The sequence below is a fragment of the Mustela nivalis genome, assembly GCF_964662115.1.
Source record: "Mustela nivalis genome assembly, chromosome: 5".
NCBI lineage: Eukaryota > Metazoa > Chordata > Mammalia > Carnivora > Mustelidae > Mustela > Mustela nivalis.
In genome coordinates, this window is record NC_139024.1 from 70,081,750 (window position 1) to 70,153,838 (window position 72,089).

The 72,089-nt window shown below is 37.3% G+C and overlaps 1 protein-coding gene across 1 annotated transcript; it reads left to right on the top strand.

The window, feature by feature from the left end:
• Positions 1–22,403: 22,403 nt before the first annotated feature.
• TMEM244 (transmembrane protein 244) lies at positions 22,404–47,094 on the top strand (the record flags this gene model as incomplete). The annotated part of the gene is given in 7 exon segments (XM_082730251.1): positions 22,404–22,436; positions 37,863–37,948; positions 39,474–39,547; positions 43,291–43,328; positions 43,332–43,416; positions 45,173–45,217; positions 47,000–47,094. Coding segments are annotated over 7 exon segments (456 nt in total).
• Positions 47,095–72,089: the final 24,995 nt, after the last annotated feature.

The following is a 72,089-nucleotide window of genomic DNA, read 5'->3' on the forward strand; positions in this document are numbered from 1 at the left end:
ATGTGTATATATGTCTAATATAGAATACATGTACATATTATCCTACATATGTAAAATCCATATATAAATATCTATCTAAATTATACTTTATATACCTCTCAGAAAATTACTCCTTTGTGTCGAAAAATCCAGCTATTGCTGGCATACGCAGTTACAGTCATTGACATATCATGGTTTTATTTTATGAAACACTTCATCATAAATTAGTCCTTTCCATATCGAGGGAAGATTTCCAGAACAAGAAGTTCTCACAATAGAGATGTTGGTGAGTCACCCAAATGGGGTGACTCACACTCCTTTGGTTTTATAACCTTTTTAGTAATATGATAATAGTAATGCTTAATTTGTATGTGCCTCTACAGACGTCTGAAGATCACATAGGCAGCGCGGAGCAAATAGAAGCTTTAGAATCGTAATGCCAGCTATGCTCCTCCTGAGGTGTGTGCACTTGGGCAAGCTCTAAACTTTTATCTTTCTATGTGTAAAGTACCTAACTTATACAGCTATTTTGAGGATGAAAGGGAGTAATCCACCAAAGAACCTAACTCAAACTATGTTCTCAAAAATGTGAAATGTATTTTTATCGTTTTGACTCTCTTCCCAATGATTTTGAAAATGTTAGGCAGTACGCACAATAGGTCTTAACATTCAATTATTTTTTTTTCTTTAAAGAGATTTTATTTATTTATTTGACAGAGAGAGAGATCCCAAGTAGGCAGAGAGGCAGGCGAGGGGGGCAGTGGGGGGGAGCAGGCTCCCTGTGGAGCAGAGAGCCGGATGTGGGGCTCCATCCTAGCACCCTGGAATCAGGACCTGAGCAGAAGGCAGAGGCTTAACCCACTGAGCCACCCAGGTGCCCCTTAACATTCAATTAAGTTAAAGATAAATTTATATATCTTAGCCTATGCATATTGATTAGCAAAGCAAAGTTAAGTTGCCCACCTAGGTGATATGGGTTAAAGGCAAGATTTGCATTCATGTTCAGTGCCAAGGGTTTGAAATGCTGTCTCTTCTGACATCCATCCTTCCCTGTGAGCCGGGCTCAGGAAAGGATGAGATCAAGAAGCACAGAACTACTTATTGTGGGAAATGGCTTCTCATGACATCTTTGCAGGGTAGACCATTTTGTGTAGCAAGCAGTGAGGCACAGAGACGCTGAGTGAACTTGCCCAAGGTTATAACAAAGCTAAAAAGCATGAGTGGACAAAATTGGAAAGCTAGTATTTTATATTCCAGAAGTCTCTATTGTTTCCTGTTATTGTTGTGACTTGTTTGACTTCCTACGGTTCATATGCTGTAGTGATTTGCAACAATAAAGGGAAGAAGGGAAGACAGAGTGAAGGCCTGTTTGAGCCAGGCTCCGAATATTCCAATTCAACCAACATTTACTGAGTCCAAACTGCTAATGGCAGCTCTAAATGTTTCTTCCATTCCACTCAATCCTTCCCTTACTCTTCTTGCTGATTACTGAAAATCTACCACTGAAATTAAATCTTTGGATTAATGGTTTGTTCCTTGTTAAAATGCAGAGTTGTGGGTTTTTTTTTTTTCTCCTATCGGTATCAGTTTTTTTTTTTCCCATCATTCTAGTAATTTGTGCCTTACAGTGAATGAGCTTGCCAGAGCCTTGCTGCATTTTTATAATGATGAGGAAGAAAATGTCAAGGACAGTAAAAAAAAAAAAAAAAAAAAATGAAAAAAGAGGCTGCATAGATGCTTTGTGCAGGTCACAGGACACCCTGACTTGAGTCTCTGCTTAACGAGGCTGATTTAGTTCCTTAAAGCAATTCAGGAAAGGGTGTGGTACACATACGTGGTAGAAGATGGTGCAGTTGCTAAAATCCCATTTTTGAAGAAAATTTAATATCGTTAATTTAAAATAGGAACAAAAATTGTGCTTATTTCTAATTTTGTAACACATGTGTATGTGCGTGCTTTTGTGTGAGTTTGCATGCGTTCGTGTGTGTAAATGTGTGTGTGTGTGTGTGTGTGAGAGAGAGAGAGAGAGAGAGAGAGAGAAAAGATAGTATTTTGGCCAGGTCCGTCTATGTGTCTGTGTATATGTGTGTGCGTGTGTGTTCCCATGTGTGTGAGAGAGAAAGATTTAAATTTAAAAGAATCCCCAAGAGAAAGACAGAGATAGAGAGATAGGAAGACTGAGATGGTATTTTGGCTGAGTCAGAGGTGAGATATGAGCCTGGCTGGTGGCATTCAACCTACCCCCTGCAGAGGTCCTTTGTGAGCTTGGGGCAAACAAGCCTCTGTCTCTCAGAATCTTCCAGGAGCTGTTGCTGCTGTTTCTTTTATTTCCTGACAAAATAGAAATAGAAGCACTTCAAAGTGTACAGAGGTTGAAAATAAAAGGGCTCTGAGATCATCTACTTCCTGTCTATATCACAGGAGTAAACTTAACATTTCTGGCTGTGGTTTCCTGAAATATTGCGTTCTTGTGTGACCATGTAACCCACCTCCATCATTTTTTTTAAAGATATATGGAATTATGGGGCACCTGGGTGGCTCAGAGGGTTAAACCTCTGCCTTCCGCTCAGGTCATGATCCCAGGGTCCTGGGATTGAGCCCTGCTCTCTCCTCAGCAGGAAGCCTGCTCCCCCCACCCCCTGCCTGCCTCTCTGTTACTTGTGATCTCTCTCTCTGTCAAATAAATAAATAAAATCTTTAAAAAAATATATGGAATTATATTGTTCTGTCTCATTTCATTTGCTACTTCATATACTTTAAACAACCTTCCATATCAGTATTTATTTTATTTTTTAAAAATGGTATAATGCTTGGGAGAAGGGGGTGGGATTATGGACATTGGGGAGGGTATGTGCTTTGGTGAGTGCTGTGAAGTGTGTAAACCTGGTGATTCACAGACCTGTACCCCTGGGGATAAAAATATATGTTTATAAAAAATAAAAAATTAAAAAAAAATGGTATAATGCTCTCTACTCTGTAAAGGCCAAGCCCTCCTCCAAGCACTTTGCAAACACTGCCTTGTTTAATCCTTATCACAATGTAAGGGATGGGGATTGTTCTTGTGTCTACTTTGCAGATAAGCAAAGTGAGTCATACAGAGATTACGATACTTGCTATAGAAAATCCGAGCGGTGGGGACAGAATTCAAATTCAGGTATGGTTCCAGAGTCTGCACTAAGGCACTAAGCCTCTGGGAACTTCTCATAATCACTAAACTAAGCTGCTGCTTGGCATGCATAGTGTATCTATATCTTGTCATATATATATATATATATAGAGAGAGAGAGAGAGAGAGAGAGAGTATCTATATCTTGTCATATATATATATATATATATATAGAGAGAGAGAGAGAGAGAGAGAGAGAGAGAGTAAAGAACACAGTTCATGGCGGGAACTCGGTGTATACGCAATAATGCAACTTGGTGAATCTTCCTAGAAGGACCATGTCATGAGGTTCATCTCGGGAAAAATTGAGCTTCCAACCAATCAAGTGCATTGTAGGAAGCTCAGCACACTCAACTTTGAAGTAATTTTACTTTTTAAGTAGGCTCCACACCCACCATGGAGCCCAAGGCAGGGCATGAACCTACAATTCTGAGATCCAGACCTGAGCTGAAATCAAGAGTTCGAGGCTTAACTGACTGAGCCACACAAATGCCCCTCAACTTGGAGGGATTTTTAATAAAAATGACACTTATTCTCAGTGACAGCCCAGAACAGTGGTGAGGCACACACTTCCGGGTTAGTTGGCCTGGAACCAAACTGGAATGTTAATATAATTAACTCTGAGCCAATTATATAGTCTCTGAATGTCTCAGTTTCTTCATTCGTGGTTGGTGGGAGGAGGGTAGCACCTGCCCCCAAGATGTGAGGATGATGTGATGCTGTGTGTGAACTGCCTACGTGGAGAGCTTGCCCAGAGTGAGTGCTCATCCGCGGCATATCCTGTGTGGAGACCACATACTGAGGAGAACTACACCAAAGCATTAGCAGCAGATGTCTCTCACAGGTGACATAGTGGGAATTTTATTTTCATTTTTAACTCCTCTGCATTTTCATTAACGAATGTATACTTTTGCCATCTGCATAAAATTTTACTTTTAAGAACCCGTTCCCTCCTTGTTTATAAACCTCAGCCAACTAAGATTCCTCTCATGTTCCTCAGATCTATCAATCATATCTAGCTAGCTAGCTATCCAGCCATGACCTTTTTCCTCAAAGAATTTAAAGTAGCATACAGCAAATATTTAGAGGAAATTAGGAATTATAAATACTGAAGTAAAAACGGATCCAGGAGATAAAGAAAAGAACATGACGTGAAAACACATGTAAGCATATCCTAAAATCCAACAGAGCTGTCATATTTCATTTTGCCTCTGAGCTTCCAGGAAGACAAAGCAAAAAAAGAAATAAAAATCTTGTTTTCTTTAGAAGGGGGGAAAAAAAAAAGATGTCTGAGGGAGAAGAGCTTTCCTCACATGAAGAGCCAGTTGGAGAGAAGACCGGCAGTACTCTCCGAAATGATGCCTCATAGTAGTATTTCTTGAAATGGCTCTTAGTGAAAAGCAAGGTAATAACATGGGTCAGTAAAATAACATGGCCCTAGCCCCTGACTTTAGGACAGTCAGACATGATTGGAATTAGAATATATAGTGAAATGGAGACATTGCTCATTTTTGAAATGAACCCCTTTGTTGCGGGAAGTTCAGAAACGCTTCGCCATCAAAAACGGGGATTGAAAGGTAATTTATGGCTCCCAATCACTTTGCATATTTAGAAAACACTTCAAATTGATGAGGTGCTATCCTCATCAGACTGTTTGATGTTAAAATTTAGTTATTGCTCTGATTTCCCTGCATTGTGTGTTTTTACATCTGAAATTTAAAATAATCCCCAAGTTTACTTAGGTATGTTAAAAAGCTACCCCTTTTAACATTTGGATTGAAACAAATAATCATAAATTGCAACCACTTCAATAACTCATCTTAAAAATGAGCATCACAATATTTTGGAGAAAAATCTCTTCTCTAAAAAGTGGGGGCAAGGAGGATTGATTTTTTACAAGAATGGTTTTGTTTCTTTATCTTATTAATATAAATCTAAGAAAAACTGCAACTCCCTAAACTATCACAAATTTGAGATAGCGATTGATTAATCTTTGCATCTTTGGTATGGTGGATAATAGATGGATACATAGATAGGGAATATAGATAGAGCTCTTTTGCATATATTTTATTGCTTGTCACCCTTTCATGAACTAAAATAACGGAGCATTTTAACATCTTGTATGTTTTACGTATTTTTCCTTGACATGGAAGACTCTTCCACCATGAAAATACCATAGCCTGTGCAAGGCCATATCTGAATTTACGTTTATTTAATTTTGCTTTTATCACATGAGAACTAAAGTAATTGTATATTTGGTAATAAACTTAGGATACTAATAAAAATTCTTTTTATACAAAAGTCTTGCTTGTTAGTCCGGTTCACCACTGGAAGCAACTGAAGGAGCTCTCCAGGCTAAATCACATTGTCATGAGGTTTTTCTGCCTCTCTAATAACTAAGCTCCCTTAGAGGAAGACCCAAATGGAGACACACAATGATAAATTTCAACACTGTAGTCGATCGCCTCATCTGAATTTTCATTCAACAGAATGACTGATGTGACTCAAAATAACTTTGAAAAACCAAGATAAGAAATTTGAGGCTCTCGTGACATTTGCAACGTATTTTAAGAGCTAACTGAATATAATTAAATCATCAATAAAAACAGCTCTTTTCGTGTTTTTCTGAAAGCAGATCCCAAATGAGAAGATAAAGAGGAAATGAAGGCCTCCGTAAGTAGAAAAAAGTTATTCAGAAAATAAAGATCAAGCCATGAGAATGAAAAAAATCATTACTGCTAGAAAGACATTGAGTTACACTAGTGCGCAAAGAGAAGCAATAAAAAGATTAATCTCCAAAGGATTCCTAAACCGCGTGAATGGAAGGGTCTTAAGTAATAAATTTCTGCCACGTTATGATGAATATGGATTATTGACAGCCAACAGGTAGTGGGTGTTTACCATAGGACAGGCAAGAACTCTATAACTGAATTCTCATGTGAACTGTCAGAGGTAGGAGCTGTTACTTTTCATGTTTTATAGATGAGGACACTGATGCACAGAGAGGTTAGGCAAATTTCCCGAAGTCACGTGATTATTAAGCGGTAGGCAGATGGGACTTGAACCTGCAATCAGGCTTCATAGGCAAATACCTTATCACCATATAGGCTCAGCTGGCTCATATCTACATTCATTAGTGGTCTTTGCTTATCATAAATATAAGTTGCTACATGACAGTGAAGGAACTGCAGACCAGAAAGGGTAAGGGAATTATCCCAAGTCTTTGAGTTAGTTAGTAGTCAAGCCAAGAACGCTGGTTTCCCTGTCCACTGTGCTCCTCAAACTGTGCTGCCTCCCAGTTATGTGATATATGAAGAAAGCCAGAAAGTTAATTTAGAAAGATAATCTGTGGCAAAATGACCACAGAATAATTAAACATGACCAAAGTGATTTAATCATTTCAATTTACATTTCCTGTGTGAGGGCTTCTGTCCTGCCATGGTGCCACCCCTCCACCCCCAGTTTTCTATTCAGCAGGGCATTTAAAAAAGTCTCAAGATACTGACTTAAGTTTCTTAGACACATATAATTCTGCCGTAGTTCTGAGTTATGGCCACGGAGAGGACGCAATTTTAGCTCACTTGTGAATGATGTTATTAGAAGCATGCTATTGTTTGGATCATAGATTAAGAAGGTAGGAATCTTCTGAGCTATTCATCTGACATCTTTTATTAATTTTAAATTAACCTAGAAATTAAACTGAGTTACTTTTATTAGAAAAAAATTGGTTTGATAATTATCTGAATAGTCACTAGTCTATGTTTTATTCTTAGGTCATGTCTTGAGTTGCTTGTATAACCTTCAAAAATTCCATAAATCTCTCCCAGTCTTAAGATAAAAATTATGAAGCTTAATTTTATCCTGCTTTCTGCTACTTAGCACTGCCCAATGGTGCTCTTATGTGTAATGTGTTCTCCTAAGATAAAAAGCTTTTGCACAGCAAAGGAAACAGTTGGCAAAAGCAAAAGAAAACTGAGAGAATGGGAGAAGATATCTGCAAATGTCTTATCAGAAAAAGGGCCAGTATCCAAAAAATCTATAAAAAACTTATCGAACTCAACACCCACAAAACAAATAATTCAATCAGTAAATGGGCAGAAGACATGAACAGACATTTCTCCAAAGAAGACATCCAAATGACCAACAGACTCGTGAAAAAATGTTTAACATCACTCAGCATCAGGGAAATACAAATCAAAACTACAATGAGATACCACCTCACACCAGTCAGAATGGCTAAAATTAACAACTTAGGAAAGGACATGTCGGTAAGGATGCAGTGAAAGGGGAACCCTTTTGTACTGTTGGTGAGAATGCAAACTGGTGTAGCCACTCTGGAAAACAGTATGGAGGTTCCTCAAAAAGTTGAAAATAGAGCTACCCTGTGACCCAGCAATTGCACCACTAGGTTACATACCTGGGGCATCTGCACCCGAATGTTTATAGCAGCAATGTCCACAATAGCCAAACTATGGAAAGAGCCTAGATGTCCATCAACCCATCAAAAGATGAATGGATGAAGCAGATGTGGTACATACACACACACACACACAGGAATACTACTCAGCCATCAAAAAATGAAATTTTGCCATTTGCTATGAGTGGATAGAACTAGAGGATATTATGCTAAGCGAAATAAGTCTTAATCGGGGAAAGATAATTATCATATGATCTCATTCATATGCAGAATTTAAGAAACAAAAGCAAGGATCATAGGGGAAGGAAGGGAAAACTAAAACAAGATGAAATCAGAGAAGGAGGCAAACCGTAAGAGACTCTTAATCATAGGAAACAAACTGAAGGTTGCCAGAGGGGAGGGGAGTGGGGGTATGGGGTAACTGAGTGATGGACATTAAGGGGGACACGTGATGTAATGAGCACTGGGTGTTATATACAACTGATGAATCACTAACTCTACCTCTGAAACCAATAATACACTCTAATTAACTGAATTTAAATTTTTAAAAAAGGAGAAAAAGATGGTATGAAATAAGCAGAGAAAACGGACAAAACATAGCTGCACACATTGCCAATTTTAACTGGGCTTTTCCCTCCTTCTCCCAAATTCTAGGCCCCAAGTATTGTCCCTGTAAGACCCACTGAGGCAAGAAATGGGTCTAAAGGTTTGAAAACAGCCTCACCTTGCCTGTACTGCTGGTTATCAGTTTTACAGTCTTTCTAGAGGAACACTCAGTACCCCATGGATGTCTGGAAAATGTGCAAACCCATGGGCCCAGAAATTCCATTTTTAGTGATCGACCATATGCAAAGATTTATTCATAAACACAAAAGAATCCATATCACAGCATCATTTAAAATAGTACAAGAGCAATGGTTCCAGCCACAGTCTTATGTGGTCAATCCAGCAATTAAGGATTTGTTAAGGTGAATGAGACTTCCATACCATGTGTGGTATGGAAACACAGATTAGTTATTGGGACACGGAAATGTTAAGAAGAAGTTTACAGAATTTGAGTTCAGGTACAAACCAGTTATAAAATAAATAACTTGTGGGGATGTTATGTACATTTGTGATGACTATATGTTAATAGTCATGTATTGCAATTTGGAAAGCTGCTAAGATGGTAGATCTTAAGAGTCCTCATCACAAGAAAAAAATTTTTTTGTAGTTGTGTGTGTGATGGATGTTAATTAGACTTATTGTAGTGATCATTTCACAATATGTACAAATATCAACTCCTTATGTTGTACACCTGAAACTAATGTAATACATCAATTATACCTTAGTAAAAGTTACAAAATATAATCTCTATTATTACAAAACAACAACCAAAACCATTAAATTAATACTCTGAAATTTAACCAAGATTATATCTGAGGGGTAAAATTTTGCATAGATTTTTACATTCTTCTTTGTGAATTTCCAAGTTCCCCCAACTTCCTAAATGAATTTGACACATTTCCTGGTCTTATTTCTTTCTAAGTCCTGACTCTAAGTTACCATTAAATTTGGCTTCTATATCCTCTGCATTCCCACCCCAGCCAGGCACTGTTGCCCTTGCACCTGTCCTAGGCAATGAGGACCCATTCCTCTCTTGCTTGCTCTCAGTGTGACCTGTTTGGTTTGGATTTGGTTTTGGTTTCTGTTGTTTCATCATTCTTCTGTTGGTAAGGCCAAGGGGAAATCCTGAAAGAAGTCTTTTTTTCTTTTCAGTAGTCTCTGAGCATCTTACTCATTGCTGTGAGTTAAGTGATTAATAATTTATTCAAAGCAAAACTTTGGAGCAACTGAAAAATAAGAAAAATCTTTCTCAAATCATTTTTACTAGCACTATATATGTCAGGTACAGTAAGTCATGGGGCTGACCAGGTCCGTGAATGACCATTTACATTAACATTGACTAAGAGACTGGTGAATATAATAATAGAACTTTCTCCAAAATCTCTTTCTTACATAATAAATGTGCTGCCCCAAATGAGCAGGCATGAAGATCAAAGTGATCTTGCAATTGAAAGAAGGGACAAAATCTTCTTGTAAACCAAGTACCTATTTTTAAATTTTCTGATGGGTAAGTTTAAATCTCAAATGTAGTATTAAACATTTAATGTCTTAGAGAAGGGCACTGTCGTGCTTCTTGGAGGAAATTTTGTTTATCTGAATAGCTTCAGTTTTGCGTGGGTTCAGTTTCATGCAATCAGGTTTCACTTCCTGTAATAGATCATTATTTTTTTAGCCCATGATGAAGAAACTATGTGAATTTATACCATAGCAATTAGTTCAAGCTGGCTCAATTTCATTAGTATATCAAGTGTTATCTCACCTGAGGTTTTTATGCAAAACTTCATATTTTCCAGGAATGTCATTGCTATCTTCAAACATAAATATCCTATGTTGGCACAAAACATTCTATGTAAATTTGTATCTGTTCAACTATGCTCTGATGAGTTGTTGGATTCAAGAGCCATTATGGTTGAATTTCACAAGAACACCAGGCTAGAAATGTAAATACAGAGCTTACAGACTTGTTTATGGAACACCTGTCTGCAACACGGCAGTCTCAAAGGGTGTGGTTGAATGGTTCCTTTCATGAATTTTGAATATGCCCAACTCTGTAACAGAGTATCTGTTATAAATCCAGGGGTAGTTTGGTCTCATTTATTTCCAGGTACCTTTCAAATGCTTTGGGTTTGGTAAAACTCAAAAGAAACATCCTCCTTCTCCCACCTGTTTGGAGCTATTCAGATATTAAATGGTAACTGAATCCTTCGGTATCTGGGAGTGAAGTCAACAGTCAAGTTCTCAGGGTGGTGTTTTATCATCCCTGTTCAATTTCTAAGAAGTTGCAGAACTTATTTCAGGAACCACTGCTGCTGTTTCTCCTCCTCTCCTTCTTCTTTTAAGTTACTGGAAGGGCCCACTAGTGCTCAGCAAAGCAAAACCCAGAGAAATTTGGAAAACTTGGTTTATTTAAACGTGGATTCCATGAGGCTTTGAGTGGTTCTAAATTTGGTAAAACCTGTTCTCTCATTCTTACGGTTAGCTTTTTTTTAGAGTCATCTGGACTTGATTTTCAGAAGGAAGAACCTGAAGTTCAAAATTCAGCTGCACGACTTCACGTCAGCCCAGCACTTTGTGGGAATGTGCATGTGCGTGTGTGTGTGTGTGTGTGTGTGTGCATGCCAGTATGTGTGTACATAAAAATATATGTCTCTAAACAAAAAACAAACTATATGTCAAGCCTAGTGATTATTGAAACCTAGTTTTCAGGCTCCCACCCCACACTGACTGTGGGTTTGCATTGGAAGGAATAGTGGAAAATTATCAGGAAATGGATCCAAATGTTCCAAAACTTTTTTTTTTTTGGATTTTTTTTTTTTAAGGCAGCAATCTATGCAGAGAATCATTCCTTTCTGAAATTTCTTGGTCAAAGCACCAATATCTTTATTGACCTAAGTTGCTTTAAAAGAAATCCTTCTTTCATTGCTGCTTTTACAAGACTGTATATATAGCAGTTATTCAATAAATTTGGATGAATGAATGGATTAATAATAATTTTGTCTACAAAGATATTTGGAATTTTCTATGATTAATACAATTTTGTATTCTCATATACAATCATATGTTTTCATTTTAAAAATAAAATCCTACCTTAAATTTTTTATTTTAAAACTTAAAAGTATACACAATAGTTACAAATTATATTACTGATTGCTACAATTGATTATTTTTTCTTAACTTTAGTCATGGAAAAATATTTTTTTTGGTCCTTGGGCATTCTGTAGTCATATTATTTACCCCAAATGTTAGTATTCCATGATATGTGCATTAGCCAGCTTCCAAAATGACCCCATATGATTCTCACCCTTGGTGTTCACACCCCAGTAGCTTCTATTCCCCTACTGAATCCAAGCTGACTGGGTGTGACCAATAGAGTACAGAAGTGACAGTGGTGACAGTCGAAGTCGTGAAAGGTGATGTACCTTGCATCCCGATTACTCACTCTGGAGGATGAAGCCCTCTTGGAAGTACATTCTCAAGACCCAGTGAAGACCTTGGACCATCACCTCAACCAAAATTTGACTGTAACTACAAGAGAGTCCTAAGTGAGAACCACTAACCAAAGGTGCCCTTCTTGAATTGCTGACCTAGAATTTGTAAGCATAGTAATTTATTACTTAATAGCATGAATTTTTAGAGTTCTTCATACACAATCACAGTAAGTAAAGTGATATCTAACTGTCAGTGTATTTGGCAAATTTGTAGATTTAACTCTTACCTGTAAGGACAGAAAAGTCTATAGTGATTCTAAGATCAAGTACAAACTGAGATCCTCCAACAGTGTTTTATCACATTCATCTTCTTAGGAAAGTTTCTCTGTTGAGCATGTTCAGTTCCAGGCCATTAAGTTCCTTGCAGCCTTTGATATTGCCTAACACTGAAAGCTGCAAAGCAGCCAGTTCCAGGCCCAACTTCTCTACCTTTTAACTGCTTTAGTGGATTTACTTCTTATCCCTGTCTGAAGACAGTTCCCTTTTACAATCAGTCGCTGCTGGTGCCCCCTGGGGTGTGGTGAACCGCATCTAGCGATGAAATGAATAAAGGGATTAGGGAATAATAGGTGAAAAATACATGAGCCCATGAACATTTGCTGCCTACCATGTATCAGGTACCATGTCGAATGTTTTCGGCTTGTGTTCCGTGCCTCCACTCCCACCACCTCCCCCCTTGAGGGCGTGCAGCATGTTTGTTAGTACTTCCTATACATCTGATCTTCCCAAGAACCCACTGCACTCAGGAAGAAGGTCATCTCAGGGACAAAGGGAGTTTGTTAGCATTTAGAATCTTCCTGACATGATTTTCTTTTTAAGATGTAATCAGCTTTTGGTGTGGGGAAAGAAAATCTGAGAACTACCCATTAACCAATAGCTTCAGCTTCCCCAGGAGACGTAAGCTCCTGCTCTCAAAAGAGCTTCATTCTTGAGAGGAAACTGATGATCACCAAAAAAAAAAAAAAAAAAAAAAAAAGAAAAGAGAGAGAGAGAGAAAATTGCCACAGAGCAGTGACTTCTCCACAAAGATGCAAAATAGGTCGTCAGACGGCTGCTTTAAAGGACACATAGCCGGAGATCTGGAGGAAAAAAAGAAAAATCACAAATGAAAGGAAACACAGGTGGAAGGAACAGATTTTAAAGGCCATGAGGTGGGGGAGAGCTTGATGTATTGAAGATGAAATGAAGGCCAGTGGGCAGGTAAGAGTCTGCCGGGTGGTACAAGATGAGGTCAGAGAGATAGACCAGCCCAGTCCAGGAGGCCTTTGTGCACTAGAATAAGAAATCAGAACCTTGTGCTAAAAGCGACGAGAAGCCAAAGGAGGATTTTAAACCAGTGATTTGAGTTCTATTTCTAAAGGATCCTTCCTGCTGCTCTGTGAAAACTGGGGTACTGTCTGGGGCCAAAGTCAGAGCAGGGAGTTATTAGGAAATTGGTGCAGTAGGAGAGGGAGGGGCGCTGGCGGTCGGCTGCCGAGTGGTCCCAAGGAGGGGGGGAAGTTGATATATGCAAGCACACTCTTGCTGATGGACTGACCGCAGGTGGGGGGCTCTCAGAGGTCTGGCCTCCCAGACCTCAGCTCTTCTGGCCCTGGAGATTTTCTGGCCTATCCACCACTGTTGAAATAGTCATTTTTATCATCTACTGGCCTACCCCTTATTATTTCATAAAACGATGCAAATGGAAAAAGTGAAAATGTTGGTATTGGTGACAAAAAGGACGGGTCTCTTGAATGGAGTACCTTAAGACAAAGATGGATATCATTAGGCATTTGGAAAGCAACAAGTTTCCGTGTCCATTGGTTTCTCAATGACATCTAAAGCGGCCAACAGAGTATTCGATGTTCGAGAACAGAAGAAAATGAAAGCTTGTGTCAGATACATTGTTGCATTGTTGAAAATTCTTTCTAAAAGAAAAGGTACACTTTAAAGTAGTTTTTAGAATATCTTTAGTCTGGAAATCTTTGTATCATGTTTAAGTCTATTGGCCAACTTTTGCACATTCTTGATCTTATTTGTGCTTTCAAATGTACATAGTCCTTTAGCAAATACCACATTTTATTGAAGGACTGTACAAATCTGAATGGAACTCAGTATGTAATGTGGACATATTGAATTCCTGCTATGTTCTTGGAACCTTTCTATGTGCCTTGGTGATAGAAATAAACAAACTAGGTCAGACACAGTACTTGCCTTCCTAGGGCTTACAATCTAATGGGTATAAAAATAAGCAGCCAGGTAATCACAATGGACAGCGACAAGATCACGGGCAGTGTTCAGGGTACCAGAGAAACACACACGTAGAAATAATATCTAAGAAGTTGGGTAACTTGGGGTAGGCCTTGGAAGCCTCTCTGGAAGAGGTGACCTCTAGGCTGAGGCACCCAACTAAAGCTGCAGATGCTCTGGAGTTCATCTGTATGCACTGGCCACTTTGCTAAGGGGGCAACCAGCCATTCATGCAGCAGCCACACCTGAACACAGCATCTTTTCTTTCTCTAACATGGCACATGTAGGAAGTCTGATAAAAAGAGAGAAATTGTGTCTGTTTCTTAAAAGGCCCTGGGGGGAGAAAAAGTCAATGGTGAAGGCCAATGATGAAAGTGAAAATGAAGTAAGCTGATAGGAGAAATTAATGACTTTGAGCCAAAAAAATAGAAATTTCTGATATATTGAAAAGTGGTGTATTAGGGTTCACAATAGCTTAGCTCTGTGAGGCAACTGAGTTTCCCTGTGGGTTCTATGTGGAAACAAGAAAAAGCAAATTGTAAAACTGATTCAGAAAGCCCAGAAATAGTAAAAATGTGCTCATTTAATGAGAAAAATAAATCATGTGTCTGAAGAGGTACATACATGTTCACTTGTAGTTTTATTTTGTTTGCAGGAAAATAGTATATTATGGTGGAATTTACGAATTTGGACATTCATGAAGCGTTCAGGACCTCCTCTCTGGAATCATAAAGGTCCCAATCCCCTTTGAATGGATAGATATCTTCTGTACAGAAAGACTTAAACAAACCCAACATTTGTGTCTTGGGTCTCTCTTAACATCTCCTGAGTAGATGCCCCCATTTTTGCATTGCTGTTGGCCCTTTCAAACTCCCCTTCCATGCATATGATATTGCCCAAGTTAAGAAGCCAGACGGAGGGACTGTCGTCTATTTCAAATATTATTTCCACAAGCAGTGTACTTTATTCAAGTAATAATGGACATCCCACAAGACATGCTCTATGAATGAGTCTCCAGCTCATCATGCATTTCACTTCAAAGTTGCCCTTACTATTAGCTTGTTCATCAGGAAATGAAGTGCTTATGATAGCTGTTATGACTATAGAAACCTTCCTTCCAGGAAGGAAGAGCCCATCTGCAAAGTAAGGAAATCAGGAACCCCCTTACCCTGAGTTAAGAGCAAATCGGGAGTAGGTCTATGTCTCAAGTATCTTTGCATGTGTCTGTGGTATAAGCTTAAATGTTAAGTCTATGGATTAAATACTACCAAGATGCTCATTATTTCCGGTCTCTAGCTCTACAGAAGCACTCACTGTGCCTTGTGTTCCTCTTCTTTACCTCTTTTTTTTTTTTTTTCAGCTAAACAGTGAATATTTGGAAAATGTCTTTATCTACATGGCCACTCTCTAAGCTATTACATGAAAGTAGCTAATGAATAAGATCGTATATGACTGTTATGTTTTTATCTGATCCACCAGAGAAAGACACTGGGGGAAAAAAAACCTTACCCTGAGAACTCTTCTAAGGCCCAAAAATATTCAACACAATGAAGACAATAGAACTGAGTTTTTTTAAAAACATACTTTTCCCATAAATCATTTGTAAATGATTTTGTAAATGCTTATAAAGCAACTTGAAGCTTATTGGACTGCTGAAGTGCCAAAGCTTGTATAAATCTGGCTGTCTTACCTGATATTAGATGTACCAGAAGGCCTTTACAGCGCTCTCAGCCCAAGGCTGTCAGCGACTGACATGCTGTGTACTTAAAAAAAAAAAAAATGCTAATAATACATACAGATAAACACTACCATGTGTTTTTCTTCAAATCATGCTTCAATTACTGTCCTCATCATTGATTTTAATTTCACATAGGTGAGGGAGAAAAATGGCCCGCCAATAGAACCGTTTCAGCAGCATCAGGTGTATTTCCTGGGTATCCGTGGGCAGAGAACATATGCATTTCACACAACTACTTGTCCCAGTTTGACTGAGATTTGCTCTTGAACTCCCTGAGCCTAATCCCTTGGAAAGCGGGTGATTATCTGTAGAACTTGCTCGCTGCTCTACAGACAGTCTTCCATGTCTTCATTAAATTACAATTAGGTCATTTTTCTTCCTTTTTTTTTTTTATGGTAGTGCAGTTTATAAAAATGAAAGAATTTGGCACAACTTTGCATCCACCAAAGCACCTCACATTATTTCCCAAATGTTTTTGGTTGGGTAAAATCTCAAACGCATCTTGCCAAGTGCCCTTTTCTTCATGACTTCAAATCCATGCAAATTCTGTGAAAATTTAATCCGTATGTTTCTGATTCATTCACTCTTACTCATCATATTGTTGTTTTCAAAAAACAATTTTATATCCAAGAAACCCTAGGGGCATTTTTTTTTTTTTTTTTTTTAGTATAATCTGTCTTCAGTCCAATTTTTTCCCAGTTGGAGGATGGAAGTTGTGCATTTTCAAGGACTAAGCATTGAATTTGAACTTCCTCCCACCCCCATTTTAACTTCAAATTATTCCTGTAAGAGGTAAGTTCCAGTCAGAAGACAACATGTAAAATGCCTGCACACTTCTGCCAGCAGCTGCCTTGCCAGGACCGAGGCTGAGTCAGCCTGAGCTTGCTGAACAAAGCCAAGGGCGCCCCTTAATCGCCCTCAGTGCTCTTAGGTCTCAGGCGAACTTCCCTCAGCTGAGTCACCATTTTAAAAAAAATTGCACTTGTGGATCACAATCTGCCATTTTGCAAACAATGCAAGCTGATGCACGTCTGAACTCTTTTGGAACAATGGAGTATCACACTTTGTAATCATTACCTCTGAAATGCACAGGTGGTGGGGGGCCTCTCTATAGTCCCCTGCATCTACTATAATATTGTTTGCTTAGTTCTTTCTACTTCATTTTAGGGTCATCAAATCACATTACAGAGGACTTCAGATTTCTGCAAAAAGACCAAAATACGTAAAGATGCCGAACACATTAACAAGTAAATAACAAATACATGTTTATGCATTGGCTTCTAGTTGAAGCAATCTGGTTGGCATTTTCTCAAGGGAGTTATTTAAATTTTAAATGGAACAACATCTCATTTAGATTTCTGCAAATATGCTAGGGCACAGAAGTAATTTATATGTACACGAAACTCTTCACTGAAGCACCTGGGTACTTGACAATAATTAAAATACAAAGTAGACTTATTAACTTTCCTTTCAAACTTTCTGCCTTTTTGCTTTTTCACAGAGAGGGAGAGGACATTTCTCCAGTAGACTGTCAACCACCTAGAGGTCCTTCTTCCTACCTCCATGAAACGCCTGATTGCAATTTGCTGCCGAATCTCTGTCGCCTCCTTCAAAAGCTATGCTTGAATCTTCCCTTCTGCGCTCCTTGTCTATTTTCAGAACAAGTGTTTTTATTTCTTAAACATTCAGTCCCTTTTATTCCAGCTGCCAGAGACCCAACACTTATTTCACTTTAATGCGTGCAGTATAATTAAGGAAACAGATGATAGAGAGCATAAAAATGATGGAAGGTGCTGTAAATCAGAAATCCCCACAACATAGTTTCACCAATGACTTGGGTGTGGATAATTCCCACATTTGTGCCGTTGGCCCCAGCCCTCCATCCTTGCCTTCATCATCGCTGGATGTACCTTTGAGTACATGACTGATTGATGGATTTTTAAAGATGTATTTATTTATTTTAGAGCGTGGGAGCCCACACAGCAAGGGGATGCACACAGAGAGAGGGAGAGAATCTCCAGCAGACTCCCCACCTAGTCTCATCTCAGGACTCTGAGATCACGACCTAAGAGTCCGATGTTTAACTCACTGAGCCACCCAGATGTCCCTGAGTATGTGGTTTAAAGTAATGGTTCTCAACATGTGGTACCCAGAAATGCAAGTCCTGGGGCCATCCGAGGGAAACTGAATGGGAAACTCCAAGGGCGACTTCCTGTACCTGTACTTCAATAAGCACTTCAGGTGACTCTGACGCCCCCTGGAGCCTGCCCAGGCCCTGAAACATCACCTGTTGACTCCCAATACATTGCTACATTGTTTCTAAGTTCATATTTCCTTAATTTCTCCCTCCTTTTTTTAATGTTTAGTTAACAAGCATATAGTACATCATGAGTTTTTGATGTAGTATTCAACAATTCATTAGTTGTGTTTAACACCCAGTGCTCATCCCCACACACGCTCCTTTAATGCCCATCCCCCTGTCACCTCATCCCCCCGCCCCCTCAATCCCTCCCCAAACCCTCATTTTGGTTCCTGGAGTCCAGAGTCTCTCATGGTTTGTCTCCCTCTCTGATTCCTTCCCATTCGATTTTCCCTTTCTTCCCCTGTGGTCCGCTGCTATTTCTTATGTTCCACATAGGACTGAAATCATATGATAATTGTCTTTCTCTGCTTGACTTATTTCACTCAGCATTCTTATCAACAGCATCACAACCACCTTGGTTTCTTGTCAAAACCTGGAAACCATTTTTCCTCTTCTTTGTTTTGCCTTCTTCTTCAGCCCCTCTCACTGGGACAGCCCATTTTGTCACCAACGTGTGTTTAGAAATCGAATCTTTCTCACGTATTGTAGATCTAAACAAACTTAAATCCCAGGCCTTTTCCAATAAACCAACCATTATCCTCTCTGTAAGTCTTTGATTCCACACTGCAATTAGAATAATTTTCCTTCTGTGCTGACTTTATCGACCATGCCGCTGCTCCAGAACAGTGCTATTTTATTTTGAGCCAAAATACAATTCTCTGGCTCATCCTTTGAGGCCTCCAGCAACCAGCATTCCTCGGTGGCCTCGGCCTGTTTCCCTTTCGGGCAAAGACGCTCTCATTGGCTTGCTTTCACTTCCTCTGTATTTTCCACTTTTCTTTTCGGCATGGCCGCCCTCTCCTCCTCTTTGCTCCAGAGCCCCTTCCTACTGAAGATCCAGTTCCCATTCTTTGAGTCAGGACTCTAAGTTTATCATTCGGTATTTATTTTAACTCTGTAATCACTGTATTGAATTTGCCCTAAGTTGTAGGTGTCTTCTCCAGGCATTATTTCAGGTTGATACAATGTATCTTCTCTCCAGATGTTTTCCCTTCATCCTCCCAATGTTCTTCCACTCTTTAATGTCCTGTAGGGCCAGATCTGTGGTCAACCAGCTTAACAGTAGGGAATCGAGAGATAGTGAAACTCATGTGTCCATGTTTACAGTTACTAGTAGCCCTGGCTTAGGTCTATGGGAGGACATATGGACATAACAACTTGCTCGTGCCAACTGTTTTTGGATTCTGTGCCATAACTGCTTAGAGTTGCTGTCCCTTATTGTGACTTTACCTTTCAAGACACAGTTTATTACCTAGTAAATCTGAAACAATGAAATCAGTGTGTACTTATGCATGTATCCATATATCTTCTCTTTAACATGGGCCCAAACCTAAAGGCAACTCCATGAAGGCTATAAACAGAAAGAAATTTACCTCAACTTGGGTTGGTATTTCCATGGCTCCCTGAAAGAAAATAGAGCCTATTTGTTCTTAATATGTTTTTATGATTTAGAGATATCCTGTAGAGTACTTTATTTTAATTTCAAGAACACGCTGAACAACAGATGTGGTAGGAGGCCGTGAAAGGGAGAAATGGGTTAGAGAAAATCAGTCAAACTAAAAATATACAACACCAGGCTTCCAAAGCCAAGCTGGCTAAAATAGAAGGAGCAGGAAGCATTAGCGGGAACCAGTTTCATTTAATTCTGGCACTGGGAGCAAAGGAATTGTACTTTTTTTTTTTTTTTTTTTACTTCCTATGGATAATGTGATGGTGTTAAAGCAGCATCTTCAGCTTCATCATATCATTTAAAATTGTATTTGCAATTCTGTCATCAACAGCAGTCTTTGGATTTTTTTTTTCTTTTTGACGATTTTATTTTTAAGTAATCTCTATACCCAGTGTGGAACTTGAACACATGACCCTGAGATCAAGAGTCACATGGTCCACTGATTGAGCCAGACAGGCAACCTTCAGTCTTCAGATTCTTATGATTAAATTGGTACTTGTCTATAATTTGTTATCTATCAACCTTAAATTTAAAATTTCCGAAAACTATACTTTAGCATTATTAGGGTGGTAGAATATTACTTGACCTGAACTAATTTGGTATCAAAACCTGACATAAACCAACATAAAATCATTTACAGTTTTTGTTTATCCCCTGTGGGGTGAATATTCATACATTGAGCTGTTCAAACAATGTGTTTGAACACAGAAGGAAGTTCCAGACCTCTTGGGCATATGATGTAATGTATTATATGGATTCTATTATCTGTTTAAAATTTTAGATTTTCTGAATTTGGAAACATATCTGGCCCAGAAGAGTCAGGATCATGAACCTGAACATATTTTCTCCTCTAACTTTATCAGAAAGCAGCTCTCAATTAGGTACCATTGTCTTGAAAATATCTTCTTAACACCTCGACATTTCTGAATGTCTCTACTATGAAGGAAATCGCTAAGTCGGGTTTCAGCAAAGAACTCTGAATACAAGTTACACAAAGGGACGTGAAGATTACTTTCAAACATGAAAAAATAACAAGGGTCACAAGTCAGAATACAAGAATGTGAAAATATTTCCACATTTTATTCCTTACCTTCCACATGGATGTAATGAAATGAATGAATGAGAAGGAATACACACCCATATACTTATAATACATATACGTGGATATATTTTATCCATCTAATGGCAAACTTGGAAAACAGAGTTAGAGCTATTGGGTGTGTGTGTGTGTCTCTATATCATACTCTCCGCTTACAAGAGATCATAGTAGTGGTTCAAATAAAAGATGTTTGTTGTTTCAGGTGGAACCACACACACATACACACCATCTCCACACAGTATGTTTCATTAGCCACCTACTTCTCCTAGTGTCATTATAGAATATTAGTACGTTTCAATATTTTAATCCAGTGGAGTGGTTATTATTGAAATTCGTGTTGGCTCCTAGTGTACCAGGCCAGCTTTGTGAGAGGATACGTTTGGATAATTCTGAATAATTCTGATGGAATAGCATTGCATACAAAACACTGAAAGTGTTGGAGGCATAGGTCCTTTACTCTGTACTGGACTGTGACTCCCAGGAAGCTCTCTCTGGGCTTTTCGGGAAGAAAGCCTCACTCATTGCTGTCACAAGCAGGGCAAAGCACAGGACCGGAATAGTCAAACCTTGACTGAGGGTTCCCAATTTGCCAAAATCTGAAAGCAGACCCTGGGAGCTATTACAAACCTACTGGCAGGCAAAAGGGACTTTCTTCTGCAAGAACTCATAATGCAAACAGACGTGCAGGGCACCCATGGACCAAAGGAATTATCCAAGTCCTATTAATACAAGAGCATTGATAATATTAATAATATGTATTATGACAGTCAAATTTATTTTTTTATTTCATTTTTTAAAGATTTTATTTATTTATTTAACAGAGTGAGAGGGACAGCGCGACAGGGAACACAAGCAGGGGGAACAGTAGAGGAAGAGCGAGAAGCAGATTTTCTGCTGAGCAGGGCTCAGTCCCAGGACCCTGGGTTCAGGACCTGAGCGGAAGGCCAACAACTAAGGACTGAGCCACTTAGGCGCCAGGAAAGTCAAATTTACAAATATTTCCATAAGAAAGGTACCAAACCCTGGGCTTGCTAAGACAATCTTTTCCCTTTTAGCAGAACCCGTGCTCTTCTGAATGGGGGTATGTACTGCAGAATGTGATTGGTTGAGAAGAGGCGAAGAACGTGTTATCATTGGTAAAGGACCCCAAAACTAATAAATCCCCATCTATAAATTGGAAGCTGGTGCCAGTCAGAAGATGTGGTGATGGAAGTGAAGGACTCGTTCCAGAGCCTCAGGGCACAGAGAGGTAGGGCTCCAGTATCACATGTATCCTGGCAATTCGTGAAAACCCATCACTGATGGGTACAGGCCTTTATTGTACAGCACGAGGCTCACTCTCTTTCTCAACCCCAAACCAGAACTCATGTATTGCTTTGCCCTGACGTGAAGGGGCGAATGATTTCTTTCCTCAGCAGGCCCAGCGCGCGAGAGAACGGGCCACGCTTCAACACGAATGCCAGCAGCATTCTTGGGAGACTGTCTCGGGACCTCCTAACCGAAAATCCATGTTTCTAATTTAAGTAGGAGACAGTCATTGCTCCTACAGCCAGGGAGTATTTCAAATCCCTTCCTATTTGCAACGCCGTCTAAAAACAATCAACTCATCTTTCAAACTTGACCAAACTACGAATGGAATGAGGACTTGGTCGTCTCCGAAGGGTGCTCGTCCTGGCACTCAGCAGCTTACGTGTGGCTCACAGATGGCTTCTGTCTCATTCCGTGTAATCCAATCATCCTGCACGGCTGCGTCTCACACTTCGTCTCTGGGAGTAATTGAAAAGCTCACAGCGGCAATTGTCTCTTCTTCCAGATGTCATCAGTAGGAAGAGCGTGCCTTTCGCCACCTTTCTGACAAAGGATGCACCCATGGCTCTCCAGACCAGAGTCGCTCCGAGCAAGGTAAAGAGGAATGGCTTCTTGGCGTTGGCTTCCCGTAACCGCCTCCCACTGGTGTAAGCAAATACGTTCTATAAATGGTGTCTCTGTCAGGAGGCAACTCGTTTCACTTTTGGCTGGGAGCTAAGGCAGAAAACATTCTGCAGCCCTCCTGGCATCCTGGGGTGATGGTGGCAATCTTGAGACAGCGGTGCCCAAGAAAAGATCCTAAAGCATTCAGATAAGGGGCGTTTAGCAGACCCTGTGTCACTCACAGGCAAACCTTCTAGAATGAGCACCTGCACCTCAGTTTCTCGGGTTCTGAACTCATCACAGTTTGTCTTTCCTCTTTTTGGGGGCAGGGGATGGCTTTAATTTTTCCAACCTCTAAAAGATGTGCAAGATTTTAAAGGAGAAGTATTGAAACATTTTAAGCTGGTCGTTTGTTATTTTCTTTTTCCCTTGAGGCTAGTGTTAATAGTTGTGTTCTATTTCAGTATAAAAATACCCCTTTAAAAAAAAATCAAAGCACCTAAAACAAGGAAATTTGCAAAGCCTCAAAGCAGCTGTGTAAATTCATACAGGCTTTGGGCCTATAAAGATCTAGCCTTAAGGGAATGACACTCTGGAAAGTCAGATTTTTACTTAAAAATTAAATTATGTTTTATGAATTAGTGCTCCATTCATTTTAGTAAAATATCAGCTCTGTATGTGTTTCCTCAAGCTTTTTCTGCTCACTGCCATCATCACAACATACATCATCAGTTAGAAATGTTCAGTATGGCAACAGCTAAGAAAAATTTTCTAGGTCAGTGAAAACATTATTTCAGGGAAAATATTTTTAAAAATTTATTTTAAGAGTGTTTTAGACTATTCATAATTTATATAGAATTGGGGAATTAAACAAGCAATAATAACTTTTACTGAAGAGAAAAAATATTAAAAGGTAATACCCTTTTCCTTAAGTAGCTTACATAAAGAATCGGGACTCTATATTTAGTTTGGGCTTAAACACACACACATACACAGACACGCTCATATACACACTCTCCTTCCAGTGTAAATATTCAAGTAATTGCGGCAGGTCTTCAATTTTTTAGAATCCCAGAGCTTTTTGTGTCAAATCACAGCTATAGAACATTAAGCCAACACTGAATTCATTCAAAATTGGTGAGTTACTGAAAAGTCGATCTCATGATACATCCCTGTAAGTTATGAGTTAACTTTCTTTAAGTCCTTGTTCATTGTCAGTATCATCATCTCAGGAACTATTCAGATACTCATAAATTAATAGTAATAGCAAAAGTGACCTTTATCCTAAGAGAATTCCAAGACTTAACAAACATTTATTGAGTGTATGCAATGTGCCAGGCATTGGGCTAATTAAATCCCCCCGTCCATATACTTTAAATGAGAGAAAAGCTGACTCAAGGGAAAGAGCCATGGCCAAAGGCCATTTAATTAATTTGTTGTCTGGGGAAACAGCACAGGAACTGGGAAGAAAGCCCAGGTATGAGGACTGCTAAATTGTTGTTGAGAATACAATGTATTGTTGTTCAGAACTCCAATAGGATACATATTTCATAACTACATTGAACTAAATGCAAAGTTACAACTGTAAAGCAAATGTTGAATTTTAAAATAGCAGAGAAACACTGTTCCTGCATGTGACCGGTGACATGAACTAGAGAATTTCATCCATACAGATACTTTTGAAGGGAACAACTATCAGAAGTCTGGATCAGACACTGTGGTCCTACAAGTGAGAGAGTCGTATTTCATGATTTCTCTGGAATTGCCTGAAGAACTAAAAAGTAAACTTTCACATGGGGAGTAATAGGGCAAGTTATGATCTGTTGAGTACATACAGTAGCCAATGCTAGGAGTTTTACACATGTTCTGAATACAAAACCTCCATGAAATTTTATATGTATTTTATAGATGAATAAAACAAAACACAGAGTAATTGACCAATGTCATAGACCTGCCAACGAGAAACTAGAAAAGAAACCCTACTGTTTCTGACCCTGGAATCTACCCGTTTTACAAATAGACTATAGATCATACTGAACTGAAATTTCATTATTATTTTTACTTCTTTTCACTCATCATTAAAAAATATATTTATTGCCCACTAACCAAGAACTGAACAATAATTTTGAGGCTGAAGAATTAAACACGATTAAATCCATGTCTCTCTCTTTGAAAATCTGGAGAAAGGGGAACCTCTCTAAATTGGAATGCTACAAACAATGTGATTAGACCTATTAAAAATATGCACAATGCTGTGGAAGCAGAAGAAATAAGAAAGGATCGATTCTGGCCGATAGTAAGGGATGGAGTCATGATATGATATATGAACTAGACCTTGAAGAATATACATATATTTGCTCTGTAGAGAAGGGTAAAGCTCTTCTACTTAATGGTAGCATTCTGCTCTGCAAAATCACATAAGGATTTCCGGTTTTCACAGAATAAATAGAGAAAGTTATTATAAAAGAACTAGACCCAGAATTCCCATAGGTGAATTCCATAACTCCAAAGATCATATGCCCCAATGCTACTTAAATTATTTCTGAGTATAGAAAAAAAAAAAGAAAAGCCACAGATAATTTTATAAAACAAGAATTACTATGTCATCTAAACCTTTTAAAGATCATACAAATAATAAACTATAGTTCAATCTTACTTAGGAATATAAAAGTAAAAATCTAAATAACATACAATATGAGCAAGTAATATTTATTCCAAAAATGTAAAGGTGGTTCAGTATTAGGTAATCCATTCACATAATTTACCATGTTTGTAAATCTAAGTAGAAAATTATAGAATCATCTTCATAGATGCTGAAATGGCCTTTGACAAAAGTTGACTACCATTACTGATTAAAACACTGAATAAAATAGGAACTGATTATTTCTTCTTTGGTAACAATATGTCTATAACAACATACACACAAACACACATGTTGCAGTCCTAAAGCCAGTGTATTTCTTGATGGAGGATGTTAGAAGCATTCACACAGTAAGGCCAAGAATGAGGAGGCAAGGATATTCACTAACTCCACTACTATTTGAAAATAAATTATTATTTTTAATAATAAACTTTATTAAAATGTTTAATTTAAAACATTTTTATTTAAATTCAATTAATTAACATAATGTATTATTGGTTTCAGAGGTAGAGGCCTGTGATTCATTAGTCTTATATAATACAGTGTTCATTACTTCATGTGCTCTCCTTAATGTCCATCATCCCGTTACCCCATCCCCCCACCCCTCTCCCCTCCAGCAACCCTCAGTTTGTTTCCTATGATGAAGAGTCTCATGATACAGCTGTTCTAGCCAATGCAATCAGGTTGCAATACGCAATGGGACCATAAGAATTGGAGTAGAAGAAGTGAAACTATATTTACAGATGATATTGTAGTATATTTGGGCAATAGAAGAGGATCACTAAAAGCACTAACATAATAAAAAAATCGTGTAAATTCTGTAAAGTGATACAGTATTAAAAACACAAACCAGAAGTCTTTATGTACATAAACAATAGCTAGTTAGAGGATACCAAAAGATAAATCTTCTGTTAACACTAGTAACAAAAGCAGGATTTATTTAAGAACAGACTTAACAGGAACTGTGTTAAAGGTATGTGAAGAAAAATTAAAATGCTTTTGAAAGATACACAAGTAAATTTGAATAAATTGGGGGATCTTGTTTATTTTTGAATAGCAGGAGTGAACATTATAAAGCTATCATTTATTCCCATATTAGTAATAAATTTAATATTATCCCAATAAAAATAGCATAAAGTTGTTTTACGGAGATATTAAAGTAGATTTTGAAGCTTATTTGGAAACAAACATAAACATAAAACATAGCTATAGTATCCCTAACAAAGGACCATCGGGGCACCTATATTAAAACATACTACAAAGCTTCTATAATTAAAACAATGTGATATTAATCTCTGAATAGATAGACAGAGAAGTCATTGGAAGAGAATAGAAAGCTCACAGATAGACAAAAATACATATAGAAATATAGTTTAAAGGGGTGCCTGGGTGGCTCAGTGGGTTAAAGCCTCTGCCTTGGGCTCAGGTCATGATCCCATGGTCCTGGGATGGAGCCTCACATCAGGCTCTCTGCTCCGTGGGAACCCTGCTTCCTCCTCTCTCTCTGCCTGCCTCTCTGCCTACTTGTGATCTCTGTCTGTCAAATAAATAAATAGAATCTTTAAAAAAAAAGAAATATAGTTTAAAAAGGTGCTATCTCATTGGAACGTCAAGTTGTGTGACAGAAGACATACAAGGGCAAGGGCATACAAAGAAAATGATGGGGATGTCTGAAAAGAACACAAGAAATATAGGTGCTCAAATTTGGGACAATCTTAGCATCATCAACAAGAAGCATGACATTAGTGTGTTATAACACATGGAAAATAAAGAAACCCCACAAATGACCAAAAAACAGATGAATAAATAATAAATACACAAATTCAAGGTAAGAAGGAAAACCTCTCTATGAAAGAATATACTAATATGTAGAAGAAAAAAAATTTGAGACAATTACCATTTTATAACACCAACATAAATAATTGATTCAAAGTCTATCTATGGATGCTAAAGTCAGTAAATAGAAAAGTTTGGGGGGAACAGGACATTCACATAATCTCAAGTGTAACCACACAGATTACTTATAAATAACAAAGGATAAAGACTGCAATTAAAATAGATCAGAGCAATATAAGTCAATCAGAGAATCCTCTCTGATATGAGGAATTTGAGAAGCAAGGCGGGGAGTCCTGGGGGATAGGGAAAGCAAAAATGAAACAAGATAGGATCAGGGAGGAGACATACTGCAAGAGACTCTTAATCTCACAAAACAAACTAAGGTTGCTGGGGGGTAAGGGGTAGGGAGAGGGTGGCTGGGTTATGGACATTGGAGAGGGTATGTGCTATGTGTAAGCCTGATGATTCACAGACCTGTACCCCTGGGGAAAATAGTACATTATATGTTAATAAAAATTAAAAAAATAAAATAAATTTTAAAAATAAAATAAAATAGATCAGCAAGCATCACCTTTACCTCGTGATCAAACTGACCATCACCCATGATGAGACAAAATAATACTATGTGTCTCCTCATGAGATACAGTGGGAAATATACAAGATTACCAATTAGAATTCTTCCCCAGAGATTCCTTTTTTTTTCTTTTATTATGTTCAGTTAGCCACTGAGTAATACATCATTAGTTTTTGATGTACTGTTCAACATTTCATTAGTATCATGAGGAAATCATCAGACAAATCTCGTGTATGGCACTAAAGAGATATGACAATTGAACTTAATGTGAAAATTTAATTGATTCTAGATTTTGAGGACAATTGAGGAAATTTGAATATGAACTCTGTGTAAATAATATTGTGTATCCATGTAAAATTTCTTGTGTATAATACTAATTTTGTAATTATATAGGAACTGTCCTTGCTTTTCTTGAGAGTTTGGGGAAAAAATACCTGAGGTCACTGAAAATTTTGTTTTCACTTTTGGTCCTTGAAAAATAAATATGTTACAATTTCACATTACCTTTTCAGAGTATCCCTCCTCAACATTTTTGCAAAGGCTGTAGTTAAATTTTAAACCACTTAAGGGGGCAAAAATGTGAATATTAATAAAAAGACTTATTTTGAAAAATGTGTATTTCATGTAAAATACTTCGGTATAATGCAGTGTGAGAGATGTGTGTGTAGATTAAGGCCAATCTGCATTCTATTAGCTGTTGATTAGCATCTGAAATATCCTTATCAGGAATCCACACTTGAAGCTCTTCTCAGGCAGCAGAAAAGTTATTAATGAAACCCATACCAGAGACTTTGTCAATGAGCATAAGAAAGAACTTATTTTTTTACTGATGAAATGAGCATTGTTCAAAGTATGTAAAATTGAATACGTGTCATTACCCTTCTGTGAACAAGATATCAGAATCTGGGAAGCTCAGCCACCTAAATACCATCACAGGAACACCCCAGATCTAGAACCCATATTCTTGTTCTGTCCCTGCCCTCACCCTCCCACCACCTCCACAAGCACTATCCCTTCCCTCAACACACACACACTTCATGAAGAAATTTGTCGACTGATTTGGTCCACATGACTGATCCTGACTTCGGGATATCATTGCGATAGCCTCCAAGTAAATCTGACAAACACGAAGTATTTATCAAAAGTGCTGATAGAGAGTGGGAACTCCCTAAATTTTCAAAAGCAGGTTATATAAATACCCTGAGGTTTATTGGCTAATACATTTTTGTATATTTGGCACAATTTTAAGAATGAATGACTTGCTCTGATTGTAGCATACAATGTAGAATCCTGGTCTTTTATTTTTCATTAGAAATTTATAAAATGTAGAAAAGGAAGAAGGAAATATCCATGATTTCAGCATCTAAAGACAAACACTCTTAAGATGTTTATAGTTCCTATCAGATTTGCAGGTTTTAGAAACTGAGTGGAGGGTATGGTAGGGAAATGTAAAAGCCTCCACTTACTTTTAATCTCTGGAAGCTATAGATGTTGACAAAAAGAACCTGACAGCTCCAAGTAGCAATTTAACTGAAATTTGTTTGAATAATGGATTATGGGTGATTTTCACTTTTTTTGTGCTTCATGTTTTTATGTATTCCAAAATTTCCACAATGACCATTAGGTTCAAAGTCAGATTTGTTTATATTTTTATCTTTTGCACTGAATACTTTGGGGACTGAATTAATGAATGTGTATTATTTTAATAATAACTGGGATTTAGAAAACCAAAAAGGCAACTGAGGTCCTAGAGTATTTGCGATCCTTTTGAACTTCAGAGATTAGAGAAGTATTGAAGATCCAAACTGACTGAAAACTGTTAACCAATACCTGGAAACCATAACCAGTACCTGGAAACAAGAGAATTTGTTTCATCTTCCCCCACCCCCAGAACTACCCTAATCCTCATAACCAACTTTATGGTACTAGTTTTAATAGAGAGCCTACATCTGAACTTGGTTGCCCCATGTTTATCTTATTCATAGTTTATAACATGAAATAAGCCAGCAGCCTTCTCCTTCTGAGAAGTTTTGGGGTGTACTGACCCTTCCCTCAACCCAATTTGTGGGATGCCTTTTACATAGGTCACCATGTTTTGTGCGCGGTGAAATCTCTAATGGGACATCCCTGGTGCTTTAGAGAAGTTCAGCTGACTCAAAGACGGCCACCCATGGTGAAGTCATTGGTGGAATAGCCCCCGTTCATTTAGCTCTATCCAACTCAGGTGCCATATATCAGATAGTGATTGTTTTATCAAATCAAGTTCTTTTTTTGTGTGTTTGCCTATGAGAGAGAAGTAGTTAACTGGGAGAAGAGTTGAAAGAAGAAATAAAGAGAGAAACAAAGACTGGAAGAGAGAAAATCGGTGCAGTCATGTTAAGTCTCTAGCCCCACAGTGTACCTAACTACTGAGTTCCTGTGGCTCCTGAATGGCGGGTGGCGAAGTGCAGCTGAACAGCTGTTGAGACAGTTCCCTTAATTGATTCCGACACCATTTCCATTATCACCATTAAGAGAGTGAGCTTTTCTGATCCCTTCAACTAGAGGAGTCTAATGAACATATAGAAATTTGAAATATGACTTAGAGTACCAATGCTACAGATAATATTTTTAGAGTTTTCAGCAGCTGCCCTAGCTGTAGATACGATGACTAGACTGATGGTCTCTAGTTCTTCTAATGGGAATGGGGATACTCTCTCCCCGCTAGGATTTGAAGTGCACTTAGTTAGACTTGGAATTATCCTTTAAGATTACAGATTCTTTTTTTTTTAAAGATTTTATTTATTTATTTGACAGACAAAGATCACAAGAAGGCAGAGAAGCAAACAGAGAGAGAGGAGGAAGCAGGCTCCCCGCCGAGCAGAGAGCCCAATGTGGGGCTCGATCCCAGGACCCTGGGATCATAACCTGAGCAGAAGGCAGAGGCTCTAACCCACTGAGCCACCCAGGTGCCCCAAGATTAGAGATTCTTAACCTGGGATCCATGCATGGACTTCAGAGGTTCTGTGAGAACATTGACATTGCACACCATGTCTTGCATATTTGTGAGCATATCTATTTTTATGCATAGTCCATAGTTTACATTAAACATTCCACAGAATAATAAGCCCCCAAGGCTTAAAGACACCATTGCCTTATTTTACAGATAAAACATTACTCGGAGTAACTTTCCTATAATCATATAAGTTGTTACTGCTAGAAACTAGGTCTCCATCTTCCATTAAAAATTTATAAAATACAGAGAAAAGGGTGAGAGATCATCAATGATTTCACCATGTAAAGACAGACACCTTTAAGACTTTTCTATTTCCTACCAGAAATATGTGTTTAGGTTCAGAATCACACTTTTGAAAACCACATATTGATAAATTGCTTCCCATTAGACTCGTACTAAATTCCACTCACACCAGCAGTCTAGAATAATGTCTATTATATTCACCAGAACAAGTGATTCTTTAAAAATATATATATCTTGCCGACAGGAGAACAATGGTGTCTTCTTGTTGTTTCAGTGCGCATTTCCTTATTATCTGTGAAGTAGAAGATTGTATTGGTTCGTTCCGGTTGGAAATCTCTCTCTCATCCATCTTGCCCATTTTGCTCAGAAATCCAGGTCTCCCAGCTATTCGTCCAATTCCTGTTTAGAAATTCTACCTGAGGAGGAGACCATAGGAGAAACCCACGTTCGTTTATCACCTGGACTTGTCCCTACGGCCTCCGTAGTTGTTTGCACTGGAATCATCTGAGAGGATCATTAAAATCCAGTTACCTGAGCTCTACCCAGTATCTACAGAATGCTAACAGCAGACATGGAGTGTGAGGAATTTTGTATTTTCACAGGCAAACACTGGGTGTTTCTTAAGAATAATGAAATTTGTAAGCCACTCACATACAGGTCGTGTGAACTGATTTAAATATGAAGAGTGTGGGGCGCCTGGGTGGCTCAGTGGGTTAAGCCGCTGCCTTCGGCTCAGGTCATGATCTCAGGGTCCTGGGATCGAGTCCCGCATCGGGCTCTCTGCTCGGCAGGGAGCCTGCTTCTCTCTCTCTCTCTGCCTGCCTCTCCGACTACTTGTGATTTCTCTCTGTCAAATAAATAAATAAAATCTTTAAAAATAAATAAATAAATAAATAAATATGAAGAGTGTGGACCGTTGTGATTTTTACTAACAGCTCTGTGTCATTGCGCAGCCAAGGTTATCTCCCTTCTGTGAAGTAGTTTTGCCCTCATGACCAGAACCAAAATACTTACTTTCTGACTTGGAGTTAATAAACATGATGCCAAATTGCAACTTTTCCATCGACAGCTTTGCGAACATCACCTTGTTTCTCTGAACCTCTGCTTCTTCATCTGAAAAGAGGTGATTATTATCCTAGGTCAATCTTACCGTTTATTTTGAGGGGTAAGCTAATCTATATATGTATACTTTAAACAGACATGTAAATATTGGATATATTTACTTGTTCCAATTGTTTGCTGTGTGATAACTTTGGGCATGATGTCAATACTCCATAACTATCTGGTGACTGATTACCATCTTATTGTTCAGCCAAGACTGCTCTTATATGAGGTGTTGTTCCCTGTTGCCTGATCTGTCATAATGGATACTCCTTAACTCATCTGCAGCCTGAAAATCAGCCATGCTTCCCTCAACCCTTAATACTGTAATGAATCAGTCAACTGTGTGCCAGGAACCAGACCAGACTCTGTCATTAGTGAGCATACGGGACACACCCCGTTCCTCCAGATAAAATGGGGTAAGTATCATAGAACAATTAGACCCCATATCTTTTAGCTAATTCCTTGAAGAAACACCATAAGATATGTGAAAGAGATCCCTCTGGGGTGTTATGAAATGACATAACAAGGAATTTTCAAAAGATAATAATGAAGAGAAGGATGAGAGGTAGCTATTGACTCCAGAAGAATGGAACGAATATGAAATTTTCCTATTTTTCCTCTTAAAGATTTTCTTTACTTATTTGAGGCAGAGGGGATGGTGGTGTAGAGAGAATCTGAAGCTGATTCTGCATTGAACACGGAGCCTGATGTGGGGCTCGATCCCACAGGCGCAATATCATGACCTGAGCTGAAACCAAGAGTCTGACACTTAACTGAGTCACCCAGGTGCCCTCAGGTTTTCCTTTTCTGAATTAAGCCCAGAGTTAGAAGGTGGAGAAGGAATAGCAAAGTCTCTTCCAGACCAGGCAGGTTCTTTGAGACCGACAATGAAACAAGCCACTCTATAACATTCACACTGAGTGCTATGCTGGGTAACCTACTGACCATGGGGATCAGGTGGGTAACAATCCAGATGCTACATTGCTATGTGCCACCAAGGCCAGACCTTCACCCACGGACTTTATAGAGCAAAGGGTAGTTACCTAACATGGCGCCATTTGTGCACCCAAGGGGAGATCCAAACAAGCCTTCCCACATTCTGGTCCGGGCATGTTTTCACCTCCACTCCACAGGGCCTGGAACACATAGCCCTGAGGGAGGTCCCTGGGTAGGCACGAACAAGATGGAGACCCAAAGATGGAGTCAGTATTGTCAGCACTCCTACACCAGTCAAACCAGTTTGGAAACTGGCAGGAGAGTCAAATGAGGTATGCAGCTGGGGCACTCAGGCTCCACGGAAGCTCTGAAACCCAGGAGTCACCACCTGGATCTACTAGTTCTGGTTTGGGCCATTCACAGACCTCAAACTAAAAGAGTTTTATTCTTTTTTAGTAGGTATAGTCCTTCCTTAATATCAACTCCTTAAAAACATGCTTTGTCTTTAGGGCAATGGCAGGAAAGATGGCATCACAATATTTTGCATCAAAAAAAGATGGCAGTGTAAAGATGACTTTTAGCAGACAGTGTTTTTGAAAGCAAATTATAAAGTATTTACCATATCCTAAATTTGCACATTTTGCAGACTTATGCATATATATTCTATTCTCAAAATAGTTTTGTTATTATGCATAAATAAAACAACATGGGGGCTCTTTAATAAAGTAATTGCATTTATAATGATCTGTATTTACATATAATAAACCTCCAATCATTGTAACACCCTAAAATATTAACATCATCAGATATTCAGTCAAGTTCAAAGAGCCAAATGTCGGGCGCCTGGGTGCCTCAGTGGGTTAAGCCGCTGCCTTCGGCTCAGGTCATGATCTCAGGGTCCTGGGATCGAGTCCCGCATCGGGCTCTCTGCTCAGCAGGGAGCCTGCTTCCCTCTCTCTCTCTCTGCCTGTCTCTCCATCTACTTGTGATTTCTCTCTGTCAAATAAATAAATAAAATCTTTAAAAAAATAGTTAAAAGAGCCAAATGTCATATTTTTTTATACTTTATTTGGTTCAGGATCCAAATATGTTATTTGAAGGAATAATAAAGGTTTTGGCACTTGCTAAATATCTAGACTTCTATGAACTTTGATTCTTGTATATTAGTTTTTCCTGAAGTACAAAAATAATTCTATCATAATGAAGTTATATATTCAGTCATTTGGGTAGCATTATCTTTCCTTTGGTAGTTGAATACAATTATTTTTCTGTCTCTGTCACTAAATAAATGTATGATGTTGGGCCATTCACTCAACCTAGTCAAGAATTAGTTTCCATCATTTTAAAAAGAAAGTGTTGAAGTAGAATTGCTTATTCAAAATTCTTTTATCAAGAACCTAGCAGGTGAGAGGAAGGACAGTACAGGGCAAAGAAGAGCTTTGACATTCAGCTGCTCTGAGCTGGAGCCCTGTCACAGACAGGCCACTGAGCTGAGATAAGTTTAACCTCTCTTGCCTCAGTTTCCAAATCTGTGAAATGCAGATGATAGTTCCACATATCCAGAAAGGTTTTCATGTGTGCACATCATGGTGGGGGATGGGGAAGGGTGGATGAATTGAGAAATTATGGTGATAGGGCTTGAGACATAAATAGCAAATAGAGTTACACTATCAACCATTTGGGACGGGGTTGAGGGGATGAGGTTGGAAGGAAAGGCAACCTTGTCTAAAAAAGTGGCTGTTAGCCACACATGGCTACTGAGCACTTGAAAGGTGGCTAGTCAAAATTGAGTTGTGTTGTCAGAAGTACTCTGAGTTTCTAAATGTAGTATGAACAAAAGCCATAAAACATCCCATTAATAATTTTTAATCTTTAGTATGAGTTGACAGTATAATATGTTGGCTATACTGGCCTAAATAAAATATTAAAGCATCACTCTGTCAATTCCCCCAACCAGAGCTCTCTCTTTGGTAGCTATCTGTTAATTCGTCATTCTTGCCGTTAGATCAGTGGTTCTCAACGTGTGGTCATAGAAACAGAGCACCCAGCATCCCCTGGGAACTTGTCAGAAACACAAATTTCTGGGTCCCATCTCAGACCTACTGAATCAGAAACTCCAGAACTGGGGCCCAGAAATCTGTGTCCTAGCAGGCCTCAAGGTGAGTCTGATACTTATCCATTTAAAAACACTGCTAGGCTGAGTTTCTATGCTTGGGACCACATCCCATTCACTCTGCATTGCCACTCAGTCCAGTGACTATTTGTCAAATGAAAGAATGGATGAATGAATCCTGATGATGTGGGGCCATCGGAGGATATGCAGCAGGAGAATGTCATGGTCTGATTACCTTTTAGAAAGTTACATTTGCAAGCTGCGTAGAGTATAGATTATAGGACGAAGTTACTAGAGGCAATTGAATTTTCTCATAGGAAAATTATTATTTGAAAATCTAAATATAGTATTCAGGTGGGAAAAAAGTAATTATTTAAAAAATTAGGCCTTGCTTTTCAAAGCATTTCTTTTAAAATAACTTTATAATGTGTAATTTTATTTATGTATAGTGTTTTGTAAATTTGGGGGAAAAGTAGACTCACCTATATGTAAAATTTGTCAATAAATATGTTTTCCCACAAATTATGATTTCATTTTTAAAATAATAGCTACAAATGTCTTATACATATGTATCACAATTGTCTGTTTGGATTACAAAAGTAAAATTTTAAAGCAAGTGAGTATATTTTAAAATATTTAAATTTTGATATTAACATAGAAAGAAAAATAATTTCATGTTTGTATATTAGTATAGAAACTATATATTATTTATCTTATTTTAGATTGAATTAAAATATAGGAATCATCTAGAAATATTTCAACTAGAGGATATTAATGCTCAAATTAGAAGAAAAACAAATTGATGTTAATATGTAGAATAAAGAGTAAAGCAATCCCAAAGACACATTACCCTTAAGAAGCTTTTAAGGCTGTATAAGCACCAGTGTTGTTCCCTACCACACACCCATTTTCCATTGGCAGATTCTTATCCCTACAGTTGGGAATTTGGGCACATTAAATGTGGGTATGGAAGGGGCGTCTGGGTGGCTCAGTGGGTAAAGCCGCTGCCTTCGGCTCAGGTCATGATCTCAGGGTCCTGGGATCGAGCCCGGGACTTTGCTCCCAGGGCTTGGCACCGACTACTATAATAAAAATTATTAATTGTTCCAACCTCAAAAAGATATAATTATGAGACAGGGTGAAGTGCAAACTATCACTAGAATGGCACCCAATTATAGTATATAAATGTATCAAATCAGCATGTGGTACACATTAAATTTACACAATATTATATGTCAAATATATTTCAACTAAAAATAATAAAATAAAATAAAATAAATGGATAAATAAAAGGATAAGGCTAGGAAGAGACAAAGGGTCAAGAGGAAGGGAACCTGGAGTGAGAGATACCAAAGGGCAAAAGGGGGATGAGCTTGATGGGCAAAAGGAGAAGAGACTTGGGAAGACTACAGGCAAAGAGTAGGAGGGGCTAGGGACAACAGGGGTGTGTAGGGGTTGGGGGCTGGAATCCTGAAGGTGTTAGAACCTTTTAGTCCTAATCTCCTCTGGTTCGCTTAGGCCAGACAATTAACCCATTTTTAAATACTTGAAAAAAGTAGTTTGTTTTCTGGAATCCATTGTCTCTCATGGTTCGTCTGATCTGAGGGTTTTAGAGGGGAAGGGGCAATGGGGTGTTAGGTGAGCCTGGTGGTGGGTATTAAGAAGGGCACGTATTACATGGAGCACTGGGTGTTATAGCAAACCATGGATCATGGAACACTACATCAAAAACTAATGATGTACTATATGGTGACTAACATAACATAATAAAATTTTTTTTTAAAAAATAAGAGAAAAAAATATAAGCTCCATAAGGACAAAAAAAAAAAGGAAGAAGTAAGTTTTGGTAAGTCTGTAAACTTGGTCCATTCAGCCAAATGGTTGTGGAGTGCTCTGTGCTAACTCTCTTCTCTTCTTGCATCTAGTGGAGGGCTCCTCTGTGCCCAGGCCAATTAAAAGATTTGATAAATTTGGTGAATTGGTCATTCAGAGAAAACGGATAATGCTAAAGTGTTTAAGTATTGACCAAACAAGAAGACTTTTGAAAATATAAAAAGAGAAAAGAATACACTGGAATATTTCCATGTGAAATGCTGACATTTTTATTATATTCATAAGAATATATTTCAGAAGATTAATAGTGAGGTTCAGACAATTTCAATTGTTTATTGGCTTTTTAAATGTTTATTCATGTGGACTGGCTATTTATATACTTTGTCCATTTTTCTCTTGGTTTGTGAGTCTTTTTTTTATTTGTATGTGTTTATGTATTGTGGATATCAATCCTTTGCTCCTAATATATATTGCAAATATTTTATCCCATTTTACCTCTTGGCATTTAAGCCTTTAATCCATTTCAAGTTTATTTTGGTGTCTGGTACAAGACTGGAATCTAATGGGGTTTTTCTGTCTAAAAGTTAGACAATTTTCACAACACTGTTTGTTAAGTAATCCATCTGGTCCCCATTAATCTACAATGCTTTCTTCCAAAGTCTCATATGTGGCAGAGGCCATTTTAGGACCATCTATTGTGTTTTAGTCAATAGCTCTGTAAACTCTTGCACACAGGTTCCGTGATTACTGTGTTATTATGTACTTTTTTGTTCATACTTTTCAAAATTTCTCAGCTGTTCTCCTATTTGGACTATTATGATAGCTGTAATTATGATCATTTTGTCAAATTCAATTGTAAATGTTAGCATGTAGGAAGTGTGTTGTGGGAGAAGGAAGGCAAGTGATACGGATTTTTCTACTGCATTAATCCTTGGTGCAAATGTGGACCACGCTAGCCTTTCCAGTCAGAGAAACTTTCCTTGTGGACGTTGAAGTCCTTCCCACCCCATGGGTCTCCAAGCAAAACAAAGCCAGCCAACACCATGGACTGGGCAGCCATGGTCTCTTGTTTGTCAGACTCATTACCAACAACAGTATGAGAAAGCCTAGACTCTTGGAGCTCATGCTTGTGTTCTCTGCAGCTTGTTTTGCAGAATCTTCTTGTGTGTGTGATCCTCTTCTACACCATGTACTATGCAGTTCTGGACACGTGTGGCATGATGCTCAAGTAAGTTGCCTTCCAACAGAATTAAAAAGCTAAGAGTGAATCTGAAAGGAGATTATATTTGACACCCAATGTGCCTTTATGGAATAGACGGTACAATATTTTAAAAATGGTATGTTTTCACATCTTTTTAAAGGAAAGATAGCAAAAGTGTCATCTTCGAAATGATGAAAGCCACAACCATGAAATGATGTGGTTGGATAGGACCAGACAGGACTGCTCCTCTTCTTCGGAAGATAGTGATGGAAAGAAAGTGAAGCTCTTACTCCCTGAGCTGGTATTGAAACAGAGCAGATTTGAATGAGAAGGGGATTTAGAGATAATCTACATCCAATTTAAATATTTTCTGATATGTACTGGAAATACCTCTTGGACCCAAATCAGGAGACCTATCTTCTAGCCCAGGTTCTTACTTTCTGGAAAGATTTTAACTAAACCATAGAGCTTCTCTTAATTGTCTTCATTTGTCAAATGGAAGTAATTGATCAAAAGAGAGTTACGATAAAGACAAAGTAAAATGTGTATTTTCAGTATTGTTTCTATGTAAATGTGAAGCATTTTTTTCAGAGCGTTTTTTTTTTTTTTTTTTTTTGTCTTGCTATGGTTGCATTTTGCCTCTACAAATTTAGGTCGCCAATAAATTGATTGTCTTGAAATACATTATGTAGATTTACAAATAATTTCTCAGAAGTCGAGTGTTTATATAGTTTAATTTTATGGTGCAAGAAAGGAGTTAGGACCCTTTGATTTCAATATGCATATTAGTAACCAAAAATAATTATACCAAGTTTTGCAATGGGAATAATGTTTTTCAGCATGCTTGCAGGCAAACCCACTGAGGAAGCATCTGTGCTCACATACAGCCTCAGCTCTTCCTGGGACTGGAGACAGTGAAGCCATGCCTGGAGTAGGGAAGAGCTAAGACTCTTCAGGGCTCTCTGAGCCTGATTTCAGGGATTTGTAGTTAACGTGAGTCAGAGGAGAGGAATTTTAAGTTCTTGGGCCTTAAAGCTCCAGGAGGCAGCTAACTGATTGACCAGCTGCACACAACTACAAACAGGCACCATAGAGGGTGTATATTTATAGACTCAGATTTTACAACCGAAAGAGATCTCAGAGATTAACCTTTTTAATTTACAGAGAAGACATGAAAGTTCAGCTTCTAATGGAACTGACTTGCCCGAATTCCCAGTTTCACAACACCATCAGGTTTAGAACCTGGGTCTGGATGATTTCCCGGGCTGATGCTCTTGCCACAGCATTGGGTTATGTCCTCTTCCCGTGTTTGATGGAAAGGACTTTCAAGATGATAGCTAAGGGCTAACTACCCCCCCCCCACCCAGGGGACTTCACTAGACAAATAAGACAACAGAGTTAAAAAGTTTATTTGGCTGCCAGCTTCTACATGTGCCACAATGTGGCTAAAGCTAATGACTTATCATGTGAAGAGCAATATTCAAAGCCTTAGTGTGGGAAGTTATGAACTGCCTCCCCCAGAGTAAACTATTCTCATTTGTAACATCTTCAGGGTATATGAGCTGCATGTCCTGGCACCATTTGATTTCAAAACAAACCCCTCATGGCACAACACAAATTATAAAGGTAATTGGTTTTAATTTCCAATCTTTGTCAATTAGCGAGTTAAATGCCTCAAAAAAACAAAATATTTTTTGTTTTATAAAAATTTACAACATATCAAGCCTTTTTCTCAGCCATCTGTATCTTATATCTGACTTCAAAAATTAATGTGGAAAAATGCCATCCCAAATTTTAAAGTGGCTATTCCTGAAAGATGGGATAGAATGGAGTAGTGGAATAAATGAATAGAATGATTATAGGAATTTCTGTTTGGTGATCTTGTATGTATATTTTTTATACATTAAATATTTTTCAAAGAAGACCGATTTAATATATTGATATAGAGAAATGCTCATGAGATATGGCATGGAAAATGAAGATGACGATAGTGTTTGTGTAGTGTAATTATTCATTTTTGTAGAACGGAGTAAAATACATGGTGTCAGTGGTAAGAAATCTGGAGAATTATGCAACAAACTGTTATCTCCCAGCTGGGATGACAGAGGACTTTCATTTTCTGCTTTGTACATTTCTGCTTAGTTTGATTTTTCTTTCCAAAGTAGGGGGGAAATGTTCCAAAGGAAAAGTAATATGTGAGAGTATACTAAGAAAAAATTTCTCTCTTTAAAATTCATAATATTGGTTAAAAATAATTATTAACTAATACCTACTGTATTCATAAGTCTTTTATGTTAATAATAACAGCTACTTGTATTGAATATATGTCAAACATACTTGTTTGGGGGGATTCATGGTGAGTTCATCCCATCTTTAAAAAAATGAGATTTTAATGTTATTTCCATTATAAAATAATACGCATAAATTAATGAAAGCTTATAAAATACCCACAAGTAGAGAGTAGAAAAAGAAGAAATTCAATCACAAACTTACTTTCTAAATAAATTATTCTTAACAGTCTATCAAATTTCTTCCTACTCTTTTTTTTAATAAATTGTGGATTTTATAAACATTACAATTCTTTAGAAAACCACTGGACTTTTTTGGGGAACAAATATGCAAATGTACAAAAATTGCCTCAAGCCAGAGAAACCAGATTTTTGAATATGACTTGCACAGGAAACTTGGTCAGTTAAAATTACTGAATTCATGGGGCTCCTGGGTGGCTCAGTGGGTTAAGCCGCTGCCTTCGGCTCAGGTCATGATCTCGGAGTCCTGGGATTGAGTCCCACATCGGGATCTCTGCTCAGCGGGAAGCCTGCTTCCTCCTCTCTCTCTGCCTGCCTCTCTGCCTACTTGTGATCTCTCTCTCTGTCAAATAAATAAATAAATAAATCTTTTAAAAAATAAAATAAAATAAAATAAAATTACTGAATTCAAATTAAAAAGCTTTAGAACAACCTCCTCAAATGGGTAACCTTGTTTGGTACTATTATCAATTGAATTTTAGATAGACAAGGAATATGTTAGGAAAAAGAGACTTTCATTCTAATGAGACACAAGAGGTCTAACAGTCCATCTTAAGTTTCTCTTTATGTGCTTTCCTATTGAAGATAGAATTAACTTATTTTCTATCAAAACTGTCCACAGTTGATAAGGGAATAGTCACAGTAAAGAGTTAAGTAAGAGCTAGATGTGTGTTTTTGGGAGGGGATTGAAAACTCAACTGTTAGTATTTAATTCTTGCCTTTGGGTCAGTCCATGAAAGATAGGAATGACACAGCTTATTGGAAAGCCTGTGTTTTTACATAGTGGAGATTAGTGAAGATCCCAGGATGTCTGGCACAGTTTATATTCTTCTCTCCTCTCACAAAACACTAACATTTGTACAAAGATATCAACAAAGCCTTAGCCCATTAGATCTTTAATTTTGGGCTTGGGGAGATAACTGCCATAACTCTTCAAAGTTGTTACTTTGAGAATTTAGACTTTAATCTCAGAGATAAAGTGTAAGAGTAATCTCAGAGCCTTGGGCATGTAGTTAGGGTCAAGTTTCTTGTCTGTTTCAATGATTTTCATCACCCAGGAGAATAGGTTTAGCAAGGACACTGGAAAGTTTAAGTCTAGTTAAGACATTTTGATTACTAATATCTTTCCTTTGCATGGCAGAAAATAGGCTACAAATTGCTTTCATTTCAAATTAAAATCCTCCCAACAATTTCTTGAGGTAGATAAGAAAGCACTCCACTTCCCAATTATAGAGAAAAAAAACAAGACTGACCCAGAGGTTAAAATTGTACTCAAGGTTTTATAACTCCTAAGCTCAAAGGCAAGACTATAACACTGGTATCCTGACTTTAAATTTTGTATTACTTCTTTTAAATCATGCTTTCTTTCATATTATAAACAAAGCATAAGCCTTTTTCATCAATATATGCAAATACAGCTTGTTCAAGACTAAAATCAATGTCTTCAAGCAGCTGTGAGTTAACCTATAAAATCTGTCAATCCTGATAAAACAGGCATCTCCATTTCCCTATAATAATCTGGAGGCTCTGTGAGCCACTGATAGAGGTAGAAGTAGAAACGTGTTGGGAAGAGGTGGTGTCAGTATGAAACAGCAATGAAGTTCCTTCCACAGCTTCAATTTTAGGGAACAGGACATGCTGAACCAAACTTTCTTCCCATATGATAAAAAAGAAGTTGGTATGAATTCTCCCTCCAACTTTTTGAAACCCGGTAAGTAAAATTAAATCAAATTGAGGAGCAGTAACTGTAAGGCTTTTCAAAAGGATGGCACTTGGGACTTGCTCACTTGTTAGTGCCTAGCTCAGCACAAAACAATCACTGGTTTGCTGGTTAATAAAATTATTTATGCACAAAAGGATAGAATATTATTATTTTACCTCTTGCTTTGAAAAATGGAGAGTTTGCCTGTCTAGATTCGTTGATCCCTAAATTATAAGAACATACTAATCATTTGCTGCATTATTATTAAAAAAAGAAAGGTAATTTTTACAGAAAGTCAAGTCATTACAAAGGGACCTTGATAGTATGCCACATACATATCTTGCACATGTTTGATGGGTCTCTCCTTTGAAACCACGATAGTCTTAAAGATCCATATCAAAGCCAAAACGTTAAACATTGACCCTTCACATGTTCAAGGCTCTTAGAGATTTGTGGTCCTTACCTGTAAGTTACTAGCTCTTGATACATGTTGTGGAGACCACTCTGAGACAACTGAGTGGATTTAGAAGAGTGTCTCCATCCACACAACTCATTTTTGAGGCTTCCTTTCATCCAGGGTTATTCATTATGTGTCCCAGATGACTATCTGAACATGCCGTTTTGTTATAAAGACACAAAGGAACTCGTTTCCAAGAAAGGCAATAATTGGGACCAAAGAAATGCTAAAAGTCATTGAATTCTTACATTTCTTTTTTCATTTCTGAAAATTCAGAACTGAATTTTTCATTAGTTTTTAATATAGCTTAAATAGAGAGTTGCAAATCCAATTACAGACCAGCATGTATTGGTTACATAGTAACTTTTCTTTATTGTATTTTACCTTTAAATTGATAAGTACATAAACAATGAATCTTGGAACACTGAAAAAATAAAATTTTTTTAAAATGGTAAATACAGAGAATGTGAAACAAATTATATACTGTAATTTTTCTGTGAGTCAAAGGATTATTAAGGGACAGACTATGTTAAAAAGTTCTTATCCGAATTTGGGGGTTGTTAAGAGATGGGATATTTTGGAAATTCTTACCAAAATTTCTTTGCACAATCTTACTAATTGTGTTTCAGAAATGTTAGTTTCTCTAAGTCCCAAATAATTATATTCCTTATTCTATTTGCAGTTCTTCTAGTCTCAACACAAGTCACCTACTTTGTTTGCTGATTGCTCTTCGTTCTAGTTGTAGAAGAATGGGTCTGGGATTATGCTGTTTCAGTAACTATTCTCCATGTTGTCATCACTTCTGCTGGTAAGCAAAATAAAATAAACAAAGAAAATATGTTAAATCTGATTTTGTATCTAAACTGCTTCACAAGAGTAAAACTTGTTAGCATAGTGTCCTCTGATGGCTTAATCATCAAAACTGATGCTAGTTCTTCCCTCCCTCCCCACCCTTCTCCCCAGCTAAGTTCTATACTTCCTGGGAGAGGTTTTGATTGGCTGCATCTTCCGATTCAGAATGTAGATGTTTCACATTCTCTGTATTTACCATTTTAAAAAAATTTTATTTTTTCAGTGTTCCAAGATTCATTGTTTATGTACTTATCAATTTAAAGGTAAAATACAATAAAGAAAAGTTACTATGTAACCAATACATGCTGGTCTGTAATTGGATTTGCAACTCTCTATTTAAGCTATATTAAAAACTAATGAAAACAGTACTGAATGTAGATGTTTCCTATTCTTCTCTCATGTTCAACTTGTCATCAGCTTGTACACAGTTTGCCTCCGTTTGGAATACTTTTCTTCCAGAACCTTCCTTGAGGCAGAAATTGACCAAAGACTGGGAACTGGACCCCAAGGAAACCCATACTGGCAGGCTTGCGAACTTTCCAACAATAGTTATTTTACTCAAGAATACTATGTTCTTAAACAAGGGGTTTTATTTCTTCCTGCGATCTTTGGAGTCAAAGGAAAATGGATTCAAATTCCAATCCTACCTTTTTATGAAGTGTGTAGTCTTAAGGGAAGTCACAGCATCATTCACATTAGTTGCCTCCTCTATGGAGCAGGGAGACCTAGGGACATTTCCATGAGAATGAGAAATTGTCTGACATAGTGTCTAAGCAGATCATAATTACTCAGTAAATGACAGTTTAATCCATTCTTTCATTCATCTATTCAAAACTTACTCTTCTGTCATAACTTTTCTCCCTTCCTATCTTCCATTATTTAAAAAAAAAAAAAAAGGTACTAGTCAAATGATGGGTGGGAATCAACCACAAGCTAAAATTAAATGTTACTTTTATTTATTAGCAACTTAAATTACTCTTTTTTTTCAGTACTGTTATCTACTTATGACTTAATCAGTTCTTCAATTTAAGAATACACAATTTCCCAATGAATTATTACATCCTAGCATCACTATTATTAGAGAATTCTCGTACATCAATCTCCTTGTCCCCAGACACACACTCTCCTTTAGTAACTTTCAGAACTACTAAACCCCATATCTCAGTTTCTCTATTTTACTTTGGGACTAAGTTTACATGAAAGACGACCATGGGATATTTGCAAAAGGGCTCTGAGGCATAGGGTGGCTGAATCTTCAAGGTTGAGACAAGGTATAGGTTCCAGACCCAGAAAAGTTACAAGGTAATTGTCTAACACATGGCACATAGAAAATACTTAATAAATACAGCTAAATAGAGTTCAGAGTGAAGTGGCTCAGAACTCCAGAGAAAGTCAGGTGTTGAGAATTCGGGATGAGCTTAGGATTATCTGTTATATAACACTCAAATCAATTCTGTGAGTTGACCCAAGAACCTGACAATTCATAACATCCTAACATCTCCTAGAGGAGGAGTTTCAGGTATCTTATTTAATAAATGACTTTGTAAACTATGATCTAAGTATAGCTTTGGGGTTAGCTGATTTCATGAATGTGAAAAAAATTTCTCTTTGTCATGTGGATATGATCTGACAAAACAAATATTTCTTCATGTGTAAAAAATAATGCATTTTAAAAAATGAACAACACCTTCTTTTTTTTTTTTCTTTTCCAGTTATGTTGGAATTCCCCTTGACATCACATTGGTGGGCTTCTTTAGGTATAGACATGTGATATCCAAATATATTATACACGTATGTGTATATATTATGCTCAGCATAAAATTTATACGTAAAGTGGGAGCATCAAAATATTTTTATGTGAGTCAGGTAATTGGACTAGAAGACTGCTCAAATAAATAAAAATAAAATAAAATAAAATATATTTTAATTCTACAATTATAGGGAATAAAACACAATATATGTTTGTGACATATTCTTTTGGTTCTCTTTCAACATGAATAATGTTACTATTTTTATGGTAGCACTATTTAATTTCATTTACTTTTTTCTCCCCACAAGTGGAACAACTGAATTAATCAATTATACATCTAGTAACAAAACTAACCAAGTTGAAGTGGACTTTTCTAAAGCTTTTTCTTTAGCTTAAGCTAGGTATTGACCATGGATATTTTTACATTTCCCCTTTTCAGTAAATTTAGCAATAGTTTTTATTTAAGTATTGTCAAGCTTAATGATGAGAATGGAAAGGCAACATTTCACCACATTGTTTTCCTGAAAGTTATCTGTTTAATAGGTCAGTATTATTTATATTACTCATTAGCTCCCTTCACTACAGGTTAATGTTCTACTTCCCTTACATATACATAAGTCTTAGTGTGTACTCTTCTCTAATATTGTTTGGTTCATACAGGAAACACATGTAGAATGTACTGATATTTTATTTTGCATGATGCTTTCCAAAATGCACATTTTTAATGAATCAGAAAGAAGATACCTGAAAGACAGGTTACCAGTATAAGTAGAAATGAAAACAACTTATCCCTTGGATTTTCCTCACAATACCCAAAATTTACTAAGCCCTAGGCAATTCAGTCACCTAGCATATACCACCTTGATGACAAGGAGAGTTGGTGTTGGCATACTGGAGTGGCCACTACAATTTGCTAAAATAGTTTGGTCACTATTTCGGCTTTAAGATCTAGGGTTAGATTGTACAAAAAAGGGGTTGCCAAATGATGTTTGAGGTAAACTTTGATTTTCTTTGAGTCAAAAAATTTAGATACAAAATAATAGTGACTAGACATATTGGAAATTTTATCTCCTGGTTTCACACTGGATGTACACGTTTGTGTGAGGAAATTGTGCAGTCTTGCCAAGCCTCTGATCCACTAGGGGCTCTTACCTCAGGGACCTTTACCTTTCATGGGAGTTATACTGTTACTACCACACAAGGAATAACAGATTTATGAAAGCCCTGTTAGGCTGGATGAATATTTTAAAAAAAGAAGAATCATTGGGCCAATGAAGTCAGAGCTAAAGGTGTTCTCATACAGCCAAACAGCCCAGGTAGGTAGACTTCTGTATTCAAAATCTTTTCTACACTAAAAAGTATTTTCCAAATTAGAGGAGAGCATATTTTCCTTTTATAATTAGAGAGAAAATACTTTATGAAATATTTTTAAATACAACAACACAAACAAATGGCAGGTCTGAAGAGCTAAAAGAATTGAGAATTGTAAAACTGTTGGCATGTGCTTTGACTCCATTGCCTTTGAATTTCTGAGTTTTAAGAGCTCCTTACTATTAATTTGACAGAACCACGCATCTATTCCCTGAAGGAAGTTTTGAATTTCAACAATTTATCAGCACAGAATATATACCTACTGTCTCTTAGCTGAATCTATAAACTACCCTCTTTCAAATGCTGTGTCAGTTTCAGGAACATTATTTTAGTCATGACAATTGTTCTTATTCATAATCTCACCAATGAATTATTCATTATTGGTAGTTAACCAAAACTCCCCTTTCATTACTTGCAGGATCCGGCTTAATTTCAATGATATGTGGAGGCCAGGCTTTTGCATACTGTTTGTTCAAAGACAACTTTATCTATCCAGATCTGGATGAGTTTTAACAGAACAGCTGAATTAATTTGCCTCAGAATTTCTATATTATTATATACATTGTGTTGGAGTTAAATTGTATTTTTTGTTCACACCTATATTCAAGATTGAATTTATTCTAGATCCTTGATAACTATAACAAGAAAAAGAGATGTTAATGGAGAGCAGACGAATCCTAGTAAGGTATTCATAAGCCAAATGTTGCCAATTCATAAAAGGCAGTGTTTACCAAAGTGCTCTCCATAAAACACTAGTTCTGTAGTATGTTAATAGTACCACGCAAGGTGGTACTAGAAAGTTGCTTGTTTAAGTATATTGTGGATTCCTGGGTTTATGTAAAACAGACATTTATTTTGGGACCTCTCAGAATCTTTAACATACTATTATGAACAGGGCATCTCAAAGCTGTGCACCATTTCTCAGATGTATTTGACCCAGGGACACACTTAGAAAATGCTGATGTAGGGGTGCCTGGGTGGCTCAGTGGGTTAAGCCGCTGCCTTCGGCTCAGGTCAGGATCTCAGGGTCCTGGGATCGAGTCCCGCATCGGGCTCTCTGCTCAGCAGGGAGCCTGCTTCCCTTCCTCTCTCTCTGCCTGCCTCTCCGTCTACTTGTGATTTCTCTCTGTCAAATAAATAAATAAAATCTTTAAAAAAAAAAAAAAAAGAAAATGCTGATGTATCCTGTGGAAGGTATAACATAGAAGAAAGTGGAGTTAAAATGATTACAAATCTCTATAAGCAGAATTAGATTCTATTACTGTCGCACTGTCTTTGTTTCTCTGGTAGCACATTGCTTGTAAAGTTATTACCTTTTAAAAAATATTCGTGTCTATTTCTTTCCTCAGATTGTGTTCTTATGACAAAGTGCTTCTCAGAATTTAGTATGCATTTGAATCACCTGGAAATCTTGTTACTATGCAGATTTTGGTTTATGCAGAAGGGCTGGGATGGAGCCGAAAATTCTGTATATCTTTTTTTCCTTTTTTTAAGATTTATTTATTTATTTTAGAAAGACAGAGAGAGAGAGAGAGGGAGAGCTTATAGAGGGAGAGACAGAGGAAAAGGGAGAAAATCCTCAAGCTGAGCATGGAGCCTAGTGCAGGGCTGGATTCCAGGATCCTGAGATCATGACCTGAGCCAAAATGAAGAGCTGGGCACTTAACTGACTGAGCCACCCAGGTGCCCCTAAAATTCTGTATATCTAATAATTCCTGGAAAATGCCTGTGCTGTTGGTCCATGGGCCACAGTTGAAGTAAAAGGTCTAAGTGGTTGGACCAGATATTTTTTAAGGTTATATAGCTCTGTACTGCCAGTCCTATCTTTATTCAATAAATGCTTGTTGAATTAGATTAAAACTGAGGCGAGTTACACTTACTTAATTGTTTTAAATATTTACCACTTTTAAATGTAGTTAAAATACCTTTTGATATAGAAGAAGTGCACACCATGTTTACAACTAAAATATAAATATAGGAAGAAGGATAGGAAAATAACATACACCACTTCCCCTCCATCCATATATTTCCACATACTAACATTTTGAGAAAGAATTAAAACTAAGCCAGCTCTGGAATTTTTTCCTAGATGACTCTTTTTACTCTAAAATCTATTTCTCTTGGGTTGCCTAGCTGGTTTATTTGGAGCGCATGTGACTCTTGATCTTGGGGTTGTGGTTGTGAGCTCCACGTTGGGTGTAGGATTACCTAAAAATAAAATCTTTTAAAAAAAGATCTATGTCTTCCATAAAGATTTGCATCCAACTAATGAAAAATGTCAAGCTAATTATATATATTCCAGACAACCTTCCAAAAACAACTTTGTGTTGATCAGTTACTGGTTAGATAATTCAAACCAATTCATGCATATGTAAATATGAATATAATGATACTTTCTTCCTTGCTTCTTTCTCATATTTACTTATTTCCACAAAGTTTTGTCTTCCATACATTATTCTCAATCTTCCCATTATTCTCTTCCAAAATATTTAGTCATAGAAGTAACAAAATATGTAGCTCATCTAAATCAAACGATTATGAATTCCTATTATTAATAGAGACTTTCATCTTTAAAGGAAGGCAGCATAGGATAGCTATGAACAGGTCAGCATTATGATCTTTGATTCTTCAATTAAAACCCCACCAACAGCATGCAGAAAAGAGTATCTTCTTATATATATAACAAAACTCAATCCTGCTCTATGAAAAATACAAATATCAAACAGTGAATCACTGATGAGAAAGTCTGACCCTATAGAAACTCACACATGGAAGAAATTTGCAGAAACATTAAAACTGCCTAAGTAAATTTGATAATTAAAAAAAGATTTGGTTGATTAAGTACTTTTTAATATATTGAGAATTAAGTTACACTAGTAAATTAGAATAACAATCTCTTCAGACTCCGAAGACCATAATATCTTGTCATTCTGTAGTGTAGCTTAATTAGCATGTTTATTTCTAGGATTAGGAATCCATCTGCTCAGGTAATTACTATTGTGTGAATCCTTCTCTTTATTTTTTTTCCTCTTGATCACAAGAATAATCTGTGGTTTTCTTCTCTTACTCATTAAAACGATTACCATTATCAATTTGATGACACAACAAAAATTAAAAATATAGTTAGAATACATATTTTAGATTAAATATATTGTATATCAGACACAGCAACTAAATATCCACTTTAGCTTTTATTGCTTTGAACTGTATATTAATTCAAAGACCAAGAGTCATGCCCACATAACATACTTTTCCAGTGTCCCTCACAGAATCATAAGAAGGTGAAATCCTACCCAGAAATTACGTAAATATTTTTTAAAAGGTAATACTTTTATGTCATGCATAACCTTTCCATGAACATCCTTTACAGTTATTACACCACTGTGGTATAATGTAAATCAATTTGCATATTCTTTTAATAATGTTTTACTTTAAAGAATTATTTTCCAAATGAATGAACAATATCTTTACCTTTGCTGATAAAGATCCCAAAATATACATAAATAAGGACTATTTTCATAGTTCTAGTGTAAAGATTACTCTGATCTACAATTTAATTGGCTTTGTAAAGCCAATGTACCCTAGCAGCTGAATTGATAATTTCAAAAGCTGTTTGCTATCACTCTAAATCTATAGGGACTAACATAACACAATAAAAAAATAAATATATCTATGAGGATTATTCTACAGAAATGCAAATGGGGCACCTGCATGGCTCAGCTGGTTAAGCATCTGACTCTTGATTTAAGCTCAGGTCATGAGTTCAGGGTCATGATCTCAGGGTCAGGGTTTCAATGTCATGAGATTGAGCTCCATGTCAGGTTCTGCACTGGCCATGGAGTCTGCTTAAGATTCTCTCTCTCCCTCTGCCCTTCCCCTCCTCTCTTCCTCACCATAAGTAAGTAAGTAAGTAAGTAAGTAAGTAAATAAATAAATTCATTTATTTAAAGAAATACAAACATATATATTATGAGATAGAGAATTTTATGACAAACATCTTAAGGAAAAACAAAGGCATTTCCTAAAGTTGTTGCTCCGTAAACCTTGGAAACCTGAATTGCTAGGTAAATAAATCTGTAACAAGAGCATCATAGATATGGTTGTGGTAAAATCTCAGAAAAGGGTGGAAAGTTTGGTTCATATGAAGATAATGTAATTCTTCTATGGAAATTTTCTACTACATAAAAAAGGCTTCATAAAAGATGTAAAAATGTGAGAATGTTTCACATTTTTAATAGAGGACAATAAAGTTACAAATTTTCCAGGTATTATGGTTTACTTATCTTAGTGATTTCTTTTAGATTTTCTTTTATCCTATCTAAATATTCTGGTACTTCAGTAACAAGAGGACCAAAGCATCCTTAAAAACACAGTTAATTACGAACTGTGTCTCCTCTTGATGAAGAATATTCACTCTCTCCCATATGACCAATAATTCAAACAGGAAGGAATTGAAAATATTACTCCATAATTACCTTAAATTAAACCTGCACAAAGTATCAGTTTGTTAATCCAGCTGGTATCATAGTTATTTAAAACTGAGCTCATTATCACTTATTATTCCTGTATATCTCTTATATATTAGCACTCTTAGAAATTATCATTGTAGTATATTATTTATTGTTAAAAATAGGAAAATATAAAAGGTTGAAGGAAGAAAATAAAGATAATTCATAATCTCAATTCAGAATTTGGTGTGTTTGTGTGTATGTGTGTGTAATATAGGTGAATACAAACTTATATAGCCATTTATTTTTTTAAATTTTATTTATTTGAGTTAGAGAGAGAACATGAGTGGGGTGGGGGAGAGAAGGAGAGGGAGAAGCAGACCCCCTGCCAAGAGGGGAGCCCAACACAGGGCTAGATCCAAAGACCCAGGGATCCTGAGCTGAGCTGAAGGCAGTCGCTTAACTTACTGAGCCACCCAAGTGCCCCAACAGCCATTTCTTTATTATCAATGCTTAAGTTCTTTTTTTTTTTTTTTTTGATGCTTAAGTTCTATATAATTCTCTCTCACATTGAGTAAATAGGTAGACCTTCACTTGCCTTCACAGTAGTTTGTTAAATTGGGTCACTATAAGTGAAATTATTAGGTCATATGGTATAAATGTCTTTAAATTACTGAAAAATATCTCCAAATTGCCTTTCAGAAAGTCTGAACTTATTTATTCTCCCACCAAAAGCCCTATTTTACTAACTCCTCCAACTAACCCTCCAACACAAAAATTGTCATTTTTATACTTTTAATACATGTCTATTTTCCTCTACTCCTACACAGTCCGTATTTGACTATAGTCCCAATTTTGCTGTACTCCTCCAATTCCAAAATTTTCATTTTTACACTATTTAGTATATGCCTACTAAAATGATATTTTTACAGTGCATATCAATGCTTCATTTATTACAACAAAATCATTTCTATCATTGAGATCTAAATTAAGATAATCAGTAAACCAATTCCAATTTAGAGGAATTTCATTTCATCCTACTTTTGGAGTAGCCTTTAACAACCAATATAGATCAAATGTCTGCTGGGTACAGGACACCAGTTACACAGCTATCTCTCCTTTCCTCTAACCAGACCACAAATATTTTGCTAGGTCTTGGGATTGTCATGCTTGGCACTAGAAGGGATCAAATGAAGCACAGGTAAAGCAACATACTTAGCACTTGTTATGTTTTTAACTGTTGTTGAGTAGATGACAGCCCAAAGAAGAGGAGATTTAAGCTCTTTGATGGCAGGGATATGGCTGGTTCAATGTCCTATAGCCAGCAACTAGAATAGGGTTGGGGATATATCAGACATATCATGTGCACATAAATATTTGTTAAATGAGAAGAAAAAAACAAGTTCATTTCAAATTAGTTGCATGTTGGAAGACTTTGGGAACATGTCCAACACCAGCACACCTGTGGTGGGATTGATCGATGTACTGATCCAGCCAAAGTCTTTAGTGTCAAAAGGAAAAGATGTCCACAGATTGCCCTTGGAGAAAGAGGATACCCAGTAGCAAGAGAATAAAATGTTTAAGCTGAACATAATTGGACACATTACACCCTCACCAGACTCATGTTAGAGCAGACTCAGAAAAACATTTTCAACTCCCAAGGTATTGGTGAGTAATGTGTATTTTATACGAGATTTTGGGAGGAGGTGGTGAAGAGGGCTGTATGTCACTCACCACAGATGCTTACTCATCCCCTTGTTAGACATCTTGGCTCTTGTCCCTATCTGTTGCCAATGACTAGGTCTCTCTTTTCTTCCTCACCTTAACTCCACAGAGCCTCTCAAAATGCCCGATATACCAGTCAGGTTCTCATCATGGAGAATATATACCAGCAATCAAAATAAAATCCATGTTGTTACTTGGAGAACAATTATCCTTTGTTCTCCTCACATGTTCCTACTGGTTATCACCCTAAACTCTCTAAATGGCTTTGCAAAATCTTCACTTCGTCAGAAGACATCGAATCTCTCCTCATGGATGGCCAAATTTTGCTGCTGGAAAGGAAATGCTGTATGTATGTTTTAGAGTGTTTGTTCCAACAACTTTCTGCAATGACAAAAATTTCCATTTCCATGTTCTATGAACATTTCTAGATCAGTGCTGAGCTGTACAATAGGTACTAGCTACATGGGGTTATTGAGCTCTCGAATATACCTACAGAGATCTAGGCACTGGATTTTTTTAAATTTAATTTTAATTATTTTAAATTTAAACTAATGGTGGCTGTACTAGACAATGTAGATCTCTCTCCTTTCCATTTACAAGGGGAAAATAGTACCGTCTGCAGATATTATAACTCTCAATCAGGCTGAAGTTTTTTCTTTTTTTAAGATTTATTAATTTATTTTTTAGAGAGAGCCCATGAGAGAGAGAGAGCTTGCACATGCAGGAGTGAGGGGAGGGGCAAAGGAAGAGGGAGAGAGGCAGGCTCCCCACTGACCATGGAACCCCATGTGGGGAATGATCTCAGGACCCTGAAATCATGACCTGAGCCAAAACTGAGAGTCATGCTTAACCAACTGAGATATTCAGGTGCCCCAATCAGGCTGAGTTTTAAGTTATTATAAAGGATAGAAAGATCCATTCACAAAAAGAAGTGTTAGAGGTAAAGGACATGCTTCCCTCCGTGATTATCACTAGATCTGATGTCCACAATTCTCTGGTAATCAGCTGTTTGATTGCACTGAGAATTCAGAGGATTAAAGTAACCCATCAGCTCCATAGTAACAGATGGAAATATACAAACCAGACCCTATCTTGGTATCGGGGAGAATATGTTCTCCGCCATGGTCTGGTATGAACGTACTGGTTGCCGAGCAATCTTAAAGTTGCTTATGAAAACTCATTTTCCATCATGTACTACATTTTTCAGAGCACTGTAAATGAGCAAAGCCTAAGTGGGAATAGGAATGGAACCCAGTCCAGTTTGCTGGAACTCAGGATGAACCAAAGGAGAAAGTGTATAGAAAGCCCAGGGTTTGTCATCCAGGCCAGTATACGCAAAGGCCGTGTGTACATTGTTCAGTCATATACAATGTGTTGGTGTTTATATATTCTTTCATATAAAAAATGTAACTTCTGTCTTGGAGCTATGACTGAAATTTGACTTCTCTCTCTCTTTTTTTTTTTCTTTTTTGTCCTTTCATGAGTGTCTAGTATCAGCAACTGTTAAATGTGGAACTGTGCTGGCCACGCTTTAAAAGGAAAAAAAAATCACAGAAATGTGTAATCTGGAAACCTAGCTCCTCTTTCTCTTCTCTTTAAAGGCCTCTTGATCTTCCCCTGGATGACTAATACCATGTTTTCAGACTGTGAGGAGCACTTTAGTAACAGTGTATTACGAGCTATCAGCTTCCAATTGGATTAACGGAGTCATGGAAAAAACTGCATAGGAATTGGACGAGGGATGGCATACCATATTATGTAACTATTTTTATGGTCACCGTGGCTTTCACCACCGTGTATCATTCTATATCTTGAATGGTTTGAGAACTTAAATTAGCTCTGAGAATAATTTAGGTTTTTTTTAAAATAATTTTTTATTTTTTATAAACATATTTTTATCCCCAGGGGTACAGGTCTGTGAATCACCAGGTTTACACACTTCACAGCACTCACCAAAGCACATACCCTCCCCAATGTCCATAATCCCACCCCCTTCTCCCAAACCCCCTCCCCCCAGCAACCCTCAGTTTGTTTTGTGAGATTAAGAGTCACTTATGGTTTGTCTCCCTCCCAATCCCATCTTGTTTCATTTATTCTTCTCGTACCCCCCCCCCCGTGGTGATGCAACATGCAATAATTTAGGTTTTAACTGGTTGTTTCCAGAGGAGACTGGCAAATATACTTGATCCCATTGTAATAACTACCGTCTTTGCTTTCCTCCAAAATGTTTTATAACATTTTCTTAATTTGCTCTTATAGTCTTTTTAGATCAGATATCGTCAGTCTTTTATTTGACACTAAAAAAGAATTTTAGTAAATTAAGATTTATATCGGCGCTATCGGGTTGGACTTGCAGTTTCTTTTCTAGCAATCCGAGGTAGTCAGCAAGTCTTGTAATGAGGGTGTCTGTGGTACCTGGTTGTAAATTATAGGCATCTCTTTCTAGGAAAGTACTGTAATAAGGTGACTAAGATGCTAATAGAATGAGGGCTGGCACTAGGCAGAAAAATTAGTATTTGGTGCTTTTTAAAACTTTCTGAAAAATACTACCAGAATGGTACAATATGGTAAGCACTGAATATTTTTTGACATTGTTGATAAGTGCGCTGACACAAGTACTTGCTTATAGACAGATACAAGGACCAAGGTGGGCTTTCTAACCCAAGGTGTGTCATCCTTCCACTGTGGAATTGTTATATTTATTTGATCCAGTCAGTGACTACTGCTCACTCCTTCTTTATTCCATCCTTCGGTACCAGGTTTTTGGGCAAGATTATTCTTTTCCAAGTAGATTAATGCCTGCTTCTGGTCTTTGGAAAATGCCAGGAAGACTTTTGCCAAAGCCGGCAGTGGATCTCAGCCACCATGGAAAATTCCAGTCATAAAGGAGGATGTTAGCACCAAGAGCAGAACTATGAACAAACTGCCTTTGACAGTCTAGGTTAGCAAAAGTCACCGGTAGATTTGGGACAAATCTAATTGCTTACCAACAGCTTCACTCTACCTAGAATGAGCGGTCAATGGGCCGTCATTGTAAGTGTTTCTGTAGGTACAGGACCTTCTAAAGACCTTGGCTTGCCTCCCTGTCTCAGTCCCATGAAAGGGTTAATCTACCTTCTCCCATTCCAATCACCCAGGGTGTGTCATTTGGGATATCCCCCAAGAACCTGAAGTGAATGAAAACTTTTCATTTTTAGGAGCCACAAAGCTCCATTAGAACCCCTGAAAGAATACTGCAAAGTTGTAGGAAACAAGATAAACATTAAAAAAATTCATTTTTTGGGCGCCTGGGTGGCTCAGTGGGTTAAGCCGCTGCCTTCGGCTCAGGTCATGATCTCAGGGTCCTGAGATCGAGTCCCGCATCGGGCTCTCTGCTCCGCAGGGAGCCTGCTTCCTCCTCTCTCTCTCTGCTTGCCTCTTTGCCTACCTGTGATCTCTCTCTGTCAAATAAATAAATAAAATCTTTTAAAAAAATTCATTTTTTAATGAATTTTGGCTCTATGAGTTTTTATGAATTTTATGAAATTTTATGAATTTTTTTGCTCTATGAATTTTATGAATTGGCTCTAAGAGCCAATTAGAAAATATTTCAAATAAAGATCTTTTTTAAAATAGCAATAAAATCAGGGTACCTGAATGGCTTAGTCAGTTACGCATCCAACTCTTCATTTCTGCTTAGGTTGTGATCTCAGTGTTGTTAGATAGAGCCCCACATCAGGCTCTGCACTAGGCATGAAGACTGCTTAAGATTTTCCTCCTTCCTATCCCTCTACTTCTCCTCCCCCATCCTCAAAATAAATAATATAATATAATAATAAAATCTTAAGTTATCAGGAATAAAACTAAACAGTTATGTGTAAAACTTATAAAACTATACTGAAGTATATTTAAAAGGCACTAAAAAATTACTCTATCCTCCCACATACCTTCCCTTCAGCAACCCTCAGTTTGTTCCTTATATTTAAGAGTTTCTTATGGTTTGCTTCCTTCTCTGTCTTTATCTTATTTTATTTTTCCTTCATTTCCCCTACGTTTATCTTTTTTTCCCCTTAAATTCCACATATAAGTGAAATTATATGGCATTTGTCTTTCGCTGACTGACTTATTTCATTCAGCATAATACATCTAGTTCCATCCATATTGTTGCAAATGGCAAGATTTCATTTTTTGATGGCTGAGTAATATTCCACTCTTTATATATACCACATCTTCTTTTTCTATTCATCAGTTAATGGACATCTGGGCCTTTTTCATGTTTTGGTTATAGTGGATAGTGCCTTTATAAACATTGTGGTGCATGTGCCCCTTCAAATCAACATTTTTGTATCCTTTGGATAAATACCTAGCAGTAGAATTGCTGGGCCATAAGGTAGTTCTATTTTTAACTTTTTGAGGAACCTCCACGCTGTTTTCCAGAGTGGCTGCACCAGTTTACATTCCCACTAATGGGGGCGCCTGGGTGGCTCAGTGGGTTAAAGCCTCTGCCTTCGGCTCAGGTCATGGTCTCAGGGTCCTGGGATCAAGCCCTGCATCAGGCTCTCTGCTCAGTGGGGAGCCTGCTTCCTCCTCTCTCTTTCTGCCTGCCTCTCTGCCTACTTGTGATCTCTGTCTGTCAAATAAATAAATAAATATCTTTATTTTAAAAAATAATATAAAAAAATACATTCCCACTAATGGTGTGAGAGAGTTCCACTTTCTCCACATCCTCACCAACATTTGTTGTTTCCTGAGTTGTTAATTTTAGCCATTCTGACCAGTGTGAGGTGGTATCTCATTGTGGCTTTGATTTGTATTTCCTTGATGAGTGATGTTGAGCATTTTTTAATGGGTCTGTCAGCCATTTGTATGTTTTCTTTGGAGAAATGTCTGTTCATGTCTTCTACCCATTTTTTAATTGGATGTTTTATTTTGGGATTGTTGATTTTGATCAATTCTTTATGGATTTGGGATACTAGCCCCTTTAATGATATGTCATTTGCAAATATCTCTTCCCATTCCATGGGCTGCTTTTTAGTTTTGTTTATTGTTTCCTGTGGTATGAAGGAACTTATCTTTTTTAAAAAATATATTGTATTTATTTATTTGAGAGAGAGAGTGCACAAGCGAGAGAGGACAATAGGGGGGGAGTGGCAGAGGGGAAGAGAGAAGCAGGTTCTCCTTTGAGCAGGGAGCCCCATGGAGGGATCAATCCTAGGACCCCCATGGTCATGACCTGAGCCAAAAGTAGATGCTTAATGGACTGAGCCCCCTCAGTCACCCCAGAAACTTTTTATCTTAATGAGGTTCCAATAGTTCAGTTTTGTTTTTGTTTCCCTTGCCTCTGGAGACGTATCTAGTAACATAAATAATACAATGTGAAGTTACTTGTAGTTTATAAAAATACAAAAGAATAGTATCTGAATATAGAAAACATTTGTACATTTGAGTAAGAAAATATAAGTAACTCAGGGACACCTGGGTGGCTTAGTTGGTTAAGCATTTTACTGATGAGCTCAGCTCAGGTCAGGTCTGATCTCAAGGTTGTGAGTTCAAGCCCTGCACTGGGCTCCACACTGGACATACTTGAAAGAAAGAAAGAAAGAAAGAAAGAAAGAAAGAAAGAAAGAAAGAAAGAAAGAAAGAAAGAAAGACAAGTAACATAACAAAAAATGAACAAAAAGTATAAACTCGGGGCACCTGGGTGGCTCAGTCATTGGGCCTCTGCCTTCAGCTCGGGTCATTGTCCCAGGGTCCTGGGATCGGGCCCCACGTTGGGATCCCTGCTCGGCAGGAGGCCTGCTTCTCCCTCTCCCACTCCCCCCCGCTTGTGTTCCCTCTCTTGCTGTGTCTCTCTATGTCAAATAAATAAATAAAATCTTAAAAAAAAAAAAAAAAAGAATATGAACTGGAAGTTAAGAAAAAAAAGAAAGAAAGAAAGCCAATATGCCTATGAAAAGATATCCATCCATATTAGAAATCAAGGAAAATCAAGGAAAAGTAAATTTAAATAGTTATTAAACATAACTTCTTATTAAATGAGTAAATGCCTAAAATAAAAATTTGATATAATCAAAGTCTATTTTCAATTTTGCTTGACGTGGCCAAATGGCACATCAATGTCAATTTGCACTGTCATTAACAACACATGAAGGTGACTGTGCCCCCACATCCTGACCAACAGTTATGCCTCTCCATTTCCCTGTTAATTGTACCCCATGGAGAATGATGTTGAGAGCCTGCACAAGACATTGCACATACTTAATGAAGTTCTTTAATGACTAAATTTATGAGGTTGATGAAAATAGGATTTTCAAATGGAAATACTTAGTGACTGGGCATATGAAGTTAAGTCTCAGGTAGCCTCTTTCAAAGAGCATTTCTAATGTTGCCTGTGAATCTAAAGTTAATAATGAATGATCAAACTATTATAATAAAAAGACAATTCACAGGGGTCTGTCATAATTTGAAAACTTACTAGTTTTATCGACTCACTGAAGATTCTAATTCTTTGGAATTTCTGTTCCAAATACAGCTTCAAAATATCATGACACAAACAAGGTAGATTATATGTCATATTGTTTAAAATAAACATAGGTGAAATTCATCATCATCATGGGAAGCTCAGTCATCATCATGTGATTCTCTTTTGCTATGAGGACAAATATATTGCTTGGCCCTATGAAGCCAGGCTTAAACACACTTCAATTTTTACAGAATGTATTTGTATAAATGAAATATAATGAAATACAAAGACTTGGGTATTTTTCTGATCACTTATAAAATCCAAACAGAATCTGATTTGATAATTTTATGAAAGTTTAAATTAAAATGTTCATTTTTGTGTGTGTGTTCCAACTTATGTAATGAAAAGGGTTGGATAAGTGGTACAAAGTTTTGACTTTGTCATTTGGATTGGTCATGTGAATTCCTTTTCATGCTTATCAATTGATACTTTTCCTACAAATGAGTTCTGGTCACAAAGGAAATTATTATTTATTCACTTACATATTTGAAAAATCTAAAACTATGCTGGCTTCAGGTAAGCTTAAAATTGTAGCTTAAGGGCGCCTGGGTGGCTCAGTGGGTTAAGCCGCTGCCTTCAGCTCAGGTCATGATCTCAGGGTCCTGGGATCGAGTCCCACATCGGGCTCTCTGCTCAGCAGGGGGCCTGCTTCCCTTCCTCTCTCTCTGTGATCTCTTCCCTTCCTCTCTCCTACTGTGATCTCTCTCTGTCAAATAAATAAATAAAACCTTTAAAAAAAAATTGTAGCTTAACATTTAGTTTACTGTTCTCTATTTTCTCATCTGCTCCCTTGCAGAGGCTCCATTCTTGTCAGGTTTCACCTCATGTTTCCTATTTGGTTGTTCTTCCTTGTTAGACACGGTGGGACAGAGCAAGGATGTTTCTTTCCCAGAAATCTCTAGTCTTATTGGCTCACATTGTGTCTTGAACCAATCACTGTGGCCAGAGCAATGGGATACATTGTTTGGCATAAGACAATCTGAGCTCACCGTTGGAGAATAGGGCAGTTGAAGAAGAGTGTCAGCTTCCCTTGAAACTCATGAGCTACTTGATGGAAATAGAATACAAGAATGAAAATTGGGTTTTTGTAAATAAGAAGTTTAACTAGCAAATATGTAGCCTAGCTAGCAAAGGGAGCTATAGGTTAGTTGTAAATATAAAGTAAACATAAATGAAATAATGAATGGACAATATAGTATTATAAAACAATACTACATGTGGGTAATAAATGTTTTATTATGAAATGTATAATAATAGAGGAACAGAAGGAACTACAAAAAAAAATCCCCAGAAAATTTTACTATAGTTTCGTATCATCAGAAAATGCTCCAAATATTTATTAAACACACATTCTGTGCCAGGACCTGTGCTAGGTTCTGTCGCTTACTCATAAAATCATTGCTCTCTGTGACCTTAAGACTGAGATAACACCCACCTTATCTCCTACTTAGAATCAAAGAAACGATATGTAAAAGTGTCAACTGTTGTTATCACCACTATATATCATAAAATTGGTAAATTTTGCAGTCATAAAACTCAATGTCTTTTGTTATGCTCTTTCTTTTGCCTAGACTATTTACTTCTTAGTCCAACAAAATCCTATTTCAAAACTGAACTAAGACACAATTTCTATGAAACCTTCTTAAGTATCTATCTCTTTCCCAACTGAGCCAGATTCAGTTACCAATTCTGCATTACACTTTGTTCTTACCCATATTATAATAATTAACATATGGCTAGTGATGTGCTATTTGCAAAGCATTTCCAAGTTCATCAAAACAATTGATTTCATAACTCTCTGGAAGCAAATATTATAACGGATCTCATTTTGTGCTAGAGAGCTGAAAAACACCACCAAAACTTCAGAGATCATATAATCCCAATGCTCCATTGTTACATGTTACAGAGCGTTGAAAATGAAGGAAAACAGGGGCACCTGGGTGGCTCAGTGCGTTAAGCCTCTGCCTTTGGCTCAGGCCATGATCTCAGGGTCCTGGGATTGAACCCTGTACCGGGGTCTATGCTCCTCAGGGAGCCTGCTTCCCCTCTTCTCTCTGCCTACTTGTGATCTCTCTCTCTCTCTGCCAAATAAATAAAAATCTTAAAAAAAAGAAAATGAAGGAAAACAGCCTAATTTTTTATGAAGCAAGTTTAACATTAACACTTAACCTTAAGAAAGACAGTACAAAGAGAGAAAATTGCAACCCAATATGACTTATGAATATTGATACACAAGTTATAGATATTAGCAAAAAGAATCTAAAACACATTTTAAAAATACAACACAACCAAGTAAAATTTATCTGGGGAATACAAGGTTGTTTCAAAAGTAGAGAATTTATTAGTATAATGTGCCATTCAAAATTTTTAAGAGGAAAAATTATATCATTATGTCCATAGATGTCAAAAAAGGAAAGAAAAGAAAAGAAAAGCTCTTGAAAACCACTAAAAAAAAGGGATTTGATAAATACCTTCTTAATATGATAAAATATACATTCCTTGGTCCCAAAGCTAGCATCTTACTTAAGGCGAACACTACAGAAGAGGAACAAAGAGAAGTTGGCTACTGTTTCCACTGCTACCAACATTGTGCCAGCAATGTCAGTCAAGCAATTAGATGAGAGAAATCAGAGGTATAAGAATTGAAGAAGAAAAAAAGTTATCTCTATTTGCATGTGTTACAATCCTATAACCAGAAAACCCTAGACAACTAATGATAAACAATCAAAGAATTTAGCAGGCTATAAAATTAACACATGGAAATCAATAACAATTATTTATAAAAATGACAGTCAGGAAGAAAAGGTATTATTAGGGAAACCTCTTTTACAATAGCAACAAAGAAGATAAAATACTTAAGAATAGATTTTTTAAATTATTTATTAACATATAATGTATTATTTGCCCCAGGGTACAGGTGTGTGAATCGTCAGGCTTACACATTTCATAGCATTCACCATAGCACATACCCTCCTCAGTATCCATAATCCCACCAACCTATCCCTACCCCCCAACCCCCAGAAACCCTCAGTTTGTTTTGTGAGATTAAAAGTCTCTTATGGTTTGTCTCCCTCCCAATCCCATCTTGTTTCATTTTTTTTCCTTCCCTAATGCTACAACCCCCTGCCTTGCCTCGCAAATTCTTCATATTGGGGAGATCATATGATAATTGTCTTTCTCTGATTGACTTATTTCGCTCAGCTTAATACCCTCTAGTTAAAAATACATGTTCAAATACATGTTCAAAACCTATATGAGCAAAATTTTAAACACTCTTGAAAGACATAAATGTAGGGGTGCCTGGGTGGCTCAGTGGGTTAAAGCCTCAGGTTCCTGGGGTTGAGCCCCGCATTGGGCTCTCTGCTCAGCAGGGAGCCTGCTTCTCCCTCTCTCTCTCTGCCTACTTGTGATCTCTGTCAAGTAAATAAATAAAATCTTTAAAAAATTTATAAAAAAAGAAAGATGTAAATGTAAACTTGAACAAGTAGAGAAACAATCTTATTCTTGGATGGTAAGTCTCACCATTATGAAATTGTCAGTCCCCTATGCAAATTCATAAGTGGAACTCAATCTCAATAAAATGTATCAATAAACTTCATATATAAAAATAAACATGCAAGATATTAAACTCTAATTAGTGACCAGAGTTGCTGCTTTTTTCCCCAGAAACATAGGTTAGTGATTCTGAAATACTTTTTATATATTCTAGGATTAAATACATACACACACACACACACACACACACACACACACACACACATACTTTTTATAGTAAAAGCCAGATTTCTCACTGTTGTAGAAGATAACAATAAATACAGAAGGGAAATGATAGAAGAAACCCTGATGTAGACATATGTATACACACACACACACACACACACACACATACTTTTTATAGTAAAAGCCAGATTTCTCATTGTTGTAGAAGATAACAATAAATACAGAAGGGAAATGATAGAAGAAAACCTGATGTGTGGAACTGGAACTGTAGATATTAGTGTGAACTCCTGGGGATATAAATAGATATGAATGGGTATAGCTATGTATGGGTCTGTATATGTATATGTGCATGTCTTGTGCATATAAATGCACACTGTATGTATATATGATATGATAAACTGTGCATGCATGTGTGTGTGTGTGATGCGTATGTGTATATCTCCCAGTTCTATCCCCTAAGATGACTAGAAGCAACAAAACTATAATAGCAATGAGAACACTTAGCACCAGATCTTGTTTTCTTTCTTTCTTTCTTTCTTTCTTTCTTTCTTTCTTTCTTTCTTTCTTTCTTTCTTTCTTTCTTTTTAAGATTTTATTTTATTTGAGTGAGAGAGAGAAAGAGCAGAAACAGGGGGGAGAGGGAGAAGCAGACTCCTGCTGAATAGGGAGCCCAATGTGGGGCTTGATCCCCGGGGCCTGATATCATGACTCATGCAAAAGGCAGAAGCTTCACTGACTGAGCCATCCAGGCACTGCCCAGATCTTGTTTTCTAAATATGATTCTTCACTAAAAGAAAATAATGTTCTTTGAGGGAATGGTTGATTAAGATCAGAGAAAGAATAAGATAAGCCTGAAACATTTTGTGGTGCCAAAATATAAGAAAGTAACCAAAAGAGGATGGGGATATCAGCAAGACACAAGAACCAGCCTGAAGGGGCTCCCACTGTCAAAATCCAGGACAATTTGAGTATCAAAATAAAGATAGCAGATTTAAGGATTATACACTCCTAAAAAAAAAAAATATATTTATTTATTTATTTATTTATTTGACAGAGAGAGAGAGAGAGAGCGAACATAAATAGGGGGAGTGGCAGAGGGAGAGAGGGAGAAGCAGACTCTCTGACAGCTGAGCAGAGACGGTGATGCAGGGCTCGATCCCAGGACCCTGGGCTCATGACCTGAAGGCAGCCACTTCACCTACTGAGACATCCAGGCACCCTGGGGTTATACACTCTTAATAAAATAAGATTCCATGAGTAAAATCAAGAAACAAGCAAGCAAGCAAACTGGGGAAAAAAGCAAAACTCTTCTTCGCAAGAGAAAGCCAACTCATAAATCTAGAAGGATTGAAAAGGATTTTTAAATTGCTATTGCCAGCCATCATAAAAATAATTGATTCATCTAGTTTAAGGAGAAAAAGATATCCCCACAAGATCATTCTTTAATTGCAAAGGGTATAATATAATTAAAATACAGAAAACTGGCAGATACCACCTTAAACAAGAGATCCAAGTTAACATTACTACTAATGGGACTAATTAATAGCATGCACTTCCTTTATAATGCACCAGGAAGAAACCAGCACCACATCTATGTCATTCCTGCCATAAATGAATAATCTGGATTTAATCTTAAGGTTATAAGAGTCAAACCCAAAATTTAGACACATTCTATAAAATAACTGGGCTGTATTTTTCAAAAATGCCAATTTCATAAAATTCAAAGAAATATTCAGAAATGTTTCCAGATTAAAAGAGATTTAAAAGACACGATGTGGGCAATCTGCCAGGGAAAAGAAGCAAAAGAGATCTAAATTGAAAAAGAAGGAGTAAAATTGTCATTATTTGTGAAGACAAGATTTTTAATCTAGAAAACCCTGAGGACTTCACCAAAATTAGTTAGAACTAATCAATGAATTCAGTAAAGTTGTAGGGCACAAAATCTATTGTATTTTTATACCCCAACAATGAATTATCAGAAGGAGAAATTAAGAAAACAAATCCCCTTTATAATTGCATCAAAAAGAATAAAATATCTGGGAATAAATTTAACCAAGTTGGTGAAAGACCTGTACACTGAAAGGCTGGTATACTACAAGACACTGAGGAAAGAATTTGAAGACACACATAAATGGAAAGATACTGAAAAGATGATTTGAAAGAATTAATATTGTTAAAGTGTTGATATTACCCAAAGCAATCTGCAGATTCAATGCAATTTCTATCAAACATCCAATGGCATTTCTCACAGAAATGTAACAATCTAAAATTTGTATGGAACTGATGTAGGTCCCAGATAGTGAAAGCAGTCCTGGGCAGGGACAGGGAGGAGGGGAGCTGGAGGCATCACATTCACTGGTTTAAAACTATACTAAAAAGATACAGTATTCAAAACAGTGTGGTATTTACACAAAAGCAGATACATAGATTAATGGAACAGAATAGGGAGCCCAGAAAGAAACCCATGAATATATGGTCAATGAATTTACAACAAAGGAGCCAACAAAACACAATGGGGGAAAGAAGTTCTCTTTAATGAATCATTTTGGGAAAATTGGACAGCCACCAAGTTTCAAAGAAAAAAAAACTAGATCACTATCTAACACCTTATACAAAAATTAACTCAAAATGGAATAAAGACTTGAGTGTAAGACCTGAAATCATAAACCTCCTAGAAGAAAAGTTAAGTGGTAATCTCCTTGACATTGTTGGTTTTCTTTTTTTTTTAAGATTTTTTATTTATTTGACATACAGAGATCACAAGTAGGCAGAGAGGCAGGCAGAGAGAGAGAGAGGAGGAAGCAGGCTCCCTGGCTGAGCAGAGAGCCTGATGCGGGGCTCAATCCCAGGACCCTGGGATCATGACCTGAGCCGAAGGCAGAGGCTTTAACCCACTGAGCCACCCAGGCGCCCCTCCTTGACATTGGTCTTAATGATATTTTGTTGGATCTGGCTCCAGAAAAAGCAGATGGGACTACATCAGCCTAAAACAAATGGGACTGCATCAGCCTAAAAAGGTTCTTCACAAAGAAGGAAGCCATCAACAAAATAAAGACAACCCACTGAATGGGAAAAGGTATCTGCAAATCATATATCCAACAAGGGGTTAATTTTCAAAATATATGAAGAACTCATACAACTCAATATTTTTTTAAAAAGATATCTGATTAAAAAATTGGCAGAGAATCTGAATAGACATATTCCGAGAGAAGACATACAGATGACCAACAGACACATAAAAAAATGCTTAACATCACTAATCACTAGGGAAATGCAAATTGAAAACACAATGAGATATCACCCCACATCTGGAATGGCTATTATCAAAACAAGAAGAAATAAAAAGTGTTATGAAGATGTAGAGAAAAGGGAGTTCCGTTCCCTTCATGTACTATTAAGGGGGATGTAAGTTGATGTGGTCTCTATGGCAAACAGTATGGAGTTTCCTCAAAAAATTAAAAATATAAATAACAATATTGCCTAGCAATTCGACTTCTGGGCATTTATCTGAAGAAAACAAAAACAGTAATCTGAGATCTATGCTCTCCATGTTTATTGCCATATTCTTACAATAGCCAAGATATGGAAACAATCCAACTGTCCATTGATAGTTGAATGGATAAAGAAGATATGATATACAGGGGATGCTTGGGTGGCTTAGTGGGTTAAAGCCTCTGCCTTTGGCTCAGGTCATGATCCCAGGGTTCGGGGATCAAGCCCCACATTGGGCTGTCTGCTCAGCAGGGAGCCTGCTTACCCCTCTCTCTGCCTGCCTCTCTGCCTACTTGTGATCTCTGTCTGTCAAATAAATAAATATTTTTTAAAAAGAAGATATGATATACATACAACTAAATATCACTATGTTTATCATCTATAGAAGATATATAGCTATATAGATATATAAATATAGCTATATAGATATATAAATATCAGCTATAGAAAATGATGAGATCTTTCCTTTTGTCACACTATGGAGGGACTTGAGGTTACTCTGCTAAGTGAAATAAGTCAAAGAAAGACAAGTACCATGTTTCACTTCTATCTAGAATCTTAAAAAAAAAAAAAAAAGAACAAACAAAACAACACCCATACATGCAGAGAAAGATTGGTTATCGCCAGAGAGAAGGAGAGTTGATGGGTGGAGGAAATGGTTGAGGATCAAGAGGTACAAACTTCCAATTGTAAAGTAAGAAAGTCATGGAGATGTAATGTACAACATGGTGACTATAGTCAATAATATTGTGTCACAAATTTGAAAGCCTCTAAGAAAATATATCTTAAATTTCTCATCACAAGAAATAATGTTGTAAATGTGTGTGGTGACAGATGGTAAATAGTTAATGTGGTGAATGTTTCACAATACGTACAAATGTTGAATCATTATGCTGTACCTCTGAAACTACTATCATGTTAGATCTCAATTATGCTTCACTTTAAAAAATAAATAAGAGATATAATCTGGGATTTTCTTTTGTTATATAGAACATTACCGAGACAACTGACAAAATCTCAATAAGGTCCATAGATTATATAATAACTAGTGTTTCAATGTTAATCAGCTATTAACTGATTTTGATCATTGTGCTGTAATTAAAGAATTCCTTGTTTGAAAACAAAGTATTCCCTGTTTGTAGAAAATACTCACTAAAGTATTTATGGGAAAGAGAGCATAGTACCTGCAAATTATTCTTAGCCATTTCAGAAAAATTTGATATGTATGGTATGTGCATATACAAGTACACACACAGAGACTGAGAAAAGGGTAAAGAAACTAGAAACTGTTAACATTGGGGGAATCTAGATAAAGGATATATGGAACATTTTGCATTATTTTGCAAATTTTCTGTGAATCTGATATGTAAAAACAGAGAAAAATATGGGGGACATCTGGCTGGCTTAATCAGTAGAGCATACAACTCTTAATCTCAGGGTTGTATGAGCCCCATGTTGGGTGTAGAAAATTAAAAATAAAATCTTTTTAAAAATAGGGAAAAAATTAAAAAAGGAAAGAGAGATGGATAATCAGAGAATTTAAGTGACTTGCCCAAAATTATACAAAAGAAGTAAAGAAGCTTTCTGGGGCTCAGAGTCATGCGCTTTCCAGCATACTTCTCTCCGACTCTCTGTGATGACACTTCTGTACTGTAGTAATACGTTTGGGAGAGGGAATGATCTAGGCTAACATCTGGGTTGTTAGTTCCTAGAGAACTTGCTTGAACACCTTGTGAGTCATACTGGGATTCTAAGGCAGCCAGCATAGGGGGCAGAAGTATAGACAGTCCTAGGAACACTGTCTTGGCAGCATGCCTCGGCCTCCAAGACCTTGTCTAGCTGTTCAAGGCACAATGTTTAATAAGGTACAATTGTGACTGACATATACCTCTCTAAAAACTATGGCCTGCTAGATGTAATTTCTACCTCTTGTTAGGAGAAATATCCATTCAAGGTCATCATGGTGGAAGTAGCTTGATTGAACTAGAATCCCAGCCAGTGGTTTGGGGTAGAGTGATATGGTTCAGCTTTACAGGTAGAAAAGAATGGCAAATATTGACAGATTTGAGGTCAGGCTGAACTTTAATGCTGATTGGGAATCAGAAAACAAATCAAATATTCCAGGCCAATGAAGGTGCCCCTTCTCTGTGTGCTTCCTGTGCAATTTTCCATAACTGTGCTTGCAACATTATCCTGAAATGGTCATTATTGTATGTTTGTCTTAGACATTAGATTCAAGAAACTTAAAAACAGAGTCTGTCATTCATTGAACAAATATTTATTGAGACTTGAATTGTGCCAGGTACTGTTTTAGGTGCTAGGAATACATTAGTGAACTATTTTCAGACAAAACTCTAACTTTATGGAATGTACATTCATTATTATATATTCTTCACCTAACGTGATGCCTGAAACATAGCAAGTGCTCAGTAACAAATGAAAAGATGCTTAGTTATAATGGGCGCATATGACAATTAAGAGGAGAGTCATGGCCATTCAGGAACCAACATGGCTCAATTCAGACACGTTGAAAACTAGGCATTGGTCAAAAAACTCATTCCATTCTCCCCTCTGGAGGCAGTGCAGTTCCTAGGTCTGATATATTTGGAACTGCCTCTGGATCTGGAAGCTGAGTCTACAGTATGAAATTTTTACCAACATCAATTGGACAGTACTCTAGTAAAAAGGAATTGAGGGGCAGTACTCAATATATAATAGATTTGCTGTAGTTTACAGAGTTGAATATCAAGGACAGAAGAGAGTATTTGAAAGCATGTGGTTAATTCTTTCCTACCCTCCATTTTATTCTTTACTCTTTATTAAAGTAGCTATTGTCTCCACTTCAATCATACAGATGACCAAGAACTAACAATTTACTAACACCAGCCTTCCACTTTGAGTATCTATAATTATTGGCAAGTTCCTCCTTAGTTTGCTCATTCATCCTGTTTCTGTTTTGGCAGACAACTCAAGAGTTCTAATTGCTCTTTCTTATAATTTAGGTATCAGAAAATCATTCTCTAATACTTGAAGACATGCCTAAAGGTTCTCTTTATAAAAACACACATGCATCCATCTTTTCTTTCTTCTGCAATGGGACAGGTTTCCTTCTCTCATCTGAGGATCCTCCTTCTATGTGGGTCTGGATTTCATGTTCCCAGTCACTTTTCAATCTGTTGCAATCATCACACTACTGAACTATTCTAATGAAGACTAAGACCCTCTTCGGTCGTACAATCAAGAGACATTTTTAGCAACAATTTCACTTACACCTTGCATGGCATTGCATCAGCAAGGCTGACCACTTTCTCACACTTGGTTGCCTTTCTTTCTCCTTCCCTGACAGCAACTCTTCAGCCTCTTGGTGGACTTCTCTTCTTTCATTCCTTGCTTAAGATTTGTTTTCCTCGGGGTCCTGTCCTAAACCTTCTTCCCATCGCATACCCTCTCCCTGGGAGATTTTATTCACTCCCTTCACTTTACTTAACACTTAACAAGTATAAAGTAGTAACTCACAAGTCTCTAGCTCCTTCCCAAATTACTTTCTGGGGCTCAAGATCTATTTATGCATCCATTTACTAGACCTCTCCAAGACAAACCTTACTGGTCCTCAAATTCAGCACTTAAGGACGGAAGCTTCCTGGCTTTTTTGTCAAACCAGGAATTTGAGTATCTTTCTACAGTCCTCTCTCTCTTCTTACCACACCCCCCACATATCCACCCATCACCAGGCCCTGTCAGGCAGGTGACCTAAATAACTCAGTTCATCTTCCTAGGTCTATGCCCATTGCCATTACGGCTCTGGCCCTGATGCCTGCAATAACCTCCATTGTTACGCCTTCTCATCTGTCCTCCATATTCTGGCCAGGGTAAATCTCCTAAATTTGAATGGATCTCCCTCCTAGATTTATTGGGGTGTCTCTGCCTGGACTAGAGATTGAACGGCAAGACCCCTCAAGAGCTTCAGCCTCATTTACTTCCATTTTTCCATGGTATTCTATGTTTCATCCATGCTGAACTACCTGTAGTTTTCCAAATTTATCCCACTCTCTCACTTTTATATCTTTAGAAATGCTGTACCTTCTAAAAGAATGATTTTCCACATGCCATGCCTCTTATCTTACCCCACACCTTCCTCTGCAGCTACACAGGCTCCTTTTTTGGCTGGGTAACTCTGCTTGTTCTCAGTTTGTTTGTTTGTCCCTTCCCCAAATGTTACAGCTTCCTTATATCAGACTACCGACAGTGCCTTTTCTATGCATCCACACAGCTCCCTAGTCTTTCCCCATCAAAACATTTGTCACATTACATTGAAACTGGCTACCTTTACTACTATACTGTAACCTGTGCGGGCAGGACTAAGTCTGTCTTGTTCAGAGCTGTGTCCTGGGGTCTAGCACAGTAGCTACTCTGAAGTACCCAGCAATAAATACTTACTAATTGAAAAATAAATTTTTTTTAAAGATATGATTTATATATACATTCTCAAATCATGGAGGAAAGCTTATTTAATTTTCTAAAGAAGTAGTTTTTAATCTGCTTCTTGGAACACTGGAGATTCCATCGAGATGCTTAGGGCTATGCCAGTGGGAGGACTGGTGAAGTGGAGTGGCCTGCTCACGTTTCTACTGCTTTGTGTATTAAAGGATTTTGTTTTATTTTGCTTTCTAACACTATGCCCTCATCTATTCTAACACTGCAAGTTCCCACATAGCTGGAGCCTCATCTGGGATACATGTATGGTCTATTAGTTTCCTATTGCTGCTATAACAAATGACCATAAACAGTGCTTAACACAACACAAATTCAGTATCTTCTTTGGGGATGTCAAAAGTCCAAGAGAGAGAGACAAGTTTCATTAGGTGAAAATCAAGGAGAGGATATGGTCATCTTTGGGAACTACTGTTCAGCTTACCATAGACGGGTTTCCTCTAACATGCATGCACATGAGCATTTTCTTGAATGCACATCAACCACATTTTTCTGAAATGATCAAAAAGGGTCGTGGACCCTGCGAAAACATAAACTATATCCCCAGTACATTTAGTTATTAAAAACCTATTTCAAACAACATATTTATATACATGTCTTCAGGACTGTATCCAAATACATAAAATATCAATAAGTAAATTAGTGTAAATTTTTTGGGAGGGTAGTTCAGCAAAGTACTTCACTTAAGTAAAAAACACACAGGAACTAATTCAGAAACTCTACTGCTAGGACTTTTCCTCACAAACAATCACAAAAACAAAAAATGCAAAAGAGATCAGTTACATGACTTACAGTACATTTATGGAGTGCAACATGACATGGTTATTATGAAGAATGAGGTTGACGTATAGGTGTTGATGGACAAAGACATTCAAGATAAAATACTAAGTGACGAAAGTACAAGATGGGGTTTAAGGGTATGGAATCATTCTGTGTAGTTTTAGAAAGGACTGCATATACACTGGTTCTCAAACTAATCTGGGGACAGGACATATGAGAGACTATTAATGGAGTGGGGGATGGCCGAGAAAAGGGAAGAAGACTATTTTATCTACGTTTTCTATTGTGGGTAGGTACTTCTTTATTTTATAAAAGAAGGTCAGGTGCAGCTCACACAGTTCTAAGTACAT